Below are 70,437 nucleotides of genomic sequence, written 5' to 3'. Positions count from 1 at the left end.
AAAGTCATATATGTTGTCATTATTTAGCTTATTGATTTTTTGTGGCAATTTGTGATTGGCAGCTGAATGGTACCCAATCTCTATGTATTATCATCGAACTACAGAGTTGAGCAATGACTTGATAGATGATCTACTCTTTCTGTTAATTTAGGATCCAAGTAAATACCATTATATATATATATATATATATATATATATATATATATATATATATATATATATGTATACATGTATATATGTATGTATATGCATATAAGTGACAATAGAAACTCCTTGGGGACCTCTACAATGAAACAATATGCAAATGCTTCTTCTCTTGAGATCTTGAAGGTGGTTCCAAATATATATATATATATATATACAATGTATATGATATAAAAAAGCTAAGAAAAATTCTACGAGAGAGACATTTTTATTTTATTTTTGGATATGTAACATGGCATTTAAGCAGTGGAGAGATGTAGGTCCTTCCAATACAGGCATGGAGTTGCGCTTTACTAGTATTTTAAATTTTTAAAAATTGTAAAATAGTTGTTTTTCTTTTGCCACTCATCTTGTTAGGATACATAAAAGTGCAACGATTCACATTCTGCCCTATTATATAGGCAATCAATTCTTCATAAAATTGTAAGCATATTGTTGGAGGATTTTATAGCTTCCCATGTTGAAAAATGATAGCGCTTTTATCATTTGTAAGCATATTTGTTAACTTCCCATGTTGCCATTTTCCCGTCGTCTAAACCACAAGTCATCTTACGTGCACAAAAAAACAAGTCATCCTGCATCACGAAAAAGGAAAGAAGCAGCACCACAAGTTATGGGCACGTGTCAGGTGCAATGGTTCCTAAAAGATTCCTTCGAAATTTCCGATTACGATTGCGGACCCCAAGGCATTTTTTCTTTTTTGGGGTGAAAAGAAGGCAAAATATTCAAAATGACCAATGCAATCCCAGGCTCCACCTTGCCAGACAAAGTTCCAACAAACAGCATTATTTCGTGATTCACCGACCGTTATAACGGTTTTAAGTTTTAACTGCCATTATTTTTTTTCAATTTTAAATTTTTTAATAATAAATATATTATATATAATAATAATAATAATAATAATAACAACAATAATAATAATGGAATGAGGGAAAAAAGTTAATACTAATCATTGTAAAAGTGTTATTATAAAAATAATAAAAATTAGCATCATAACTATCTAGATCATTATTTACATTAAAATTTTTAGAAGATTTCATTTGAAAGACAACTAACGATCATTATTCGTTTTACAGGGAAATATGGAACGTTAGAATTTGTAATACTGAATAACTTATTAATTAATAATAAAAATATTATTATTATTATTATTGTTATTATTAGAAAGTGTGATACGGAGACGGCGTAACCGCCGTTAATTTCAGCCTCGGCGGCAACCGCCAGCGTCGGGGGGCAAAATCGTCCGCAAATCCGACCCGGTTTCCGGCTTGCCAAAACCTCTCGCGCGTTCCGCACGCCCCCATTTATGCCTTCGTATCTCTCGGATTTTCTCCTCCCCCCTCCACTCCTCACGAAGACCGTGCCCTTTCTACTCCCCCCTCCAAACCCTAATCCATCCCTCTCTAAGTAGATCTTCCCATCACCCTCCCCGGGAGGCCATGATATGAGGAGCGGTGGCGATCACCAGTCGCGGCCTTCGGGCCACCTCACCGCGACCGCCGCCGCCGCCGCCGCCGTCCATAAATGGAGAGGATGGAGGTCCCTCCCGTTTCTTCTCACCCCTCTCCTCTTTCTCCTCGTCCTCACCATAACCTACTCCACCATGAACCGGAGCTCTCCTCTCAAACTCCTCCTCTTCTCCTCCTCCCAACCCCTGTCATCCTTCTCCTCCTCAGATGATCCTCTTGAGTCGAGGAAGCGCGAGCTGGAACGGTCGAGAATGGCGATTTGCCTCGTCGGCGGCGCAAGGCGGTTTGAGCTCACGGGGCCATCGATCATGAGGAACTTGCTGAGGGAGTACCCGGATGCCGACTTGTTCCTCCACAGCCCGCTCGATAAGGATGCGTACAAGTTTTCTATTCTGAAGTCGGCGCCGAGGATCGCCGGCGTTCGGATCTTCTCCCCCGCCCCAATCCCCCCAACCGAGTCCCATACCCAGGTGCTCGCCGCCCGCGACTCCCCCAACGGCATCCAGGTGGAGACCCCTCTCCCGCCCGTCCACCTCTCCCCCTCCGTTTCTGTTGGGAGCCAAGCCATGTTAGTTTTTAGTTTTTTTTTTTCTTAAAAATAATAAAGTGAATCTCGAACCATATACGCATTTACGATAAATATATGTTCATTTTTAAGTTTGTTATCGTGTCACTTTTTGATCAAATAATATTATCAGTATAATTTTCTTGTTTAATTTTTTATGTGCTTGAAATAAAATTGAATATTTCAATCGGCAATTTTAGATCTAAAAAGCTAATTTAAATTGGTTTGATGAAGACTATTTCCAACTGGGTCTGCCAAATTAGAATGTTGCTACTGCTCTAGGCTGTCATCTAATGTACTCGTGGTCATTATGAATATTTTTGTAGAATAGATGGAGAACTCTCCGCGATATTTGATCATGGTATTGAATTGAACGAGCTTCTGTTATTATTTTGCAGGGTTTGTTGCAGTACTTCAACCTGGTAGAAGGCTGCCTGGAGTTGATAAAATCCCACGAATCTCGTGGCAACTTCACCTACGACTGGATCGTGCGGACGAGGGTGGACAGCTACTGGTCCGGCCCGCTCGAGCCGGCCGCTTTCGAGCGGGGCTCCTATCTGGTCCCCCCCGGCTCGCAATACGGCGGCCTCAACGACCGGCTCGGCGTCGGCGACCGGTACACCTCGACGGCCGCCCTCTCCCGTCTCTCCCTCCTCCCCCGCCTCAAAACCGCCGGCTACCGCGGGCTCAACTCCGAGTCCGCCTTCAAAGCCCAGCTGAACACCTCCAACGTCGTGCCTCGGGAGATGCGGTTGCCGTTCTGCGTGTTGAGCAACCGCCGGTACGGATTCCCGCCGGGGAGGTACGGCGTGCCGGTGGCGGCGATAGGGAGCCGGGGCCCGCTGAGCGGGGCCAAGTGCCGGCCCTGCCGGCCGGTCTGCATGGGCCCATGCGTCGAGAAGGTGGCGGAGAAGCTGGACCGCTGGTGGAGTTGGACAGAGTGGAGGAATGGGAGCCTGGAGCTCTGCGATGCGGCCGGCGGGTGGGAGGAGGGGTGGGAGAAGATATTCGATGAGGTGGCTGGGAACGAGGCGGCGGCGGAGAGGAAGAGGGTGATGAAGATGGATGTGAAGCGCTGCATCGAGGACTTCGAGGCCATGAGGAGAAGAACGGTCAGCTGGGCGGCGCCGCCGGCTGAGGAAATATGTGTGTTAGGTTTGGGCTGGTTCAACTCCACGTCGAGGAAGTTGGTCACTGCCTAAACTGCGTACTGCACCTAGGTTTGGTAGTCTCTTTCTTTACGGTATAGATTTTTTGTTCATTTTTCTTTGTATAGAAATTAAAGAATAACGATATGTCCTTCATATCGAAAGAAGAGAAAAAAGTGATTACTTTTTTGTTTCCAAATAAAAGAAAAGCTATTAATTTTAATTTTCAGTTTTGAAAGCAATGATCGCAATCTATCCATCTAAACCCCCATCCAATAAAAGAATTCAATGTTTGAATTGAGATAATTAATGTACCCGACTTCTAGATCGACCGAAATTTTATCTTTAAACTATATTGTTTAAAAATTTTACATCCGACCTTGATTCCAATGATCATTTTAATTATGTTTTAAGAGTGGACGGTATGCATCCATTCTAAGTTTCTAACATAGGCGTGTCATGATGTCCAATTTTCCACTTCCTACATCCCCATCTTACATATCTCCATAGTTGTTAAGATTATGTGCATGAGATGGCTTAGTTAGAGTGTATGAATGTGTTAACCATAACCCTTTCTCTAATATTTACTAATTTATTTTAAAAAAATAAAAAATACATGCAATACGTGGTGTGTGAAAGGCTCCACGGCATGGTAAAATTTCTCTCTCACCTGCATGTCCTCTCTCGCATGACTCTCCGTTCTTCCCTTCTCGCTCACCTGTCCCTTCTCGCTCACCTGCATCACCCAAATATTCGATTAGTTAATTATAGAGGAACATACATATGTAGCTGTGTGCAGAATACTAGCCAATCTCACCGATTATAAAAACCGGGTGTTGAATTTGTCTTGGATTTAATTTGGTAAGGATGGGACCCCCGGGTCGGTGATGGATTGAGATAGGATGCGGCAAACCGTCGTTGTCAATGGGTTGCCGTTGCCGAACTGAGAAGGTATAAGCGCCCATCGTTGTTGAAAGAGAGATATCAAAATGGGAGTTGGGCTTCTTCCTCGCCAGAGGAGTAGGTAACCAGCTCGCTTCGTTCCCAGAGCGAAGAAAGAGGTAAAGTAGGCGGTTTTGAGGCCAAATGGTTGACGTAGGCAACCTGCGCCCAGTCTTGGATTCGCTTTTTTTTTTTTCTTCGTTTCGTTTCGTTTCGTTTTGTTTTGTTTTTGGTAAAAAAAAAATGGCTGCCTTTCAACGCATCTACTCATCTAGATCGTAAGAGTTGACGCCGAATCTTTGCTTTGACGCCCCGGCCGCCAGCACATTTTACACACTAGGAGTTTTACCATTTTTTTTATTATTATTATGATCTCCGGGAGGGTTTATTTAGTAAGCATTCGGATGAGATGCGCAAGTAGTAGACTTAGAATATTCGAGCAGGAAGGTGATTTATGGTAGGCACATGCATGAGTACTTGAGAAAGAAAACAAGGCACATGATTGTTGACAAAAAAATCAAGGGGAATGATTCACCAAAACAACAACAAAAAAAAAAAAACAAGACACGTGCATGACGTGGGAAAAGGTAAGGTAGGCCCGTGTTTTGATTGGTGCTGAGCTCGGGACCTATCATTATGGATCCCCTACGGCCCACGGGCTGCGCCGTAAGAGTTCTGTGCAGGTTTTGATGCCCATCGTTAAGATATAAATGATCATCAAATAAATATATCATGAGCATGTATGGTACCATACAGGCATACACTGTGTAAATGGCCATGCATCCTCTGATGGCGGCTGTAGATGGATCCTGCAGCACCGTAGAGGATCGTGATTGTGTACCTAGTTGCACAACACTGCATCAATGGTTAAGTGGCTTGTTTGTTTGCATGACGATGTTCAATAGAATGTTCAACTATAGTGTTCGTGTTAGTATTTATAGGTCAAATGCATGTAGAGGCGAATAAGGGCCATATGTTTGATATGAAATATGGATGATTCATGACACTCCAATGATACATTTTACATGGAAAAAGGCTACTTTAAATATTAGAGTTTTTTTTTTTCATCATCATAATGCGACAACAACAACAACAGAAAAAAAAAACAAAAAAAAAAACAAAAGAGAACGTGGAATGGTACCATCCAAGCAAATGCTTGGTGGTAATACTTGTCTATTTAAATTTTAAAGACATGGAACTATATATGGGCAACATTTACATCAAGGCTAGATGTACAGACTCTTAACTGGGAATAGTTCATGTGTGAGATGTAGCTTATAGTACATGACAAACAATCGAGAGTTGGCCGGAGAACAAGAGGGGCTGAGAAGCAATAGAGCATTGCAATGTTCTTCTTCCTTTTTTTATAGAAAAGCTAATGCCCATTGAGATCTTGAAGTATAATAAAGTCAAGGTCAATAAAGAATTGCAAGAAAAGCAAAAAAAAAGTGAATATTTTTAGTGGATGTTTGTGGCTAGGGAGGGCCGTATCTAACTAGTTAATTACCAATCTGCAAAGTTTTGGATGTCACGTCTCTTTCTCAATGCTTTTGCTAAGAAGAAATTATAAATTTGATTTGGAAAGGGAGTACTATCGCCACCATTCTCGAAGGAAAAAAAGGGATTAGTTAATTGCTACTATGGCATTGACTGATGCAGCAGTGGCTGCCTTTGACATTCTAGAAGTTTTTTGAAAGTCCAGCCATTCTAGGTCTAATAACTCGTCTCCTAGTGTGCTATTTTCCTCAACGTTGTTACACATCTATACCGATCCATTGCTGTTGATATTATAATATTGTATTGAGCTATATAAACATAATTTGACCTAGGAATTTGATGACCATATGTATCACAAGTTGGTGAGGCAATTGGTCGCAGTCAGACAACTCCTTATAGGTGCTATCGTATCAGCATTTAAAGGGAACTCACCATTTAAAGTTGGTGATGAAGCACCTTCTAGGATTTAAAGGGAACTCAGCATGAAAGGTGGGAAATTCCCTCCACTCCTTTTTCTCATGGTTTGCGTATTCTGTGCTTTTCTCCAGGCTGTCTTCCTTCTTGTTGAAGGTGCGTTTTATAACCCTTCTTTTCCTTTGAGCCCACCTTGCTGGGACTACCAAAATATCTAACTAGTCATTCCAATGCTCCGGTCTCTAGCTACTATGCTAGGTGCAGGTCCTCGAATATATTGGTGGATATCAAAATAGGTGATCCGGAGAGGGCAAAATTATATCCTACATCATTGTGCACCATACCAATCAACTTGTCTTCTTTCTATAAACCTCAATCACCATACACTCGTCTTGGTGATAGGCCCACAGGAAGAAGACGAGGTAATTAGCATGGTGCACAACTATATTGATGCATACGGTGTAGGATATAATTTGTCTTTTGAGTAAGTGGAGCTTTAATCTCCAGGCTTCAAATCCATTTGTCATAGGCAATGTAGACTAAAAAAATTTACCAAAAAATAAAAAATAAAAATAAAAAATCCGAAGATAGGAGAGACCAGCACAACTTGTTTGAAAGATGGGCTAACGGTTAAGTTGAGCTTTGTACCAAAATAAAATGGTTAAGTTGAGCTGTTTCTTTCTTAGAGCTAATGCATGGCCTCCTTTGGCACAAACGGCCTTCGCTATTTTTTTCCAGGTTAAATAGGGGTACAAGGGTTGCCATTCCCTACCTACCCTTCCTTTTATTATATAAGAAAAAGGTTATGAAGCCCAATCCTATTACCAAACTTTCCCTGCATGCCGGGATGTCAAATGGCATGGGGAGATTGGTGATCGCACAGCCCCCTTGTGAGTCACACCAGTCCCCTTCTGCCAAATGTAATGCCAACTCTGCAGGGGAATTCTTTTGGTAGTAAGGTTGGGTTCCAAAGTTAGCTTTGCTCATTATTTAACAAATTTTCCATTAGCATATTCAAGGACCTACTCATCTCTCCCCACAAGTCAATTTCATGTTTCTGTTAGAGCGTCCGGTTGCTGTCAACTCGTTTTAACCAACAAATCCATTGTACTTTGGATCTCTTACTTTTGCAGCAAGAAATGAAACAATGATGAGGATTTGGAAGATTTCTTCTGGCTTTCATTCCACTCTGATGCCCACAGGGAGTTGGCCAACCCACCATGGAACTTGCTGAATGAGTTCCCATTAGGCCCAATTTAGCTCCCTAGAGTCTTTGCCTTGGGCCTGTAACTGGGTCCATGGTTGTCAAAAGCGCTTGTGTGGGCCGGATATGGGCTAGGATATGTATGCTTGGACTCTGTCTGAAACTAGAGTTCAGTTCTGGGTGATTATTGGTCCAGGTCGGTTAGGAAATTAGGCCCAATTAGGCCTATTAACACCTCTGTCCTTATTTAAGCTGCAATCTCATTCTAATCAGCTGAATCAGAAAACCCTGCTGCTTCCAATATTCTGTCCTCTAAGAGATCCAAAAACTTATCCTCCAAAAGATGATGGTTTATTACTAAAAAAAAACAAAAGAGGCAAATGTATAGATAACTCAATCACCTCACATTTTATAGTGTATATTATGTAATTGCCTTCAGGATACCTAGAACAAAAAAGAAACCTTTTTTATATTATATCAGAAAAAAAAATGCTCCCACAAGTCAATTTTGTGGTTAAGTCAACATTTCATCTACATTGGTCTTTTATGATTCATCTAATGTATCAAGGACTAGGAATCGAAATTCCTCTACGAGCTATAGTGACTATTTCGTTTGACAGAATATAATTCGATCTTCTGTTTTCATACCATCTAAGCTCAGAAACTACAGTAAAAATGTTCCAAGGCAATGACATGTTAATATCTTTTCAGATTTCAATTGGAACAATATAGAGTACTCTTCATTTCATGCACATAAAATTGTAAGAAAAGGCCATTAGCCGATCCTCAAAAATGCGGATGCTAATGATGAAGTTTGTATAGGTACAAAGGCTGATGCAAGCTCTAAAGACTCAGGATGTTCAGGAGAGAGACTCTGTTTTGGATTAGCCGCCTGTTCAGGCATTCCAATTGTGTCTCAAGATCTTCCATCTTAGCCTTTAGTGTCTCGAGTCGATCTTGTGCCTTCGGTACTTTCTCACCATCAACATCTTTGCAGGAGATGCAGTCATATGAAACAGAAACGCACAATGAGAAATCTTCATTGCCCATGTCGCTTGTCTCCTTGTGCTCTTCCTCAGAGGCGACCTTCCTCTTCTGCAATGCATTGGAAACAAAAGACCACCTGCTGGTCTTCCTTTTTGGCCTTCTTGAAACAGAAAGGAGACGCGATGCGGATCGGAGGAGAGAGATGGCGATCTCTCTTGCTTCCATCAACAAATGTACCACAATTGATAGATCAGAATCCATATCAACAGCAGTATAAGGTGAAGATTTGCTGGACACCTGCTTCGATGGCCTGCGGCAATTCTTGATATCCTTCTGTGCCTTCTTTCCAGAGCGAATGCAAGCATGCAACCTGCTCTCAATGCTTGTTGTGTCTCTTCTTCGAAGGGCCAACTGAAGGTCCTGGAGATGCTCTTTCATTGTGACTAGCTTATCTCTCAAGGTGCCACACAAGTCCAACACCTTGACAGACCCATCCAATTCCTCTTCCAACCACTCTTTTCGATGTGGATGGCAGAGGGCTTGTTGGTTGTGAGGCAAGTGAAGGAGCTCCTCGATGCAGTCATACAGATCTCTGAGCCTTCTCAATCCATTACACATCTCCTGGGATGATAAGGAGCATGAAACCACGCAAGTCCTTAGCTTGTAGACCTCTTGCTCAACCCTGAGTGCAAATAGATGATCTCTGGAGGGCAGGCTAATAGATCGAACATGCGAAGACTGGTCTTGCACCACAGCAGAACGAGCCATCTCTGCTTTATTTTCTGTGAAGCCGCTTTGAATTATATGACAACTGAAGGCCAGAGAAGGGAGGACGATGTGTTCGGATTGATCCTCGAGCTCTCCCAACTTATAAACCAACATCTACAAGAGCAGAAAGGGAGACAAGTGGAATCTAGGCCAGCTGAGCTCCGCAAGTGATGCCTACAGCTTGAAATGTGGATCTGGTAATGGTTTCTCCAAACAAGCCATGCTATTTTTCTCCGTGCTCCTGCCATGCTCCATGGGCCTATGTTTTAAACTATTAATATGAAGTGCACGAGTGTTTATGTCTGCTTGCCACCCCAACACCGGATCAGGTGGCCAACACATCCACCATGGATGATATATGGTGTATTAATTGGATTGAAACATTGATTTATAATGCAGCATCCAACAACCGGACAAGAGTACAAAAACAATAAAACAAGTAGCTTTAATATCAGCATGATCAGCTGAGCCAAGAGCACAGTTAGTTGGCAAGATTTCTTCCGACAGTTAGTTGGCACGCCGAAACTAGTTGTATATTAATCTCGGCATGCCGGACGCCGAATCTAGTTGTATATTAGTCTCGGCATGCCGGATGGTGGGACAAGAGAACATTTTGTACCATTCTCTTTTTTTTTTTCTTTTTCAGGAATTGTACAGGTTGAAACTTGGTTACTCGATATGAAAGTTTTGACGGGAATTAGTTGGTTTCGGCATGCAGGTTGCCGGGACTAATTGAACCTCGCCTCTGGAGTTTTTTTTTTTTTTTGGGTAAGGTATCAACCCGGCAAGCTGTGTGCAGGGACAGGTTGGAACTCACTAGTCTCGCCATTTGCAATGCCTGGTTAGAAGTTGACTGTAAATATTATGAGAGAATCAAAGAAGTTTTGCAGCAGGTTTAACGAGATTTCTGCGTTAATGAAATTGGACAGAAGGTAAAGCTATTTGAGTAACATGTACCCATGAAAATTGCATCACAGGAGATGCAACCATCTTTGCTTCTTGGTCTTGGACGACACTTTTGTTGTGATTGATTCTTGAGCTCACCATACTAATAAATCAATGCTCATGAAGCAGATGGGAAGACAGAGAGAATCTTGGCCAACTTAGCTCTCTCTCTATATGTGATAATGAGGACTCCTGATGTGGATCTTGTATTGGCTTTTCTCAACAGGTCAGACTCATTTGTTCCTCCATTTTATTCTTCATAGAATATGAGTTAGGCTTGTTAAAGTACATGTTATTCTAATGTAATAATATTGTAAAATACACGAGGGTCATAGGTCTTCTTGCCTCCCCAACAACCCATCAAGTAACCAACAAATCCACCAATGATGATGTATGGTGGCTTAATTTCGCTGGGACATTGTCTAATAATGTATCAACCAATGGCAAGACAATAGTATAAAATCAAAAGAATAATTAACATTAGTTTCCACATGATTGGGGTAACCTAGAAGTATAGTTATTGTCAATATTTGTTTCTTATGAAATTTAAGCCATGAGATCTATTACAACTCATAGTCTGCATTTATTTCTGTTGGTGAGAGAGATGGGTTGAAGCAAGCCATTGCAAAAATCTTGGACAAAAAAACTACGTAAAATAAAAGGTGAGTGGACTTGTTCTGCAACGTTGCATTGACTAGAACTTGCATATACAGGATTGTTCATGATAGTGATTTTGATGGATTTACAAAGCAAGGATAAACATATTAATTATAACAATGTCAAATTTACTCTAATGGTACGAAAGTTTAATTTATCTTGATTTAATGCTACCATAAGATGACATGAAGCACCATGGAAGGATTCAAAGGTAGTGGATGTCAACTACAAAGAAATGGCAAAGGACTTGCTGATCACATATTTTTCTGTTGCAATAATTAATGAAAATCTTTATAATATAGAAAGGAAAATAGATTGGTAATTGTGAAAAAATTAAATAGAAAATCATGTCGAGAGAACACAACAATTTAGAGGTAGAGAGCATATTTACGGTAGTTACAGGAAGGTCAATGAACAAAAAAAAAAAAAACCACACTGTGGTTAGAAAATAATATCATGTGAGAAGAAATAGCAATTATCTGAACATATGCTCATAAAAAAATTAGCTGAACGATTTTAATGTTTGGTTTTCAATGTCTTCTTATGAAAAAAAAAGGCAACTGATCTGAAGAAGCAAACAAATTCTTATGTTCCTTCTGGTTATATTAGCATACTGAAAGATAGATAAACGTGGAGTCAACTAATTCGAATTTAAGAGAGAATATAAGTATGCTTCTAATTTTGTTAATATACATATTTCCTTTCTGACATCATCTGATGGTTAACAATGTATTTGTTCATGAAATTGTGTTGAAGTTTATTCATTTGAAATAAGAACATTAGCAGTAAATTGACTTTGATATTCATATTCTCCATCTGGAGCCATGAATGAGGAAAGAACAGTTAGAAATATTCCAATAATGATCCAAAATTTCCTGAATTTTAATTATAATCAGTATGCTGTATATCCCAAATGTCTACACTGGACCCACCATGTCCAAATCTGCTTAATGATCTAAGGATTTGGTGCTAAATGAGTTCTTCCAATGACAGAAATTCATTTGAGCTGAGGAAATGTGTAGATGTTGATCCAATTTAATTTTTCCATTAGTGTCGAGAAGCTAGAATTTTCAGTCCATCCAAAACATTTAACAAGAGAACACAAGATGCTGAAATCTGCTATTTCATTTGGAATGTCATAAACAAAGATCATCAATGTTTCATTGATATTATTCTTTAAATCATTAGAAGCCATTTCTACCGAAAGAGAGTGGTAAATACATCAGCCTGTTTGTTCCTGTGCACTGACAACTTTTGTTTGTCGAGAAAAAAGACAGTAAATATTGAAATTTGAATTTCTTGATATGATTAAGAACAGTATGCTATACATTCCAACTCATCTACGAAATTGGATCAATTACAAAATCACTAGCAAATCCTTCAAAAATTGGATGCAAATAGCAGTGTCTGTATGGTAACAAGGTCTCATAAGATTTCTATAGGCTGAGGATGTTAAGAAGGGAGACTCTATTTTGGACTAGTCGCCTGAACAGACATTCTAATCCAGTCTCGAGATCTCCAATGGTGACTTCCAATGCCTCTAAGTGACTCATATTTTCATGCTCCTCGCAATCAACTTTCTTCTTCTGCAAAGCCTTTGAAATTAAAGACAACCTGCTAGCCTTTGGTCTTGACCTTGCCATGAACAAATTAGATAAGATAGATTTCAGTAGAGAAATGCTGATCTCCTTTGCTTCTGTCAGCACCTGAACCACCATCGATAGCTCAGAATCCATATTGACAGCCGAAGAGGATGCAGATCTGTTATCCGTTTGCTTCAATGATCTTACGCAATTCTTGAGATCCTTCTGTGCCTTCTTACCGAAGTGGATGTAAGCATGCATCTTGCTTTGGATAGCTGCATCTCCTCTTCTTCGAAGAGCTAGCTGAAGGTCTTGGATGCGCTCTTTCATTGTAACCAGGCTGTCCCTTGTGGCACCACAAAAGTCCAACAACCTCACAGATCCATCCAGTTCCTCTTCCACCCATCTCTTCTGTGGGAGATGGGAGAGGGATTGCTGGTTGTGTGGCAGGCGAAGAAGCTCCTCCATGCAGTTGTACAAATCTCCTAGACCTCTCAATGCATTTCCCATCATCTGGCTTGTTAAAGAGGATGAAGCTACACAAGTCTTTAGCTTGTGCAACTCTTCTTCAACTTGGAGGGCAAGGGGGTGGGATCTGGATGGCATGCTGATGGATCGAAGTCGGACGCATTGGTCTGGCACCACAGCAGCCATTCTTGCTCTTCTTTTTTTTGCAGTGGTTTCTCTGTTTGCATCAGAAGAGAAAACTAGAGAGAGAAGGATGATGCTTTGGCTCTAGTCCTTGGAGTCCTCTTGCTTATAAACCAACACCTCTGGAGAAGATGGGAGACACCAAGAATCTTGGCCACCTGTGCTTCCCATGTGATGTCAATATGGGTCTTGGCTAGCAAAATGGCTCTTGTAATGATTTTTCCAGACAAGCTCTGCTCATTTCTCTTCTTTAGTCTGATTTCCAGGTGATAGGAATCAGATTATGTCTGTGATGCATTAACCTATAAATTAATGTACAATGCACGAGGGCTTTCGCCGTGGTTGTCTCCCCAACAATCCATCAGGCCAGCACCAACTGTCTTCGATGAATGTAATCAGATCCATACATGGCCTAATAATAAAACCTGGTGACCATCTTACAAGCATATAATAGAAGTACTAGTTGCAGAATCAGACACGTTAGATGTCCCCTTGTAGCAAAATGCTGTTAGGTAAATGTTAGGGGTTGTGCAAAAACTAACCATTCACATTTGATTCTTTTGTTAATCTTATAACATCAAAATATTCAATCTAAGAAAGGAAATTATATGCGATAAGCCAAGGGCCAACTCTCTCTCTCTCTCAAAGAAAAAAGAAGAAAGAAAAGGAAGAGAGAGAGAGAGAGAGAGAGAGAGCCTAACCACAAGACCTTAAAACTTTGGGTTCTCATCAAGAATGACTAATAACAATATGTAACTCAGCTCATGGGATCCATTTCATCCACAAATAAATGTTGAGGGTCAAATTAATAAAGTAATTTAATAATTTATCTTCTTCTGGGTACTTGATCACTCTAACAGTATATAAACTTTTTTCTACTCCTTTATTAGGGGTAACTGTGTAAGTTTAATATCAATGAAAGAACAAGAAGAAGACACCATAGAAGTTCTAAGAGAAAATTGAGGAAACCTGATGTCAACTTCAGATGAATATGTTCCATTAAAAAACTTCAGATAAATGAGAAAAGGTTTGTTGGTTGTGTTATGGCTGTTACAGCAATTAGTAGAAGTTTCAATGTAAATGATAGTGAAATAACAGTGAGCTATATTTATGTTCAATGGATGTTAAACAAAGCATAATGTCCGAACAAGACGTAGGCAAGCATGGTAATCATAATGAATAAAGGAAGATAACAAGCAGCATAGCTAAAATATGATCTGAGGCAAAAAAAAAGAAAGAAAGAAAGAAAAGGAGGGCCTCAATCTGAACACAAGATCCTGTCAAAAGTTCTCTGAAAATTTTGAGGATTTGCTGTTGGATAACTTCCCCAAACAACAGTTGGAAACTAATTTGAAGAGGTGATACATGCTTCTCCCCATTTATATTATTTTCAAGAATGCACCCAGCAGAAAATAGTGTAAATACAGGTGGAACATGTTCTGCACCAGTCATTAATGTTTGATTCATGATATTCTTCAAGCCATCACAAGCTAATTCAATTGAAAGAGAGTGAGGAATGCATGTAGAGTTAAATCTTTCTCTGTTAGTAACCATTCCAACAATCCTTCTATATTTTTTCTTTTTTTTTGTAGTGCAGCCTCTCTGAGTGGATGACAAGAGAAGACTAGAGAAGAAGATGATGCTCTGGGTTGGCTTCTTGGCTCCCACGCCTTATAAAACAATGTATCTGTAGAAGATGGGAGGCACCAAGAATCTTGGCCACCTATGCTTCCCGTGTGATGTCAATATGGGTCTTGTAATGATTTCTGGAGACAGACTCTACTTATTGTTCAGGTCTTTCATAAATAATTTATTCTAATGATTTAGCGCACAACACACGAGTTCCCTCAACAAGAATATTGAAGAACACACGAGGGCTATTACCCTCACCGTACCTATCAGGTTAGCACTGTTTTCCTCCAGTGAAGACAATGGGAATCTTGCCAGCTATGCATTCCCTGTGATGTCAATGACTTCATGTCAGTCTTCATATTCCAATTGATTCTTGCAACAAATTCTCGAAGCAGATCATGCACATTTGGATATATTTACTCTACAAGTATTATAATAACAATATGGCTTAAAATAATTGCACCACTCCTTTCAAGAAAAAAAGATAAAAAAACTATGCTTTACTCCATTATAATCATTTGCCCGCTTGTCTCCCCAACACCCTATCAATCTACCACCACATCCATGATGATGGTCTGATGCATGCATTCCTATTGAAAATGATCTAGCAACATAAAGGCCAGACACATGGAAAGAAACAATAAATAATAACAAATAGCATCAGCATCCAAATGTTTGTCGTGGCCTCTTGGCAGATTTTGTTAACATTACATATGTTTAGATTGATCACATGGCAGCACCACTTGTTTCTTGAAAAATTTAAAAAGATGGGGAAAAGGTGAAAGCATAAAACTATAACATTTATTTTCCTTGATTAAGATGTCAATAAAGTATTGCACGTGCCTTCTGTACCGTGAGCATGTAATAAAGGACACCGTACATTGTGATAGAAGCAATCAACTAGTCCCCTGTGTCCAAGTTATGAAACAAGCAATCAACCAGTGCCGAAAGTCTTAGTTATAAAATGATGCCTTTATATGATTCAGTTATGAAACAGTGATCCTTTTATTGTTCACTTTTGCTAGTTAGTCACAATTTTTTTTTCCAATTCTTTTGGATTCTTTCCTGCTGAAGTTAAGACTGTATCTCACAGGAAGGAGCAGCCTTACAACTCCATCTAAGTGGTAATGCAAGTCAAAAATGAACAACTAAAAAGTAGAGTAAATGCAGATATAATAAACTTGAGAAAGGATCTGAAGAAGGTTGATGTCATTCCAACAAGGAACGAGAATCTCCAGGGATAATATAGAAATTACAATATACATTTCAATGTTTAACCAAATACTAGATTGCAATATCAAAAAAAAAATGAAGAAGGAAAAATTGGCTAATATGTGCAGGAGGCACCTAGAGTGCAATAATGTCGGGAATAAGTAGACAAACGAAGAAAGAAAACAAGATAGAATTAATAAATATGGATCAAAAATGAATTGTTCAAACTTAAAACTAATATACATACCATCCATGAAATGCCTAACGAAATGAAGGATTTTGCTTGTGAAGCATACTTCTAATAATTGTAATCCAATTGAAACAAAAGATGAATACATGCCTCTGTTGTTTGATCTTTCAAAAATGAGTGTTCCTTAATTAAGAGTCCGATAATGCACTCCTGTCCATTTAAACAGAAAGTCTGAGAAATTTCCAGGACTTGAAGCATTATATGGATTCAACATATTAAGAATTTGAAGTTGGAATCTTTCTTCAAGCCAATAGAAACCAATTCATAAAAAAAGCTGACCATCTCTTGATTGACTTTTCTCTTTGCGCGCAGAAACTAAGAAAATAAGGTTAGATAAAACCAAAACACGTGTATTTGAAATTTCTTATAACATTGAATATGTTATTTCCAATAAGATGGAACATTTCACTTTGCAGATAAAATTATAAAGGCAAAATTAATTAGCAAATAGCCTAATATGTGGATGCTAATCATTAGCGTACAAGTTTTGAAGGCTTTTTTAGAAACTGAGGATGTTAAACAGAAAGACTCTTCTTTGGTTTAGTTGACAAAATAATTTGATGACCACTGATTGGGTCATCAAGGGCTGTTAGACAGAGTTTGGCACATCCTAAATCCAATCTATATTCAAGTTTAATTAAATATTCAAATCAAACCTAATTTCATCTTCATTCCAGTGATCTTTTGGATCTTTTGTTAAATCAGGTCACAAATAATCCAGATACAACCTATAAAATGTACATAAAATAGTTACTTAACTATATAGTAAATATTTTATACTACGCATCACCATAGTAGTTATAACTTTCTATCTCACATGTGAAGGTCTCATGTCCTAGTCTTGGACAATGTCCCATGTGCTTCCAATGTGGGTTTGGCTTGCAATGTGATCATGTTTAGACTTCACCAGACAGGCTCTGCTCATTTCTTTTCCATATTCCGATTTCTACAAAATAAGTTTCATGCCTACCATAAAAATTTAGCTCAAATGAGTTAGTACCACACACGAGTTCTCTTGCGCTGCTTGTCTCCCCAACAACCCATCAGGCAGGCCAGCACCGACTGTCCTTGGTGAACTTAATCAAATTCTGACATGGCCTAATAATGAGAATTACCAACCAACCAACAACCACATGGCTAAAGAATAGATAGCAGAAGCACACAGATGTTAAAAGTCGGCTTATAGAGAGGTTGGAAGGCAAATGATGCATCTAAAAACCATATGTCCTCATCCGATTCTTATTTTGTTCTAATCCAAGTCATTCTCATTTGATTCTTTTGATGTTCTTGTAAATGATAATCCTAATTTGTCATGTGTTACAAGAATCTAATCTTTGGGCCTATTTCAAGAAAAATGTGTCAATATAACAATGAAACCATGAAAATTTGCAAGTTGTAATCAAGTTAATTCACAATATATCTGTTAAGAGTCATATCAATAAACTACTTATTTATCATCTCCCGACTACCTGAAAATTCAATAATACAAAATTTTCTCTTCTACTTTTTTATTGGAAGTGCCTGAACTGGGGTAAAATTGGTGACAGGAGAAAGTTTAAGAGAACAATCACAATACAGATGGAAATTATGAGAGGAAACTAAAGAAACTTGATGTAGAATACAGATAAAGAAATTTGTTGTCTGTACTTATGACAAAGCAACAATTATTAAAATATGTTATGTACACACTAAAGAAATCACAGTATGCTGAATCTCCATCCAATGGAATCCTGATCAGAGCAGAATGACAAAAGACGAAGAATACGATATGAGGGAAAAAAAGTGTACCTTTGATCTAAAATTATTCCCGTATCAAAAACATAGGTGTTGGATTAGTTCCACCAACAACAGTCAAAACTGAACTTAAGAAATGGATACATGCTTCTCCTATGTATCATGAAACTAAGACATAAAATATCCTAGTTAATTTACATGAACTTGAGAAAAAGGAGTGGATCCAATAGGCAGTTATGCACATTTGAGTGCAATGTGATGCACAGCAGTCACTAGATTCTGGTTAAAGCTATGTTTCAAGTAATCAGAAGTCAATTCAATTCAAAGTGAGTGACACATGCATGAATAGTTTGACCATTCTGCTAGTGATTAAAATCCTTCGATATTAAATGAATGAAAACAGGAACCACTCCTAGAATTGAATATCCGATTTTTTCCCTTAATGAAAATTTGTACATAATAGATCCCTGCTCAAATACAAAGTTGGACTGTGAAGAGAATCATCAGCAACCCTTTGAAATTTGGATGCAGATGATGCAAATTGTATTGGCCACAAGGTTAAGGAGTCCCTAAAGGCCAAGGATGTTAAGAAGAGAAACTCTATTTTGGGTTAGTCTCCTGAACAGGCATTCTAATCTAGTCTCAAGACCATCAAGTTGAATGTGATGCCTCCGACTGATCTTGTGCCATCTGTACCTTCATGCCATCCACATCCTTGCAAGCAATGCACTCATTGGACACAAAGATTGAAGTAAATGATGTTTGTGAGAAGCATTCTTCCAATAACAGTAAGCCAATTGACTTCAAAAGGAGGATACATGCAACTTCTGTATGAGCATTCTTTAACCAAAAGACTGTTAATGCACTCCTGCCAATTCAAATAGAGAGTGTGAGAAGGTTCCAAGAGTCGAAACATTAATAAGTTTAATAATGTGATATCAAGGATTTGAAATTGGAAGCTCTTCAAGCCACTAGAAGCCAGCTCATGAAAACTAGCCATATCTATAGGTTCAATTTTCTATTTTTCTCGCTATCTAGAAATATAATTAGATAATACCAACATCCATATATGCTTTGACAAAAAGATGAAATATCTGTGATAAAATTGAATATGTTATTTTGATTCAAACAATATAACATGCATTTCATACACAAAAATGTAAAAGGAGTAAAATTGATCAGCAAATCACCTTAAATGTGGAAGCTGATCACTGGTATATAACATTTGATGACATGTTTACAAGCTGAGAATGTTAAGAAGAGAGACTCTACTTTGGATTAGTTGCCTGAACAAGCATTCTAATCCACTTTGAAGCACTTCAATGCTACTCTCTAATGCCTCCAATTGATTGAGTGGCTTGAGTACCCTCCTATCATCAAAATCTTTGCAGGAAATGAACTTGTAAGAAGCATAGAATGAGAAATCTGCACATTCCAATTCATCCATTCCAAATCTTCATGCTCCCCCTCATAGGCTACCTTCCTCTTGTTCAACACTTTTGAAACAAAAAACCACCTGCTAGCTTTTGGTTTTGGCATTGACATGGACAATAGAGACAACATAGATCATAGCACAGCAATTGTGATTTCTCATGCTTCCATCAATACCATCGATAGATCACACTTCTTGTCGATTGCAGAAATAGATGTATAATTGTTATTCAATTGCTTCAAAGATCTAGAGCAATTCTTGACATCCTTTTGGGTCTTCTTCACAGAGATAATGCAAGCATGCAATTTACTTTCACTAGCTGCATCACCTCTTCTGAGAAGGGCTGAGCAAAGAACCTGAATGCGCTCTTTCATTTTAGCAAAGCTATCCCACATGTCACCGCACAGGTCCAGCAAGCCAATGTATCTGTCCAGCTTCGCTTCCACCAATTTATTCTGTGGGGAATGCGAGAGAACTTGTTGGTTGCTTGGCAAGTGAAGGAGCTCCTCAATGCAGCCATAAAGGTTCCCGAGACAACCTCTCGACTGTGAGAGAGGATGAAGCTAAAAGTCCTCAACTTGTGCAGCACTTCTTTGACGCTGAGGGCAGCAAGGTGAGCCCTGGAAGATGGCAAGCTGATGGACCTGCCATGGCAGGCCGTCTTTGCTTCCTATTGCAGGAAAACCTTTCGAATGTGATGGACCGAGCACGTGGCTTCCTCTAATTATAAGGAGAAATAAGATGAGGAGACACCAATAATCTCGGCCACCAAGGCTAGTCTCCCCATGCGGGGTCAATGTGGGACATGGCTTGCAATAATTTTCATGTAGTGATTTCGTCGAACAGGTTGTGTTCATTTTTCTTTTTTTAATGCTAAAGCTGGTCGGCATGTCTCACTCCTCTTCATCACCCACAGCTCTTGCGTTTCAATTGTCCGCAGCAAGATACAACGCACGGGTGTCACATATTTAGCTATGCATCAAACCAAAACCATAAAATAGCGCCAGAAAGAAGTTAGGAGAATCCAATCATAAGGTGCAGACCTTCTGGACAGGAACGGTGGGAAGGAAGGACTCTCCGGCCGTCCGGCGGCATCGGAGTCGCCGGAGTTGGTGGTGGTGGTAGGCTCGAAATTGGGGTTGGCCCGATAAAGAGAGAAGGGAGCCGGAGATAGAGATGGGCCCATCGCAGAGGGCGGAGGGGAAATAGGGAGGGACTCGTTGGTGCGGACGTGGGCATAAAATTTTATCTGGAATCAAATCCGCGTAGAAAACTATATGCGGAAACATGACTGTACGCGTACTACTGTGCGGAAACAAATCCGCATACAATATTATATACGGAAACCCGCTTAAAAGGACAATACAACGCATACATTTCTATGCGGACGCCAATCCGCATATAATATTATATAAGGAAAACGCTTAAAGGACAATACAGCGCATACATTGTCTATGCGGAAGAAAATCCGCATATAATATTATACACGGACACCCGTTAAAGATCATACGGAGCATACATTTTCTATGCGGACGGAAATCCGCATAGACAAACTATAAACGACAATGCGACGGTTCGCATAAACGTTCTATGCGGGGTAATCCGCATAACGTTATGTATGCATATTTTCGCATAAATGAACCGTAGCAAAAATGATGACAAAAATCTCCATGGAAAATATTTGCGGTAGTCCGTACACGTCTATGTCATAGAGGACAAACCGTCCGCACCAGCGGACATTATGATTCCGCATAATGGTTCTATGTGGAAGCAACTGCGCATAGAACGATGTGTACAGACGTACGTATACATGGTATACATTTGGAGAACAAGTATTTACACGGTTCCAGCCTCCGCCCCATTGTCCGCGGCCCCGCCGGACCTCTAAAACTCCGGCAACCCGCTGTGCTCGATGCCTGGAAGCTACACTGATCCACCACCAGCGAAGTCTTCGTCTCCACCACCCTCGCCCGTCACCGTTCCCCATTGCTCGACCCTCTGCTACGACCCGTCACCTTCTCCAAAAGAGAGACTGATAGCACTCTCCTGTCAATCCAAACTGACCTAAAGACAAAACTTGAGAACATTCCAATAGTTTGCAATTGGATCTTTAGCCATCATCATCTTATATAATGAGATAAACACCGTTCCGTTAAATGGATGAGATAAACAGACAATAATGCAGTATAATTATTCAAATCCGACGTATGATATCAAGAACTTGAAGTTGAAATCTTGCTTGAACTTACGAGACGCCAATTCATGCAGAGGAGGACATACATGGAGTTTAATTAGTGTACTCCTTCACGTACGCTAAGACAATAAGTTTAAAGCACACCAAAAGCATGTATTCTTAAACAAAAGATGAAATTTCTCTGTCCATAGGGGTTTTTTTTAGAAAAAATATTGCAGACCTTCGACGCTAACTTTTGTCTTCTTCCTTGATTACCTTCCAAGGATCAACATCCTTTTTATATGGAATTAAGGAACTTAAAAATTTTCTTCCGACTAATTTTTTTTGGATGAGATCCTGGATTGTGACAAATGGTATCAGAACGAACTCGGTCTATAGTCTATGTGGACTAGAAGATACTGTAGCACGCGTTCATGGAGATTGATCACGAGCCTATCGTGGTGCTTGTAATTAGATTTGAATGGATTTGAATTGTTAGTCTAATGAGGATGTCAGAGCTTAAATGGAAAGAGCATATGAGGACCCGCCTTGAGTTGTATATCGGTTATTCGTCGAAAAGATCTTAAATACTTATACACGACTAAAAAACCCCAAAAATATCTTTCTACTAGTCTTTTTGGATGAGGTCTTGAGGTGTGACAAGTCTTTCTGCCTTGACACTAAGTAAAATTACATGGATTGGACTAGAGATATGGTGATTTCTCTTGCTTTCATCGACACTCTAGCAACCGTAAAGATCTCCAAGCTCTCTCAATCCATTGCACATCACTTGCGCTGATAAAAAGGATGAAGCAACAGTTGGTAGCCACGGACGAGAGTCAATGTGGTGGACGCAACAGAAGCCATGGTTGGACAAGGACGACGGCAAGGGCACAGCGAATCCAATCACTAGTGCAGACTCTAGAAAATTCGAGTGATGGACATTAAAGACCGTACATTATTATTATTTTTTATAAATATGGTGTGGGTGGTAATTATTGAGCAAGGCATTTTCATTTCCTATGTTGCATATATCCATGCATTTGAAAATCATCTAGACCTGCATTCGTGTACATCATAAATTGTTTGCATCAAAGACTATACAGTATACAAAAAAATAAATCGAGCATCCATATAACAACTCAGACCTTACCTAAAAAATAATAGCAAAAAAATTTTACTTAAATTTATTGGTCGTATATAAATATCGAAAATATATGTAGTGCATAACCAATATGATACTAAACACACATTCTCGAGTTCTCATATACTCCCCATATGTAGGTCCCAGCATCCTTGCTAAAATTGGGTTATCAAAATTTAGTATGGTTTGGTCGGATAATCTAAATTTTAATATAGAGAATAGGTTACCAAGCCTCCTTCTTATGTGGGTGGCCAAAACAAACCAACATTATCTTTTTTGTGATCTTAATCTGAGCAGTAGGTGTATTTGGAAATTTTTTTTTTGGAGCATCTGCCAATGATCTACTAGCACTTGGTTGACAATAAGTGCTCAAATAAATGCAATTGGGAGAGAGTTTTGTTTGCATGATCAAGACTTGGAGCCTAATGGCTATTTAAAATAAAGGAACCTACTCTGAAGCAACAGAGATACACAGTTGTTTGTGAACACCTTAGGGGAAATAGTCCGGGGCACCCATCCAGTTTCTCTCCATGTTCCTATCCATCAGATTATCCACTGTCATAATCTCGTTTTGACTAACATTGACCAACCAACTATAGAAGTTTTTTACCCTTGGTATGATGGTTAAATTTCACACCTTGGCAAAGGAAGGCTTGCTAATTCCTCCTTATCAGGAAACCTGCTGAAGGATCTAATGGAGAAAACCAGATGTTGATTGCGGTGTCAAGCAAAGTGACAGCATATTTCTTTATCTTTGTTAAAAAAAATATGAATTCAGAGTATGATCTTTTTTTGCCTTTTTATCGTTTCATCATTTTGGAGCATAAGGAAGATAGGTGTTATTGTGTCCACAAATCCCTGTATTAATATGAAAAGGCACCTATATGTTACAAACCATGTACAAAAAATGCAAGTCCAGGAAAAAAATAAAAACTCATGCACAAAATGAGGATTCTAGGGATGGTGACTTTCAAAGACTCGAGTACATTAAGAAGAGAGACTCTATTTTGAATTAGTTTCCTGAACAAGAACTCTATACCACTCTCCAAATATCCGGCGCATGCTTCCAGTGTCCCCCAATTGTTTTTGTGCCTTTAGTAACTTCTCATCATCAACATCTTTGCAGGAAAGGCCCTCATAGGCAGCACGGAACAAGAAATCCACATTGCTTATTTCATTTAGATCCTCATGCTCTCCTTCAGAGGCCACTTTCCTCCTGCGCAAAGCCTTTGAAACAGAGGACCGCCTGGTAACCTTTGATTTTGGCTTGGGCTTGGACAACAAAGCCAAGATGGATGGTAGGAGAGCAAGGGTATTCTCTCTTGCTTCCACCAAGACCAGCACTATCATTAATAGCTCGCAATCCTTGTCCACTCTCAAACAAGACACATTTATTGCCCATTCGCTTCAATAATCTCTATTTTCTGAATCTAGTTCCTTGCACAAGTGTAAGCATCCAGTTTGCTTTCAGTAGTTGCATCTCCTCTTATTCGAAGGGACAACTGAAGGTCTTGACCGTCGTGCTTAGCGAAGTTGTCCCTTGCTTCACTGCATGAATCCAAAAGACTGATAGACCTTGTTGAGGAATAGTCCTACATTGGATAGATTGAGGACTTTAGTGCTCATCCATCTAGGCATCTACAAGCTTAAGTTTTTGGGTTGGATCTTAATGTGGTACCAGAGCTCAGAAGCTCGTGCAGCTGTACGCATCACCAAGCCCTCTCGAACCATCAAACAACATCTGAGCTTCTACAGCAGATGAAACCACACAAAGTCTGTAGCTTGTAGAGCCCATTTTTGACTCGATGGGGTGAGATGCAGAAGGCATGATGATTGATCGAACATGGCAAGGCTGGTCGGCAGAACCAGCCATCTTTGCTTTGAACGTGGAAACGCTGAAGGCTAGAAGACTAGAGAAAGAAGATGGTGGATCGGGGCCGTTTCTTGGTGAAATGCTCCTAGGCATTTCCCCAAACAGGTCGTAGGCACTTCTCTGTTATTTTAATGCCCACGACGACAAGTCCGAGAGGGAAGTCTGGCCCCGTACGAGCGGCATATGTCACTTGCCGCAGCGACGAAGGATCGTCATGTAGTGACTGTACGGGTGATTATAACGGTCACCGGGCGAAATTCGCTTCTAAAATTCATGCACCCAATTCGTATTGCCGGTAGAAGGCTAAGCAGCCTCACAATCTTCTTCTTCTTCTTCTTCTTCTTCTTCTTTCTTCTTTTTTTTTTTTGTTTTTTGTTAAGACAGGTGAATCATACCAGACGGGTATGGATGCGTGGATGGAGCTTAAGCTTAGGTCTAATCAAATTTCACTGAGATGAACTTCAAGATTCAGCTTTGAAATCAAGCATATTTTCAGTTCATCATTATGTTGCAGCTTGATTCAAGATTAATTTCAAACCGAGCCAGAAAAAAAAAAGAGCCTAATCAAGGAGCATAATAATTTTTAATTGAATTCAAAGTAATTTGAGCTTCAAACAAAGTAAAATTATATCTTGATCCAAGCTTAATTTCAAAGTTTGCTTCAAAATTTAATTAACAATTAATTGATTAAAAGATAAATATAATAATAATATAGAACTAAAATTTAGCCTGTGATCTATTATTTAAATAATATATAATACAAAATATTCAAGCTTGATTGAGTTTGCAATTTTAGTATTCGGAAGAGATGGTTTGTTGGTAATTTGTTCCGTTCATCTTGTGAGTCAAAAAATCTTATGCACTTTCTACTGTTAGTTACAAATTTTATTAACTTTGATGTTTTCCCAGGGTTTAATTAGGTCATATCAGATGCTGTGCAGCCAAATAAGTGAACCAACCACCACGCAAAACATGGCAAAAAATACACTCAGAGCAACTTTTTTAAATCTAGAGAACTTTGACTGAGATCTTGATTTCCAATATGAGTTTGCATCTCATGACTGAGGATATGCATATTTCTGATAAGAGTTTGGGTGTGTCATGAGAGGAACTAATGATCGCAATATCAGGAAAAGAATGATTACATCTTCCAAAATGGAATAAAACATCTCGATAATAGTACATGAGAGGAACTGATGATGGCATTGTCAGGAAAAGAATGATTGTTTATATAAGATTTTCCCTTTTTTTGTTACAGTTTATAAAAGATTTTAATACAACATTGCTGATCCCAATATCCATTTGGAGCAGACAGCAAGCTCGAAGTTGGTTCTCCAGACAAGTTGCATGCACAATTTAGCAGTTGCTTCCACTGACCTACATCACAGTATAGCTGAGCCAGTTACTTCCAAGCAAAAGACTATACTTAGCAGATGCTTCTCATTGAAAATAAAAGAATTCATACATGGAAAATTACCTGTATTAAAAATCAAATGCCAGGAGGGAATAGCCAAAAAATCGTAGCAATAATCTGCTGATGGCAATACAGATACAAGAGTGCCTCAGTTTGGTTATTCATGCTCTTGCTAGCAGCTGGCATCAATAAGAGAACATTCATGATGACACCAATCTAATGTATTAAAAAAGGATATTTCAAAAATTTGAACATTAAAACACAAATAATTCCAGAAACCAATTAAACCCATTCTAATTTTCTATAACAAGAATCCTTATAGAAGCACTGCCAATTTCTGCCAAATAAGAAATCTGAGCAGCTTGTTTTGGTTATTAAACAAGCACTTTAAAAAATTATATAGAAAACATACACAGTTAAATTAGGAGATAATCAGAGGGAAACCTACAACTAAACAATGACCGACAAGATGTGTTCTATCAGTTAGTGCTCCACCAGACATCCTTTTCCATTATTACCATCCAGGTTATCTGCAATCATGCCAAGAAGGTCTCTGAAAATCCTTTAATAAAACTTTCACCAAGGTTCTCATAAGTCTACCATGTCTTGTAACATAGATAAGTGCTCCTGATGGTAAGTTCTTGGGATATATTTTTCATGTAAAATCACTACATGCAATAATGAAAATTTAGTGTCTTTTCAAGTAATTCTCTCTAGTATCTGCAAACTCCAGGTAATAATCTCCATGCAAAATCACTTTTCCTAATAATTTGTCAAGCAAGCTTCATGCACATGGTTTTCAGTCTTGTCTATAAGATAACAGGGACTGACTGGTACAATCTAGATAAAATGTCAGCCACTATTTCCCCAGCCAGATCCTTTCATTTTCTGGGTTTCTCAATTGCGGACATGAAATTGTTCCCAATGACTGGGATCCAGCCATTAGATGGTGATCAGCGGGGTAGAGTTAATCATGAGGATGCCAATGGAGGTGGGCACATGGCAACTACATTCTCGTAGTTGGGCTGCAAGAGGAGGGCACCATGGCAGCAAAGATATAGCAAAGGAAGCAGCATTGCTGTGGGGCTGAATCTAGGAGACAAACTTGCCAATGATGATGGAACATGATGAATTTGTCATGTCTTGGTCAAGATACGGATGTAGCGGACTGAGCAGCCATTTGCAACAGTGAGGAGGGCAACAGCTCATCCATAGTTGGTGGGAGGAGGGCTTGGAAAAGTGAAGAGAAGGGAGGACTTGATGATGGTGGCACCGGGCAGCTGGTAGGTTCTGCATAGTTGGAGAAGGATCTCTTAGTTTTGCAGAAACTACTAGAATTCATCTAATACCGTTTATATTAGCATGCTCAAAGCAAAGGCAATTTACTTCACACACATAGACCCATCAAGCAAGTATGACAGAATCGATTGAAAAGGCATCTAATTTGATACTTGACCTTTGGCAAGCCTCATAAAACTTGTATTCACTTGCTTCAAATATATAGATCGACAGATAATCAGGAAACATCTCTCAGGGAGAGCAGATCATGTAATGTACATTAGGTTAGATAATCATCAACTCTATTCAGCTATATTTCTTCTTCCACACTATCTTTGTAGAGATGCAAGATGGAGAATCAAGCGAAGGACAAGAGGAGAGGATGGGTGGGAAAAAAATATTTTGAAGCTTCCTCATTTCACTTCGTAGACTTCTAGTTGGCATACATAAAGACATCCATAATACTCTTCATATTTCCGAGTATATTACTCACCCTCCAATAATTCAGAATTTAACACAAAGGGAAGACTTTGAACCTTTTCATAAGTTACATTTATCAAGCTTGGAGCAAACTTTGCCCTGAATTTCTTAAACCTCATTCTTTAAAGAACACTCCAATTTTTTGCAGAATATCATCAAAAAGGCTTTCAGAGGGTATTTTTTTTAAAGTAAGATTTTCTTAATTAGCTGCTTTGTGAGGCTACATCCTCTCTTAAAAAGGAGCTCCATATGACTTTTTGGCCATATGATTAGGCAGGTCAATTGGTGATAGCACGAGCATATCAAGCTTTGTATTTACCATGGGAACAAAGCTCATCTCTTGGTTATCAGAAAATCAAAATATATAGGCATAATATCAGCCAAAGCGGAGAATATTATCTGCTAAAGCAACTTGCGAAGCAGTACTGCGAAGAAGAACTAATCATGAATTGGAAAGGCACATGTCTCCAGCTACCATCTATTACAACAATGTCAGGAATTGCCATGAGAAAGAACTAGATCCTTCATAATCAGACCAAGAAAAAAATTCTTTACATCAATATTTCCAGAAAAGATGTAGGTCTAAGAAGTGTTGAAGTTGTTTTGGCATATGAAAGTGTGATTTGACATATTAAAAGATGTCTACTGCAATGCAAGGGGACATTGAGAGTGTTCTTATGAAGAAAAGTTGTCACAGCCCTCATATAGGGTTAAAGTATGCTTGTACTAAGAAGTGTCAAGGTTGAACTTGAACAATCGTAAGATATTCTCAAACTAGCAACTTGTGAGAGTAAAGAGATTCTCTCAATAAGGAGCTCAATACAGCCTTTTGCCATCCATCTCCACATGTGTACCTTTTACTACCTTCTTATATAATATTCTAGACTTTACTGTACTTTTTCCTGCTTCTGATATGAAGATTGACAGTGTAAACTTTAATGAGTCATTAAATGTCAACCATCACTTACTAGTTTCCTTCTGTTCTATCCTGAAGACTTGTTTGCCTGCTAATCTTTAGGGCTCTGATTTGATATTCACGGGCATCTTAATAGACTGAAGACTTTATTTTCATCTCTGAGGCATGATTTCACCTTTGGGGCCAAAAGGAACAAAGAAGAAACTAGATAAGAAACAACAAGAAAGAAAAACAGAAGAAACGAGAGGAAAGGGAAAGCAGTGAGAAAGAGGAAGGAAAGTTTTTTCGTTCTTTTCCTTTTTTGATTTTGGGGGTGCGGTGGGGTTCAGGAGTGGGGATGGCTTACAGGCACATCTTTTCAGTCATATGTTTCCCATTTATATTAAATAAATTCAAAGGTATCCTTCTCCCTGTGTTAATCAGACCAAATTGCCCCTGTGCGAGTAAATTAAGTATAATATCACTAGCTTCTTGGCCTGAAATATGTGAAACAAGCCCAAAAGCAGCAGCTAGACAGAAAACACAGATTAGAAGGCAAACAAGTCTTCAGGATAGAGCTGAAGGAAACTAGTTGCATGCCCTAGAATACATAGAATTTAGCTCTACATCTTGATCAAAGTATGCAAGTTACTTTAGTCTTTGCTAAAGTTTGCAAATCATTCCAGACCAAAGTAAAAAGGGGCGGAGAACCATTGTTGATGGAGAATGTGGAGACTAGGATAATATTTGTCTTCTTTAGGTAAGTCATGTTTTAGATTATTTTGTGTTATGATGGTTTTTAATTCTTGTTTAGATTATACCATAAGGTAACTCAACTACTTGAATTTCATTTAGATGACACTAGTTCAGCAAGGCATGGCAAGGTGCTTTATGACTATAAGAAAAAGAAAAGAAAAAAATCAAACCTAAATTTGTTCTTCCTGTTGCACTTTCATTGAGGTGAAAACACCATTTCCTTTATTCTCTTTTACTAACCAAATTTGGAAATAGAACCTTTAAAGTGAGTGACTGACCATTGTAACCACTCTCTTTCACAACCATGGTTTGTATGTTCATGTCTTTCTCCATGGGCGTCAAATGTGTCAAGGTATGGCATGTAAGTATTTTGGTTGGTTTAACATAAGGAAAAGCATGCCTTTTTTTAGAGTATATATATTCAGTAACATATTATCTCAAAATTTTAGCATAAAAATAGACAAAATAACCAATTGCTATGGAATATAGCGCCTCTCAATCCAAAAGTCATAATCTATAATCATGAATTTCATTTGTAAAATCCTACGAGAGGGGAAAAAGATTCAAAAACAAGATGTCGGACTAGCTTAATGCTTAGATGCCATACTGGTGGCAAAATCACTATTTGCAATTGGCTTCTGACGAACTCTCAAAAAAAGATAAGAATTCCTCTAGTATATGTCAGATTTTGCAATTCTTAAGCCATTAAAAATCATGCTCATTGTTGGATTGGATGATATCAGCATCATCTTTAACTGCAAACTGCATTTTTATGGTAAAGCAATGTTCTAATGCTACGGTCGAAAGACAAGCTATCACCAACTTTGCATCAAAAAAGGACTGTACATTGGCTCTATTCAACTAGATATACATCCAATTTTGCTTTCCATGACACCAAAAACATTCCAACCTTTACATCATAAAGATTGACCTTGGAAGTGTTAACCTATGCAATTGCCAAATGGTAAAAACAATTCCTTTATTATTTACATAGCTTTATTGCATATCAGATCAATGATCATTAACCTCTTTTCAGAAGCAAGAATAATACCAATCATGCATCTTATTATAAATGAGATATATAGCTTACATTGTTTTCTTAATATTTATATTTATGCCATTTTTATTTGAATCTTTTTATTTACAGCTTTGCAATGCCTTCTCTTTTTCCAATCTCAATGATTTCCACCAACAACATTTCATATGAAACAAAGCACTGCATATTTATAAAGCCTTAGGTTTGTCAACTGTGGACACGAATGTTTTACAACACCAACTTTGGAACCACATTTTTCCAAGGTCAAATGAAAAGGCATCACAATAGTTCCATTCAATAAAACATATAAATGAACCATAGCAAGCTTTCCTTTTCAAACCATCAGCTTTTATTATGAACAATATATAAAGAAGAATAACAGAGACAACATGATAACAATATAAGGAAGCCGAACTGACCAATGGATGTGCATAAATTATGCTTTCGCCTTCTTCAGGAACTTCAGCGAGCTCTCCAATGCCATGTAAGCCGATACATCAGTCAAGCTCTTGCTCTCCAACGCATAACCAAACACCTCATATGCCTCTGCAATCTTATTCGCCCGACACAGCGCCCTCACAAATGTGGCATAAGCTGCATTCTCCAGCTTCATACCTCCAGCCTTCATCACTCCATACAACTCCATCCCCTTCTCCAAACACTTGGCCTTGCACAGCCCCATTAGCAGTGTGTTGTATGTGCACTCATTTGGACTGCACCCCTTCTCCTCCATCTCTCCCAATAGCCTGAGCGCCCCCAAGGCATCGCCTTTCCTGCACATCCCATTCATTAGGGACGTGTAGGTCACCGTATCAGGGAAATGACCCGTGTTTGCCATCACATTGAGGAACCTTTTTGCCTGGTCGACCATCCCGGCCTTAGAGAGCCCATATATGAGGCTGTTATAGGTGACGAGATCAGGCTCGACTCCCTCATCCTTCATCTTGTTGTAGACCTCCATCACCTCGCCGCACTGATCCACTATGCAGTAACCCTTCATGATAGTGTTATAGAGGTAGCAATCAGGCTTGAAGCCGGCATCGGCGAGCACGCCGAGGAGGCGAGTGGCCTCACGGAGGTTGCGCCCGCGGCAGACGGCGTCGATGAGGATGGTGTAGGTGACGAGGTCGGGTCGGATACCGGAGGAGCGGCGGAGTTCGTCAATGAAGGCGTAGACGGAGGAGATGGGGCGGGAACGGGCAAGGCGGCGGATAAGGAAGTTGTAGGTGAAGACGTCGGGGGGGACGGCGGCGGGGGAGGAAAAGGAGGAGAGGCGGCGGAGGAGGGCGCAGGCGTCGTCGAGGCGGCCGGCGGAGCAGAGGGCGCGGACGGCGAGGTCGGCGGAGGCGGCATCTGGGGGGAAGCCAGAGGAGGACATTAGGTCGAGCACGTTGAAGACGGGGGTGAGGTGGTCGTCGTTGTCGCCGACAGCGGGTTGGAGGCACGAGTGACCGAGGAGGACGTGGAAGCAGGGGCGGTCGGGGGGGAGGTGGGAGGAGATGTGGCGGAAGAGGCAGAGTGCATCGGAGGGGGAGGCGCCGGCATCGCAGAAGGAGCGGAGGAGGGTTGCGGGGTCAAGGGAGGCGCCAGCCTCGGCAGTGGCGGCGGAGAGGGAGTCGAAGGTGGCGACGGCGTCGGAGAGGGCGGGGGATTGGAAGATGGGGGGAGGCGATGGGGAGGCGAGGGGAGAAGGGGTTTGGGTGGAGTGTTTCTTCTTCTTCTTGAGGGGGTTTTTGAGGAGGGAAGGGCGGTAGGGTTTGGGAGGAGGGGGAGAGGGGGATGGGGAGGGAGAAGGGTGAGGTTTGAGGAAGGCGAGGGGGAGCTTGGCGGAGCGCATGGAGGGAGGGAGCTTGCCCATTTGGTGTTTGATGAAAGTCTTCCTCCTCCTCCTCTTCTTCTTGTTCTCCTTCCTTGGGTTTCTTCTTGTTTGGTTTGAACTGCTGCTTTGGAACTGGAAGGTGGAATTGTGAGGGTTTTAGGGTTCCGGCGCGACGGAGTAGGGTTCAAGCGGATGGGGTCTTTCGTTCTCTCTCGGCTGTGCAATGTTAGATTTGGCACGGGCGATAAGTGGCACGTGCCTTAGTTCAGATAGCTTGAGCTAATTCCGGCAATGTGGTTCCCGTAATTTGCTCACACTGTTTGAACTAATTGCGGAATTCCAGATTCCGGGTTTAGTTTCAGACTCTCTCCACGCGACCACCGTTTAAATTTATTTTGAGCTAAAGCCAGCATATACTTCACCGATATTAGCTCAAACTATCTTCCGGCTTGCTTGCCACTCCTTTGCCCCCCTAATACTTGAAACTCCAAACACCTTTACCCTATACCCCCTTATGTTCTTCTTCTTGATCCCTAGTGTTTAACAAAATACCAAACTAATCAAATACTAATGATCTAATTGCATCAATCATTATTAGTTCAAGTAAAGTTATTGATTTTGTGATGCAGTCGATGACTTATCTTGATCGCTGCCTTGCACGATCCTTGAAATAAACGGATATAAGGGTCAAAAGCATGTGGTAAGCTTTAGAGATTATGGCAGGGAGGATAAGAGAAGGCCATGAATCCCAGCATAGAGGGAACTTATGTCTTCAGATCTGTATGATCCTTAACCACAATTTGATGAACCAAGGCCTTGCCATTCCACCAACTGGGTTTGATTAGATTGGCTTACACAATGTGCTTATCATGGTGATAACTGGTAAATCTATTTGCCCCAGGTGCAACCCCAAACACCCATTAAAAAGCTCAATCATTAATGGTTCGGCCCATCTGAAATGAACCACCTATGTCAATTCCTCAACTGCAATTCAATGACCATGAAGCCCAGACCAGGCCAGCCCAACTCATTTCGGCTAATGCTTCCTCCCACAGCCGCCTCTTCCATCTTTTAGGCTCCACCCTTGAGAGCCACTTTGCCTCGTCCCTGCCTTTTCCATCACTCAAGATTCCCCCACCAGACTCTTTTGCACTTTACACTTTATCTCTTTCTGTCAGAACTCAGGACCTCACCCAAAATATCTAGCTGGAAGTTATTATTTGGGTTCCTTGATCCTATATAAGTATCCAAGATCTACCCAGCAAATAACTGATGTGGGACTAAACACATGCCCGCACGAGTCCTCACATACTCCCTTCGTTCAAGCCCTGACGTCCTCGTCAGGCTAAGGGTTCAAATCCATCAAATCTAATCACAAATACCTCGATCGACCCGTAGTCAGCCCCAATGGATCCGTGCTGTAGTGTTCTGTAGTCCACATAGGTTATAGGTCGAGTCCGCTCTGATACCATTTGTCACAACTCAGGACCTCACCCAAAATGGCTAGCCTGTATAAGTACCCAAGATCTACCCAGCAAATAATCGATGTGGAACTAAACACATGCCCGCACGAGTCCTCACACTTCCACTGCTAAAGGCCTGTTTGGATGATTGGACTGAAAATCATAACTTTTGAGTGGGCCAATCCGAATCCATAAAAAGAGAAAAAGACCCGTTAGTTGTACTAGCCTAGCCCATGAATTCTATAAAATTTTCAATGCAATCATCCAAATAGTCCCTAAATTGTTTGATAATGGATATCGAATTTAACAATATCGGGAACAGGATATCCTTTTTGATTCATGATATTACTCATCCAGGATTCAACGCTCTTAATAAAAGTCTCATGGAACTAACTTTCATTCGTTTATTCCGCTTGATTGCTTACTCATCCTTGCAATAGAATTGCATCTTATGTTTCCTCGCTGCATCCGTGGTCACAGTTGATTGGAATCAAGACCGGTAAAAAAATTGTAAATCAGATAAAAAAAATTGTCCATGTCATTTGTCTAGCATGGGAGATCAAATTATCATGCATGTCGTATTTATGTTGAAAATATATATATTTATAATAATTATGATTGCCACTGCGAGTCCTATTCCATGATTAGCTATCGAATGGTACATATTTTTATCTTCCATACTTCCATCTGATCTCTTATACACATTGCGAGCCGTATACTTCCATTTGATAACTAGTCCAAGAATTACAATACAGACAAAAACCACATGCAAATGTGCAACAATGATCAGTGATAACCTCTCCAACCCACATTCCCTTGCCCCCATCCTTGCTTATTCTGACCAGGCCGGTTCACCTTATCCAAAAGGCTGATATCCCCCATGTGAGCAATTAGCTCGTGACTTCGAGTCCACCCCAGCCTCACCCCATTCGGGTCACAATCCCTGGAGGTCGGCCTTGAACAAAAGAGCTAATCCAATGAACTTTTGTCCGCACCTTCAGCACTTAAACTGCGACCAGATAGTGACCCTACGAATTGGCACATGAACAAGCAATAGACCCGCGGATACCTCGCGAGAGGATAGCATATCAAGGACATGAGGGGATAGAGGGAGGGCGGCGCGGGAGGCGGCAGTGGGAAGGATATCATGGTGCTCCGCAGTGGTCCCGACAGGATAGGATAGCATATACATATATGGGTGCACGCGTTATTCCTCCTGATTGGTAATTTGACAACAAGTATTACAATGATGAACTGCATTGACATGGAGGTGATGACATTTTTGTTATAGCGAAAAATAATTAACAAAAAAAAAACACCATTCTCTCTGCTTAAGTCACCGTCAACCAAATATTTTTTTTTTTTAATTTTTATTGAACATTATTTTTAAAATAATAGTAGTTGTAATAAAATAATATTTAAACAATGATCACTATTCATGCTACTTGTTATTGACATATATAACATGAGAGTCCTCTGAAGCCTCTGTAATGTTCGACATAATATTACAATAGTCATTATGGATTCCAGGGAGAAAATAATTGAGAACATTTGAATCACGGTTGGATGGTGAGTGTGACCACTATTGGAGTGTAGGGGCGATGGAATGGTTGGGAAGGCTATGATTTCTTAATATTTGTTTTCAAGTCGGAGCTTATGCTAACTGCTTTAGTAATGGGTTTTATAAATCAAATCTCCTAATTCGTTTTCAACAGCTACTCTATGCTTTTTGTCTGCACCAATCTTCCTCACTTCTCTGTATTTAGTCCCAAATCCATTTAATCATCTCAAAGTTTAATTTTAGAAGTCACTATTAGTCACTCTCTAATAGACAACCATAGAAAGGTATATAAAATAGACTAGAAAATATTTTTATCAAATCTGCAGCACTAAATCTTGACTAAATAGATATCGATCATCAGTCATGTGAGAATTTATTACATGGATCAGGTCCATCTTAGATTAAGAATGAAATCACTTCATTTTTTCTCCTCTATTTTCTTTTTTATCTAAAATAATTCCATCCTTAGTTCACAGTGGACTTGGTCCACCAAATAATTTGCCCTATCAATTATTTTTTTTCTTCAAATTCTTTATCCAGAATGAGGAAATTACAAGGAAACTGCATGACTTCAAAACATTCCTAGAGATCAGACTGACAACCTAATTCTTCACTACTTTGCACACAAGTTGAAACTTCCCTAGTGACATGCACGAAGATTACCATTCGGAATCCAGACCACCTGCACCTTATCCCCATGGACCCAACCTAGGTCGTCTCGTTCCAAGTTTCAAATTCTCTAAAGCTGTTGATTTGTCAGCATGTAAAAGTCTTCAGTGAAATGGAAAATAGACATTAGTGGACATGGAGAGAAGCCACCCAAGATGTCGCATGCAACTTTTCTTAGGTGCACCTAATACGGGAGTAGATAAAAATGAATGGATTTGAGTGGATTAGGTTCAAGGGATGGTCCAAGGTGTCTTCTTCGGGTTTTGGTAGGGTGATCTCGTGTCAAACTTCGAAACCATGAGGAGAAAGTGGACATGCCACAAGGTATTTAACTTATGTGAGCCTGGCTGACTTGGATTTCCAACAATTAAAGTAGTTTCATTACTAAAACAAGTTATCTCAAAGTCAATACACGAATAATCAATCAAGAAACTAATCTATAAAAAACTAAAAATATATATTTTTTTTGTAAAAATATAGTTAATATGTAAGGCAGCAACAACAACAGGATTTGCAAATTCGACATAAAAATGAAAATTCTTTCTAAAAGTTTCCGAAACTCAACAGATCCATGATCCACTTGAGAACTTGGTTAACTTTTTGATTCGAAACACCGAGTTCCTGATGTAGCTTATGGACATGAAATATATTATCCTATAGCAATCTTGATTATGTATGTAGTATACCTTGTTTAGATATGTTGATCCTTGGATCTATGATCCCCTTTTTCCTTTTTGATGATAGAAAAAAAGGGGGTCTACAAGCTTCGAACAATGAACTATAATAAAACGCTTCAATAATTAAGACTATACTAATTCGCCATTTTCAGCTATCTTCTCAAAATAATCAGCGGGTTTTAACCGAAGTTCTAATTCGCGATGTTATAACCATTATAACATCTATTAAAACATTTTCAACAACTCTGCCTTATGTTTGGGAATAAATAATAAGAAAATAGCACTCATTTTTTTCTCTTATTTCCTATTATTTTCCACTATAATAGGCCATTATAGCAAAAATAGTGATTATTATTTTTATTTGTGCCTTTTTCTGAATAAAATAAAATATTTTCAAAGTTCATTTTATTCACCTCAAAATTTCATCTAAAAGCGGTCATGCAGTCCAAAAATGGTATTACGTTATCTTTTTAGATGAAAAAAATAGCACCGCAATTTTTTCCGTAGGTGTATATTATTTTCTAACATCATTATAGCAGCCATTATTTGATTAATTATTTTAATATTAAAATTATAAAATATTTTTATATAACTAATGACTGTTATATATAATTAGTCTTTTCTTTTTGGGAGAAAGACTAATGGTAATTTAATAACCATGGCGTGGTGGAATCATAATCACACATGCCTCTATCCTCTTAGAAGATAAATCTCGTTCCGAATAGTAGTCAAGATGAGTAATTATCAAGAGATTAAAACAAAAAAAGAACTGAAATAAACAGACAGTTTGGCAAGGAATAGTAAAAGGCATGGGGAAAACGTGCTCCATGGGAAAGACGAAGAGGGGAAGTGGAAGATGTTCGGAAGGGACAGCTGAGCTGACAGCAACCGAAGGACACCACTAATAACTCCGACCTTTAACTGCAGAACGTAACTAAAGATCCGATGTGTCTAAACTCTAAATAGCTCTGCAATTAATCATGGGAAATAAACGAAGAAGGTGTGGTCCTAAACCCTATTCGTCCACAATTACGCTTGCATCTACAGCAGTTATGAATCCTTAAAAGACACAGAATAGATGAGGCTCAAAAGCAAAAGGTGGATTGGCTTTGTAAACTGATGTCCATGAACTCCTTCCATAGCGTTCATCCCCCTTGTTTACAGAGTAACAGGTGTCGGTCCGCATCTACCTTGCCAATCATCTCAGCTCATTGTTCTGTAGGCCAATCACCAAGACGAGCATGAGTACATTAGTCTGCAGGCAAAAAATATAATTTCTTTCCATTCGGGCATCCCAAATCGACAAAACCAATCCAATCTATAGCAAGAAAGTAAAATCAACGTGATTCGTCTAAGTTTGCCCGTCTTACAAATCCAACGGATATCCAAATATCATTATCCACAAGAGAGTCATTTTTTTAAAATGCATATGAATTCTATCTCCTGATATTTTCCGGAGGCATCACTTACAAATAAGGACACCTTTTCACCACACATATTTGGAACGACTGCACTTGGAAGAGATCCACACTCTTGCATGCATGTTGTGCTTTGTTGCAACCTGCAGCGTGAAACATCATGCAATGCAACGACTTGTAGTCTGAGTGGGTACTGAATTAATATTTTAACATTAGGGCAGGTAGCTGGCCATTGGCAAAGAGAGAGAGCATGACAAAGTAAAGCGACTCGGTCAGATAGCACAACATTAATATATCTAGGTGAAAACAATAGTTTCATAGGGGACACCAGTCCCCACAGCCAAACGGGGATCTGAAAGCTCCTTTTTGGATTGAACAGTGGAGCTAGTTATGAATGACAAGCACTCTTATGACTCCTATCACCCAATGTGGAAAGTTCCCCAACTCTGATGCCTCGCCAATTTCGGGAACAAAAGCTACACCCCTAGGCCATCAGTACTGCCAACATTTGCTCAAGTATCCCAAAAGCGTCGCTCAGGAAAACGCTCAGCTGTTGTGGTCCATTGTCATTGCTTGCCCCCTTCTGAAATGGCATTGTGCTATTAAATGAAGCGAAGCGATTGGTGCAAGGCATCTGGGCGACTCTTTGAGTGATTTTTCCGAGTTAAAGTAGCATTTTGCTCCACCAAGCATGCATGCCCCTCGGAAAGGCAAACTGCAGAAGGGGATTACATACCAAACAAGACTGGTCGCATAAAAAAGCCCGTTCGATGTACTTAAAAGTTCATTTTTGAAGAGGGCAACAAAGTTTATCTCGGGAATGGAGTACATGCTCGGCCATCTCACTTTCCTTCCTCTATTCATTCATTAACATCCGTCACAGGCTTGCACATCATAGTAGAAAAGTCATCACATTGAGACATCCACTTCGGATGCAATACAACCAATGAGAAGAAAGTTTGGCATTTTCTACCACTCCTTGCTCTCTAATCCTAATTACCACACTTCCCCCATGGGTAAGGCATTGCCGTATGTACCAAAGAATTCCAGGGCCGTGGAACGTAGGCAACCGGCCCCCGGCCCCTGCGTGCCTGCCAAGATTTGCCCCTTGCCCGAGGCCCCGCGCCATCATGGGTGAGAGAGAGTTACCAAACCACAAGGTCTAATTCGCAATCATCCGCACCTGTGACTCCATCAAATATGAATAACTTTATACACGCAATATTTATATACTTCTTGTTGATCCAGTTCGTATCATACATCGTAATAAATAATTTAACAATAGATGGAACTCTCACATGACAGTGGATGATTGAATTGCACACCCCAGTTCAGTACTCACACGCCACAACAGTGTAAGACATTAATGTTACAACAGACGGAAAAATACAAGCCCAACTTTTTCCTGATGGGAATTGAGGTGAGCCTTCAGAACCCAATCCCACGGTTTGTTAGGTCACCATGATTGGCCCCAGGACCATCATTACAAACTGAAACCGGTTTCCCAGGTCCTGAAACATAAACAGGGAAAGGAAGGACGACTCGTAGACAAGAGAACATAAGCACCACAGAGGCATACAGCCATGGCGCACGCGCAGTAGAGCGAAGGCACAGAGAAACGAGTAAAGAGCTGCCTGTTTTTTCTGACTTTGTGGCACAGCCAGTAGAAGTGCTAGTACAGTACATATACACTTTCAATCATCTGATCAAAATGAGAGACAAAAGGGAATACGGATAAGGAGATGTATACACAATTAGTAGCTAGTAATTAGTATTACAACTACTACTAGGCTACCATCCCAAGCCTAGGGACAAGATAACTAAAGAAAAAAACCAACCCAAAAGGTCCCTTTTCGTTTCTTTTCTTTTTTCCTTTTTTTTTTTTTTTTTTTGAGCTCCCCCTTAATTCTGCCAGGAAGCTGCTGATGCTGCTGCTACCTGGCGATATCAGCCTGCAGGAAGGAATTGTATCCAAACCGCTCCTTCTCCCACCTCAGCGTTGCCACAACGGCGTCTTGGACGGGCACGTATTCCTGCGTCACGAGTTGAACAATAGCTCTCTCATCATAAAACAACAAAGAATTAGGAAGTCCTATTGAGCACAAAAAATAAGAGGAACGAAGGCCATAGGCCCACTGGAATTAAAGAAGGATGACATGAGAATATAAGCTAGAAAAAGTGTAAAACAAGAGGTATAATATTATATATATTAGAGATGGACAATGGACTTGGTATATTTAATATTCGGGGGGGTGTTGAAAATGGAAGAGGACTATTAAAAGACCAAATCATAGAGGACTCTTCTTGGGGTTACCTCGAGCTTTTGGACCAGGTCCTTGACATTGGGGGCGGAGACTATGATGTGGCGCTGGAAGGGCTGGATGAAGCCGTCGTCCACGGCCTTATCTATGAAGGCCAGCAGCGAGTTATAATACCCATCCACATTCAGCAAACCAACCTGCCATTACATGCAAAATTGAGTCTAATTCGAGTCCTTTCTATGTACTTGGATAGAGGATAAAACGGAGGATAGGATTGGACTGGAATAGATTACAGGTTTCTTGTGGATGCCGAGCTGGGCCCAAGTTATCACCTCCAGCAGCTCCTCCAGCGTGCCGTACCCACCTAAATTGAAAACATACAAACATATATACGTAGTTTACAATCTAGCAGGAAATAAAAAGAAGCTCACGAAAAAAATAACAGCAAGGGAGAAGAAAACCAGGTAAGGCAATGAACGCGTCGGAGTGTCGAGCCATCTCCGCCTTCCTCTGATGCATGCTTGCAACTGCTTTAACCTCTCCCACCGTCTCCCCAGTTATCTGGTGGGTAAATAGAGTTAAATCGTAGGTAAAGATGGATGGCATTCGAGCTAGCGGAAAAAACAAGAGAGTTATCGAGAATTAGACCTCTTTGTCCATTAGAGTCGTCGGAATAATCCTGAAAGGAATTAAAAGTTTATAATAGAAAAATTAAAAAAAAAGGAAGAAAAAAGATGAATCAATAATAAACACATAGGAGGGACAAAATTAAGAGTTAGATGAGGAAAGAAAGTAAGGCGACTGCTCACCCAATAACACGGCCGCCTCCACTGTGGACGGCTCCAGAGACGAGGCCCATCAGGCCAATGCTCCCACCTCCATAAACCAAATCCACCTTCCTCGCCACCTACCCCACGCTCGTTTGATCAACCATCTAATCTTAACCCAATAAAAACACAAAAAAAAAAGATAGAATCCAGATGTCTTACCAGCTCTTTGCCAAGTTCCACGGCTGCGTCTTGGTAGCAGTCCCTCTTCCCGGTGCTGCTGCCACAGAAAACGCACACCCTCTTAAACCTTGATGACTTCCCTACCTTGGCTTCCTCCATCTACCCAACTCTCTGATTCCTGCTCTTCTGTTAAGTTTTAACCCTCTCTCTACTTTTCACCAGATAACTTCCCCTTTTTGCCTTGGATGTTGGAACGACACTTCTCTCCCCCTCCCTCCCTCCCTCCCTCTCTCTCAAAAGATCACCCTGGCCCCGGCCCAGAAAGTGGTGGAAAAAGAAGTTAACCCGGTTATATATAACCCCACTCGACTCCCTTTCTCTCTCTTTGTCCTTAGGTGCACCCATAGACAAAAACTAGAGAGAGAGAAGGGAGTTTCTTGGAAAAAGGAAAGAGTTCCATCCGCCTACGTAAATGCCTTCTTATGCAGGTTGTGGAGTTTGAAAGGCAATGAAAAAGAATATTAAAAAGCAAAATATAGCGAAGAAAAGATATTTGAGAACGGGGTTCGAAATTCTCTCCCACTCTCCCCTATGCTTTCAAATTCCACCGCCACCTCTCCCACACTCTGCCTCGGGCTTAGCACAAGTAATCATGCACCCATAGGCATTTCACACGTGCGGACAGTTCATTTCGCTTGGCAAGTCTCGCACGCACTGTCACCCCCTCCCCCCTCCCCCCCCCCCCCCCCCCCCTAGGCTCCTAACATCACCTTGTCTTATTGCCAGTCCCTGCAGCAAGATACTCCATAGCTACAACATTAACCAGCTTTGGAGTTTGTTAGGGACAGGAAGCTAAGCTAAGGCCTTGGCGCATAACCTTCTTGCTAGGAAGTAGCAGAGCACAACAGCCGTGGTGGTTGCTAAAAGTGGGTCTGAGGGGGAGATAGCATCAATAAAGCGATTTCGTTCATACGCCAAACTGTTGCAGCAGAGGATCGCCAGCTCTCCATCTCCCTGTTTGTAGGCTGCGTTTAATGCTGGTGATGCTGCGCTGATTAACGGATTGTCTCATCTGATAAGCTGCAGCTCTGTTACTTCTTGCAGCGGACTAAATCACGGCCAGGATTCCCTCGTATTCATGAGCTGTCTATGGCTCTGATAAGGCCCTTTGTCCGCTTTTACTATATAGTGTGCTCAGGAAAAGTATTGTTTGCTATAGTTATGAGATCATTTCCCTTAATAGGACGGTGTAGGTCTTGTGACCTTCGGCACCACCCGGGAACAGCGGCGCGAGCAGTGCTGTGGCTAGCGAGCACGGCCAGATATGACGTGGTTAGGGGATATGACTAGCTCCGATAAACCATGAATTGGATAGGCATCAAAGTTGTGGTTGTGTAGGGTTGGGAAAACCAAAGAACCAAAAAAAGAAGGCGGCAATAGGTTGCCTAACCTCGGCTCAGTCCATTATGGTAGTTTGTTACAGCGCCAAAGTGTGGCAGGCAATTAGCATGTGGCAGGTTTACTTAAAATGTTTTTTTGAAAATATTCACTAAATGTCCGTATTGCCGGTGGAAATCGCTGCGACCGGGACATCAAGCTAGTGAGATTGCTGGAGAGCTCTTAGTCCGCTACCCTAACCGTCTAATATAGGTGATGGGCCCGAAATAATGTCGTTTAGCTCGGGTCGTGCTCAGATCTTCACCCCTGATGTCAATTTCAATCAAAAATAGCGGAGACGAAAAAATCTTCTTGCCAAAGAATATTCGAGGGAAGATCTTTAATGCCTAAGTTAGAGAGACTTTTAAAGAACAGTGGAGATTGAGAGTGTTAGAGCGACAATATGATGGTGTGTGAGACCTCGAGTGCATTTACTTGGATGGCTCATATGGCATTGGATTGCATAAGCAAGGGCTAGCACTCATTGCCGGAGCATTCAAACATGTGAGTTAGCCGTCTTTAACAAGTCACCGCACATTCGAAGATCATGTGTGGTTGTTTCGCACGTGCGTCGTGCCCCATGCATCTTGCATGTGCGTTTTGGGAAATCATCAGCTTAAATGTTATAGAGATTTTGAAATTCAAAGAATTTCTCAGGTACTTCTAAACTTGCCATGTGGCGAGCCTTGGTTGGTAGGCTGAGGGCCTTATATATGGAAGGGTTTGGCCGGCTGGCCTTCCATGTGGGCTACGTATCAAATGTTTATTCACTCAAGGTACACGGTGGGATAAGAAATGACTTCTGCGCTCCTATAGTTTGGTTGACTTGCAGCCATTTTTGTTGAAGAAAAAGGGAGAGAACTGCAGCCACCTGTTACAATTCTTTTTCCACCGGTGTAGGTGAGAAGCATCATATATATATATATTTATATATATACACACACATTGGCAACTATAGCCAACAATCAACCAATTCCTACAGAAAAAAAACAATGGGAGTTGCACTATCTATAGTATTGCATGTCTTTCGAGATGCCGGTTAATCTAGTAAGATGCTCGTTGATGATGTTTTCTGATCACTCCAAATGGTGATCATCTCATGCTCCGTGCTTTAATTGGCCATCCAATTTGAAACAGGGACATGTAATAGTTTCTTATTACTCCAACCTAGCTAGTATCTTGCAATTTTATTTCCATGACCATATGCCTTCCGTTTACTCATACATTTCTCATTTTGCCTTTAGGTATGTGATATTTACACAGATCACTACTTTTAGAACCCTGAGTTCGTAACCACGCTTTTAAATTTCATTGCTAGCAGCAAATATCAAAGGTTGACAGCTTGCTTCCTACCGACCAAATACATGCACCGATGACACATCACCACCATCGTCCAAATAGCCATCCTGCCATGACACATCCCCTTCAGGGAGGCACGTCATCACAATATTATAAATTTCACGGGAGCATGCGAACGACTCCAGGGAGCAAGGGTTCTTATTCAAATACTACTCCTTGTAAAAAGACCCGTCGCCTACTCAAAACTTCGATCTATGGTTGTTCATGCACTTGGTCGTGAACTTGGGATCGCTAATTCTACTCAGAATTGCTACTAGTTTGCCCTCTTATGATGGTCAATGGCCATAGGCCATGGCTGCCTCGGCCGCTTGCGTGCCAAGGCTGGGTCCCGGACTGGTGACCTCTGCCTCGGGCTCGGGCCAGAGTGGCGTCTGGGTCCGGCTCGGCACGTTCGCGTTCATTGCGCGTGGCCCCACCCCCTGTCACGTTCCGTACAGGTCTCCGCGGTGAAATACGATGCGGAATGGGGGAAAACTCGGTACTGGGGCCCTCAGAAATCGACACCTCGCCCTTTGCTTGCACCGGCAGCGGTCCGTTCCGGTACGCGTTTCTTGCGCGACTTCCCTCGTGACCGAGTGCATACATTGAATGCAATATAAGCGAGGCACTAGAAAACAATTTTCATCTGAAATGCTCCAGAGATCGCAGGGAATGTGCATTATTTTTGCTTTGGAAGAATCTTATGGAAAGAGTCGGAAATCATGTTTTTTTTTTTTTTTAAACTATAGTTTGGTCTCCAAATTCTTGGGGTAATTCTTTACTAAACTTTTCTCCCATACTTTAGTTCTTCCATTCGATCTTACATAGTTACGGGCAATGATTTTTTGTTTTAAAAAAATATTTTTTTTAGTAAACTGGCTGCTCATATTGGCTCTCGCATGAGCATGACCAGCTACATAACGAGCCAAAAATATTTTCAAAATATGTCCCAAGCATCATTTGGTTGAGAGAAAAAGATTGGAAGAAAAATATCTCTATTGGATCACATTGCCAAGCCAATAAAAATACATGTTTTGATATGTTGATGGCCATGAAGAAAATATAGCGAAGTTGCAATAATAAATAGAGAATCAATATAGAGGATAGAAACATTTACTACAATTCAACAAATAATGGTTGATACCCTCTAAACATCTCCATCAAAATCATCCCTAAAGTTACCTCTCTTGAAAAGTCATTGCTCCGGTACACATTAAAATGGAGCCCACCATATTATTAATCTTTCTACTCCTATTTAGGTCATGTAGCTTATAGCTGTCAGCGACTATAAGCCAAGCATGCATCAAGACTCCCGAGAACACAAGAAGATAATTCTTGTTATGTAAAATAAAAATAAGTTGGTCATTACTTGGATGTCCTATTTCAAACTCAAAGTCAATATTTTACAATACTCAAATCCTACTATTAGAAAGACAAATCCTACTTCATCATAACTGGCTTTTTTTAAACGTTATACATCATAACTAGCAAATTCAATCACTCCAATCCTGATCTAATTAAACGCGTAAAGCCTACCACCGACCCATCCATGGTTTCCATGCAAGAAGTCGTGCCCATGATTAATCTAATAATACATAGAACATACAGCATTGACCACTTGACTTAGATCGAATCATATTACTAAAAAATGAGCTGTACACCGCTGGCATTGCACCTCGTACCACAATCTTACGGATCGTATCACCCTGCCATGTAACATCAGTAATAGAGTGTGCTCTCATATTATTTTTAATAGAAAAATAAAGAAACAATTCATAAGGTATGAGTTATGTCTTGTGACCTCTTTGTCCATCACGGCACTCCAAGCTCATCTTCCTTTCTCTTTTTTTTTCCTTCAAATCGGATGATTCATACAATTCGAATATGAATACATCCAATAAAATCAAAAAATAATAAGTTTCAGAATGCTCCAAACAATTCTCTTTTGCCAACCTACAGACTATCTCTAGAATGACTTGTTGCTGAAAATTGGACCCGGGGGCCACCGTGAAGCCGGGGAAGGAGGAGCTCCGCTGCTGCAGGGGGCGGACGGTGGTGCGCCGGCTTGCTGCGTCCTCCGCCGGGGGGCGTGGGAGCGTCCAAAGAGGGGTGGTGCGTCCAGTCCTGTCCTGTCCTGCAAAAAAGCCGGTGGCCGGGCTCCCCGGCGCCGGCCCTCCGATGCCTAAGTCAGAGGGGGCAAGTATGTGGAGAGAGCAGGGGAGAGAGTATGTGGAGAAGACAGAATCTTGTGTTCAATTGTGTCTGTGCTGTTTTCTTCCTTTTTTCCCCCGGTCTAGGAGGGTTCTCTCCAGCTCCGGGTTTTTTTTTCTTTGCTTTTGGTCCCCCTTTCCTCTTCCCCCCAGGTTCCCTTTTATAGGAGGATTCGGTTACCTGGGAGGTGACATGAGGTTTGTCCTGTTATGTGATAATTGGGCACGATTTGGCCCATTAATGGCGTGGTGGAAAATAAGGCCGAATCAGACCGGAACCAGGGAGTTGTCACGGTCGATCGGACCCGTTGGAGTGGTTGAACCGCCGGCCGTAGCGGGCCTGGGGTCTGTGGATGGTAAGTGCATTTATTACCGAATGAACCGGCGGTCAGGTAGAGCCATGCGCTCTGATGGTTCAGTGATCCGGAGATCGTCTTGGGCCGTATTCATTAAATGACTGAGTGCATCGGAGACTTGAGAGAGTCTCGTACATTAATGGCAGGTCGTGCCGAGTACCTGCGAAGATCTTATGCCTTGATGGCTTGGAGATAGTGGCAGGTCGCAAGCCGTAGGAGTTGTCAGTCCCTTGGACTTTAGGCGGAGGTTAAACATTTGGTTAAGGCATCGGCTCGGCAAGAGTGCCGAGCCGAGCTGGTCGCCCAATGGGGCGCCCTGTGGCGGGGTTGCTTCAAGTACTCCTGGTCGGCGCCCTTTAGGCGAGCACCTTCTAGCAGAGCGCCTTGGCGCTGTCTTTGGTCGGCACTTTCTAACCGAACAGCTTTGGGTGGGGCACCTCTTGGCGCGCACTCTGGTCGACGCCCTCTAGTCGAGTGCCTTTCTGGTCGGCATCCTTTGGCCGAGCAGCTTTCCGGTCGGCGTTCTTCGGCCGAGTGGCTTTCCAGTCGGCACTTCTTGGCCGAGCAGCTTTTCGGTCGGCGCTCTTCGGCCGAGCGCCTCTGTCGATATATGACTTAGGGTTTTTCTCCTAACATGACTGGTCATGTAGGAAACGATTTAGTCTGCAATTTTATTTGCCTCTATAAACACATGCTTAAACTAAAAAGCCACACCAACATTCATCGTTCCTCAAATATTTTAAAGTAAAGGACGATTCTTATCATCATCACTAGAGTTATTTTGAATCTAGCCAACTATGGCGGCCGAGTCGTCTCCAAACCCACCCTCAATTGATTTTTTTCTCATTCCGGTCGGACCAACTCATCGAAACCAAAAGCCTGCATGCCCCAATGCCAGCAAATTGGGTCATGCCTCCAACCAAGCCCCTTGTCCCGTCCTAGTCCGAGGTGGTCAGGCCCCCACCCACCAAAAGGATATAAACTGCAAAAACTCCGGGCCCCACTATCCCAGCGTGGAATACGGAGCAGACACCGACCCTAAAGCCAGGCATGTGAACCATCTCCAACCCCGTGGCCACGCAAAAGCCTCACAAAGAACGAGATAGAGATAGAGATAGAGATAGAGATGGAAGGGAATTGGGAGGGACCAACGGCGAGGAACGGCTCAATGATTAAGAGGCGCCGCCGGGGATACCAATGGTCCCTTGTGGGGTTTTCCAACGTCGGTTACGTACCCATGATTAGTTTATTCGGGATAAGTACTGTTCCTTGTGTTAAAATAAATGAGATGCCATGACGTTGAAGTGATTCGACGATTTAGTTCCATCTCGGTCTGTCGCAGCGTCTCTCATTCCCCATGCCGACCTATAAGACGTTTCCTTTCCCTCGCAACGTCATCAAAAGCTTTCTCTCTTAATTAATAACAGTTCTTTATACGGGGAAGGAAAGAATGGTAACATCAGCATTAATTCTTGCTCAATCGCCGGAATTGGAATTTCTCTGGATATCCACGAGCAACGGGCCGTATCATTCTCATTATTTTCCGTTACATTAGCAAGCATAGTTTATAAAACCTCAACCGTTATGACGGCCCCGATTTACTAATCTGTCAGCATTTAAGCATTATCGCAGAGTAGCTGTCCAGAAGATGCTATTCAATTTAAATAATTGGTAACGTTATAAAATTATGATAACTTGACATCTTTTAATAACGGCTATTTTTTTTAAAAAAAATTACAGTTATTAAACGGCGACAAAACGGGTAACGTCCGTTTACCTTGCTGATACTTTAAATGGTCATGCCAGCCTAGGTTATCTTATTGTATGGATTCGTGTCATAATTGGAGTGGTCGTCTAATGTAGATGGAGGTGATAAAATCACCGCGTTTGATTACATCACGGTGATTTCACGGTGATCCTAAATCACCTCCACCTCTCAAATCACCGTCCAATCCGCTGATGAAATATCCATCCTATAGGTCGAAAATCCAAGATTACTCAAGAGCAGTGATCTTGAGTTGAAAGACAAAAATACCCATCAATTTAGCAGAAAAATTGATATATCAATATACCATCAATATATTAGGCCAATGTTATATATATATAATATTATGTTAATATTATATATTATATTAATGATATATATTATATTATAATATATTACTAATCATATTATTATCATATTATTATTGAAAGATAATTTTAAATTATAGTATAAATATATTATTATATTTTATATTTATATAATGAAAATATTGAATATAGTACTCCTATTCATCTTATTTTTCTAATCAAAATAATTATTAGTATTAAAAAATTATTATAAGTATAAATAAAAATATTAATTCTATAATGAAAAATAACATATTTTTATAAGATTAATAATTTATAGGAGTAATAAATATATTTTATAGAATATATTAATAATTAATATATTGATAAATATATTAATATTTTATTATAATATATTTTATATGATTAAAAAAATATATGATAAGGGCTACTAAAAGTAGAATATTTGACAAAATTATGGAGATATTATATAAATTAGCATATTGACTTATATTTTTTATTCATGAAAATTAAAAACACATAAAAAATCCATCAGGAGTATTTGTGGTATTATGTGGTCGGTGATCTTGGATCTCCGTACCATACTAAACAAGTTACTGAAGGATATTCAGAAATTTTTAATCACTGGGTCATGGCCTACCAAATATATTGATCTTAGATTATTGGAGATCAAATCATCTCAGCATTCAGATCACCAAAGATCTTAAATCACCGTGGTGGTTCTATTGGGATTACCAAACAACCCCTAGTGTTAAGAATGCTTTCTGGCAGTGCTGCCACTTATGCTTTGAATCCGAATCAATGCCGTTGGCTTAGTCTTCGTTAGTCGTAAGGTCTACTCATAATGGCTTGAGACCCTCAATTATTAATATATATAGATGCAGCTTAATTGTCACATGATGTACAAAACGAAACAATGTCTCCACGGGACATGTTGTATTATTACTTTTTATAATCAACCAATGAACAAACTTCCGTAGTTTAAGAAAATATATGTAGTGCTGCTTTCATGTGCACAAGTAAAATAGTACGAGGCTAGCTGGATTTTTTTTTATTTTTCTTTCAGATATCAGCTGCTAATTAAGGTAGGATAAAAATTGATTTAATGTTCCATTGGTCCACTATATATATGAAATGATTATCCAACTTTACATTCTATCCAGAAACAGACAAAATTGCATTTCCCCTTCTTTTCCCACAACAAATAATATTGATATAGCCTGGATTTATGGCTTGTGATTACTACCGAACAAAACAGCCGATCGAGCTACCGACCAAAAAATCAGACCGGCCAATTAGCAGCAACGGGCCAATATATCTCCAATCCAACCGTAATAAATAATATGATCAAATAAAGAGGACAAGGATGCATTGCAGGTGGTGTAACTTGTTTTTACTTTTGTAACTTTTTTTAATGGCAAAAATGGACTCTTCTATTGAGCATGTGACTATGATATAAACAAACGCTATGGAAAAAGAATCTTGATTATCTCTGCACGTGAGTACCAATGGCCTACTCCTATCATCTTACATGAAATTAATAAAAGGGGAATTTGCTTCGCGGTCCAAATTTTGACCCCTGTATAATGAATAGTCCCTGTTGACTGTGCATTTAATAAGCGGTCCAAAGACATATCAAATCTCAAAAGGAGACCAAAATACCCCTGACCTGTTTCCTCTTCCGTCGTTCCTCGTATGCATTTCTTCATTTGAACGAGCCCTATTCAAAGTCCCTCAATTCCAGCCCTCGTTCGTCCCCAATCTTCGTATCCTAATCCTCTCTTCCGACGGAAAGAATTCCATAAAAATCTCGCCCGATTCCGCTTGATTTGAACGCCTCGATTTCGAACCCTAGAACTGCAAATCACTTCCCAACGGTACTCGATCTTCCTCTTTTCCCCTGTTTAGCCGTTCCCCTTTTGGAAAAGTAGAACCCTTCCGATCCGATTCTGAGGAGTAAGGAGATTATTTTCTGTCCCCTTCGAACCGACTTCGCCCTGTTCGTTTGTAGCGGAAGCTTAGGCGGAAGCAAGGAGATATTTTCTGCATTCCTTCAACAGGTTTGTCACCGCATACTTTCTCGAATAATGTATTGAACACGGACGTGATATGCAGTATTGTACGGCATTCCAGGTAGTTGTTGGAATGGTCCAGTGGTTTTGCGGGATTAATGGACAGAGAGGTTGTGGTAGCACATTTGAGAAATTTGTTGTGAAAAATTTCTTCCATTCCGTGCTAATTGTTTACTTTGTTTTAGTTTTTAGGATGATTTATTTTTTGTTGATATTATCAAAAACATAATTTGTAACTATATTTGTGATGCAGAAATCTAAGATGGCCCCAAAGCAGAGTATCGGCCAAAAATCCTCTGTTGGCCCGAGTACTATGGTTAATGGAAGATGTTATTTCAACCACTTTGTAAATTTTATGGTCACCCTAATCCCATTCATGTCTGATGAACAGAAGGAAAGAATACGTGGCACTCCATTTGGGCACATGCTAGGTCTACCGTATATAAAACAGAGTAGGCCTGTCTTGGACACATTGCTCTCCCTTTGGGATAATGTTGAGGAGGGTTTTTGGTTTGGTAGGGTTATAGTGCCTTTTGTAGGGACTGATTTCGCACTAATCCTTGGTTTGAGTGCGACGGGTGATGAGGTGCAACTGCATAGGAAGGGGAGGGTTACGTGTGACCTCATCAACCGGTTTTTTGATGGTGACCACCAGAAAGCCAGTAGAGATGCAATTAAAAGTAGATTACAATTCCTTGTCGGTAAGAGCAGTCGACAAGATGTGGAGGATTTTACAAAATTATGGGTTCTTTATCTTTTTGGGACCATCCTCTTCCCAACCGTACGCTACTATGTCCCTAAGACATTATATTCATATGTCGATGATTTAGACCGCTTAGGTTCGTATAGTTGGGGTCTTGCCGTTTTCTCTTTTCTTCGGCAGCAAATACCTAGTCTAGCCGATAGTGTGAAGACTAGGAACGTCACAGGCAAAGGGGTTGGTAGATACATGGATGGCTGCACGGTCGCCTTGGTGGTAAGCATCATAAGATGTTTTTTTTAAATTTCATTGTTACGATATATATATTTAGATGTAATTTGATGTTTACAATAATGAATGGCAGGTATGGGCTGTTGAGCATGCTAACAGCATTGCTGGAAGGCACCGGCCACCGTTCATGTATCCACGTCTCGTACGCTGGAACAACACCCCATTTCCCCGCAGGGTGGACGTGATTGCGGATGTTATGAAAAATTTAAAACGATTTGAGGTTTGAATGTTGAATTCTTACATTGGAAATATTTTAACTTGTACGTTAATTTAACTGTTCGAATGCTTTAGGTTATTGAGAAGTTAGAACCAAGAGAGGAGGAGTTGCACCTTCTCTCAGCTGGAAGGCCACAATTACGTGTGCCTGATGAGAGGCGTACGGAGACAGAACATCAACAATCCGTGCACGACGGAACTCAGGTATTAGCAGCTTACTGTGACATAGCATTTACAAACACAAATATATGCACTTTTGAATTGGCATGCACTTTTCACTTGTCGGCACATAGTTCAAGTCTGCACACATTGATGTATGCCTACAGTTTGTTTAATTCATACAAGCTAATTCATTATTGTGTTGTTTTAGATTCCGTCATCCAGCCAAAGTGATCGACATCCACTGCGGGAAATTCACACACGTATCACAGTGCTTGAGACGTGTTTGGTACAACATGGTTTTAGTTTAGCAGACCCTCATCCTATTGGGGATGTTGAGAATACCCGCATAGAACAGCTCGATAAGAGGGTGTCGACAATAGAGAAGGTCCTACGAGATAAGGGCCTTCTGGTTGATGACAAACCTGGTGGGCATGCTACTGTTCCTCCTGAGGTAAGCATGCTTCCTCTGTATAAGGTCTGACAAGTTAACTACCAGTTCTAGTATGAATCGACTTGCTTGATTTAAACAACCTCTTCCTTGGTTACGTGAAGGAGCATACTACAGTTGATCCACCTATTCACGACGATGCTCTTCATAAAGATCATATGCAGCATAGTGCTGATTCGGTGGAGGTATGTAATTTTTTGGTACGTAGTGTTCGCAGTTTTGAGAATGGTAGTATAAATTGTCTTGAAATGCATTTTCAAATCAGGTTATTTCGTCCACTGATGCCGAAGCTAAGAAGAAACAGAGAGCTCCCAGGTCATATGTGTCCTCCTTATGCAAGCGCGTGAAGCTGGGAGCACGCGAGCGCAAGCCATCGGAGAAAGCGAAGGCCATATCAGACCAGCCAAAGACCTATAAAAGGGCTAAAAAAAGGGTCAAAGTTGCCGAAAAAGGTGAGGTTTGTACGGGAATTACTATTGTGTCCGAGGATTCGCCCGCTCGGTCAACCAACATATTCGACCCACCGACAAGTTCATTAATGGAGCTCCAAAAATCGGCTCCAACATGGGAGGAAACCTCTCCCCTGGGAGCGGTATAGAATTGTTGTCTCGTCCATATGTGTTTATTTATCCATATTGAATTTGCTAAGTCTATACAGTTAAGTTTCCTAACCAAAATATCTGTCGTCACCATTTATTTAAAGTTAACGATGTTCAGAGAGTGGCACTGAAACGTAGCTTTCATGGGAAGGGGACAAGTATACTCCCTATTAGGTATGAAGAAGCTATTAAATTCTTCCTCGAAGAACATGAGTTTGGGTAAGTTAATTATATTAATTGACCGTTTTTGACAATTATCGCATTTCAAGTTTCTTAAACATAACTGTTTTATGTAGGGATATAATATGGGAGGACGAAGATCGTACCAAACCTGCATGCAGCCCTGATGCCTTAGTGCAGCTCCTGCATGACAAGGCTCTACGGAGTGACGTATGCTAACTGTGATGAACTACTACTGCAAATTGTAATTTGGTACTGAGTGCGTACTTCTTTTATTGCGTACAGGTAATCAATGTGTACTTTCGCATTTTGGAGCTTCTGCCTCGTGCCACTAATGAGATTATTGACAATCCATGTTTATATTTGCGCTGCGAGATCCAGGTTTTGAATTACTGCTCATGATGTCTCGTTCTTACATTTTTCCAATTGAAATTCAGCGTGCCATCTAAGCTGCGTCTCCTAAATTGTATGCAGGCTGCCGTGCTCCAGCATCTACCATTGGATTACCTCTCAATTACCACTGATGTTACCAAAAGAATCATAGAGGCATTGCTGCCCAGTATTCAAACATGGCTTCGGGAATTCAGATGTGCCGATCTTCAAAAGTGTAGATATCTCTTCATTCCGATGAATACGGGATGGCATTGGTATCTACTTTCTCTGGACTTGAAGGACCAGCGTTTCGAATGCTACAACTCCTTGTGGAGTTTCGACGTTGGGGAGGACGCTGTTAGATATGTTGGTATCACTTGTGAAACCTAATATTACTGAGAACCTTCTTTAGCAGGCGTATGTTCTTAAAATTTTGCATTCTTCACATTATTACAGGCTTCTTTTGTGAGATCGTGGCTAAACGACGTTGTCGGATTTCGTATCCCAGAATTAGCATATTCTGAAATTCGACAATGTGCACAACAACGAAATGATAGTGTTGACTGCGGGGCATACATGCTTATGTTTGCAGAGGGACTTACCCGAGGCAGCACGAGACTATTAAAGGAAGAATTGAAGGATCCATCTTTATACAGGAGCTGGGCTGCAGGGAGTATTCTATTGCATTCCGGGAGCGTTGCCAGCGTTAGGTTTAGGTCAATGTACCCTGGGAAGACTTGTATAGAGAAATCGTAGACTACGTGTTGTATCACATGAATGCAAATTAGTTGTAAAACTTGATTGTAAATGTGTTATAAAGGATGTTTGTCCAACTGTAATTTTCTTGTTCTCTGTAATAAAACATTTTCAGACATAATATCATTATTCCGTGCAAAGTCCTTATGTATTGGCAATTTTTCCAACTCCCTGTCATGCTCATCGCTTAAACGAAAAGTCTACGGTGACTTATTAAACTGAGCCACCTAAAAATTGATTTATACAGTACGAGTTTATCGTAACAATATCATCCTGCACAATAGTAACAATGATATGCAGCAACTTTGGTGGTTTCATAAAGCGTGTCGGAGTTTGAGAAACTGTCGCCTAACATTCATGTGGTTGAATCCTAAATTCAGAGGTCGACACTGGCACACCACGAGTCGAGTCTGGCACAGCATCCTAAATTCAGAGGTCGACATTTGTTCGCGACGAGTCAAGCTAACTCACCAGCCACTCTTAAGGGATGCAAACCTGAATGTCCGGAGGTCGACTCTGGCACACCAGCCACTCTCTGTGTTGGCTCTGTGCCACTTAAGGGGTCGACTCGCCATTCACTGGAGTCGACTCCCTTAGACTGGAGTCGACCCCAGCACACCAGGCACTCTTAAGGGTCGACTCCCTTATGTCCAGAGGTCGACTCCAGTCTGCCTGAGGTCGACACTTAGGCTCTGGCTAACTTTGGGTGCTCTCTGTCTTGCCTCTGTGCCACTTAAGGGGTCGACTCGCCATTCACTGGAGTCGACTCCCTTAGACTGGAGTCGACCCCAGCACACCAGGCACTCTTAAGGGTCGACTCCCTTATGTCCAGAGGTCGACTCCAGTCTGCCTGAGGTCGACACTTAGGCTCTGGCTGTTTTTGGGTGCTCTCTGTCTTGCCTCTGTGCCACCTAAGGGGTCGACTCGCCATTCACTGGAGTCGACTCCCTTATGTCGAGAGGTCGACTCCAGTATGCCTGAGGTCGACACTTATGCGTCGCTGGCTGTTTTTGGGTGCTCTCTGTCTTGGCTCTGTGCCACATAAGGGGTCGACTCTCCATTCACTGGGGTCGACTCCCTTAATCTAGTTAACATTTATTTCTTTCCCCTTTTTTAGCAATCTTCTGGATGTTACGAATACACAATTACCATAGAATCAAAATATCATTATACAAGCCATGTTGGTCAAAAATAGAACATTTCATTGCAATTGTTGACATTACATAAATATATTACAATGAGTCTCCTCGAGACCTATTAAACTCTTGCAGACAAAATAACCTTAGTTTCTACGAAAAGAAGAAATCATGGGGCAGTGAAACTCGAAGAAGCTCTTGGCAGTCTCCCCATTACAAGACCCAGAACTTCTGAAACTTTCTGCAGAATGGCTGCAACTTCAGAGTTGGACTGGAGATAGGACTTGTTGAGGTCAGCTAAAGTCTGATTGATCTTATGAAGTGATTGTAGAAGTTTGTCGCATACATCCTGTGCATTTTCATTCAGATTCTCCATGTCCTTTCTGACAGATTGTTGAAGCTTTTTGGTCTCCTCTTCTATGTCCACAAATCTCTGGTACTGTCCTTGAAGAAGACATCGAAGACTGACCATTTCCGCCCTCATTTCAGCGACCAATTCACACACGGTTGCATTGGAAGGTACCAAGTCTGTACAAGCAACATCTCTAGAATTTCTTAGCTCTTGCACGATATCATCCCTTAGTGCTCTGAACTGCTCAGCACTAAGTCTAACTTCAGTGGGCTGTTGAGTTTGGGCAATTGGTTCTTCAGTGGGAGGATGAAATGATTCTTCATTTTCGACAGGTCGCTGCTCTTCTCTATGGCACGCACTGCTCTTCCCTTCATCTTTTCTTATCCACTGACCATCTTTCTTACGAAAACCCATTCGATGTAGCGACCGGTCATTGTAAGTATCCCAATGACCAAGAGTTGTAGATGGTTCCCCTTCAGTATTTACACCGAACTCCTCGAAGACTAAGGTTAAGAGCATTCCATATGGCAAGGATGCCCTAGCTCTAGAGGCAGACTCTACCATGTGTCTAATAATCAGGTGAGGTAAACTAAGGGGGCTACCGTTCAGAATGTGGAAGATAACAAGAATATCTCTTTCGGACACAAAATCAAACCTACCTGTTTTCGAAAAGAGGATTCGGCTAACAATATGATGTAATAGTCGATTTTTCACACTAAGTCGGTTGGCCGAAATTTGCTCAAGTGGACTAACATTTTCTGTGCCAAGAAGATATTGAATGCCCAACACTCTATTTTCTAAAAAATCTTCGGTTGAACCAGAGGTTGGGATGTTGACAAGACTCCCTAGGGTTTCCGGGTTTAGCAGAATTGGGGTTTCCTTTACCACACTTTCAATGGTAGCAATTCCGGTTTTGAGATTGGCATAGAAATGGCGAACAAGGTTCGGGTACGTCGGAATGTCAAGGGAACATAGGGTTTCCCAACCCATGGCTTTCAGCTTCAGACCTATGGTAAAACCCTGGGCTTCTAAGAAGTCGAAATCTATTTTCCTACCGAGAGAAACACGACGAGTCACCAAGGGTACTTGCCTAGGAGGAGATGGAGCATGCGGACGAGGAGGAGGAACGTCGTTTCTTGCCTTGGACTTTCGCTCGGTTGCTTCCGGAACATTACTTCTCTTCTTTGAAGGCCGCACGACCTGCTTCCTCGGCATGGCGACGGATGGATGATAGATAGAGAGGAGGGAAGTAAGGAATTGGACGAACGAAGAGACGCAAGGAGCACGGGAAGGGAACTTAGGTCGACTCCACGAAAATAGAAGGGAAGAGGGAGTCGATTGACCTCAGGTTTTATTTCCTTATTGGAGTTACGGGTCGACCTCAGGCAAGAAGATATCGACTCCTACGAAATGGAGTCGACGCCATCTTGATGAGAGGGTCGACTCGTAGCTTGGCTGCGTACACAGGCGCTATTTGGAATACTCTGAGAGAGTTATGGGGTCGACTCCAAATATCAGTCGGGTCGACTCAATCGTAATAACTGTGTTCCCAGAGAAGCTAACTGTGTTCCCAGACAAGCTAACTGTGTTCCCAGACACTCCATAACTGTGTTCCCAGAGAAGCTAACTGTGTTCCCAGACAAGCTAACTGTGTTCCCAGACAAGCTAACTGTGTTCTCAGAGTTTTGAGTCGACCTCACCGAGTTTTGAGTCGACCTCCGTGCAGTGGGAGTCGACTCCGGTGAAAGACGAGTCGACTCCTTAGGTGGCACGGAGCAAAGACACACATGCTAACTGTGTTCCCAGAGAAGCTAACTGTGTTCCCAGAAACAAGCTAACTGTGTTCCCAGAGAAGCTAACTGTGTTCCCAGAAACAAGCTAACTGTGTTCCCAGAGAAGCTAACTGTGTTCCCAGACAAGCTAACTGTGTTCCCAGACAGAATGCTAACTGTGTTCCCAGAGAAGCTAATTGTGTTCCCAGACAAGCTAACTGTGTTCCCAGAAACAAGCTAACTGTACATGCTAACTGTGTTCCCAGAGAAGCTAACTGTGTTCCCAGACAAGCTAACTGTGTTCCCAGAACCGCAAGCTAACTGTGTTCCCAGAGAAGCTAACTGTGTTCCCAGACAAGCTAATTGTGTTCCCAGAAACAAGCTAACTGTACAAGCTAACTGTGTTCCCAGAGAAGCTAACTGTGTTCCCAGAGAAGCTAACTGTGTTCCCAGACAGCAAGCTAACTGTGTTCCCAGGCAAGCTAACTGTGTTCCCAGACAAGCTAACTGTGTTCTCAGAGTTTTGAGTCGACCTCACCGAGTTTTGAGTCGACCTCCGTGCAGTGGGAGTCGACTCCGGTGAAAGACGAGTCGACTCCTTAGGTGGCACGGAGCAAAGACATACATGCTAACTGTGTTCCCAGAGAAGCTAACTGTGTTCCCAGAAACAAGCTAACTGTGTTCCCAGAGAAGCTAACTGTGTTCCCAGAAACAAGCTAACTGTGTTCCCAGAGAAGCTAATTGTGTTCCCAGACAAGCTAACTGTGTTCCCAGACAGAATGCTAACTGTGTTCCCAGAGAAGCTAACTGTGTTCCCAGACAAGCTAACTGTGTTCCCAGAAACAAGCTAACTGTACAAGCTAACTGTGTTCCCAGAGAAGCTAACTGTGTTCCCAGAGAAGCTAACTGTGTTCCCAGAACCGCAAGCTAACTGTGTTCCCAGAGAAGCTAACTGTGTTCCCAGACAAGCTAACTGTGTTCCCAGAAACAAGCTAACTGTACAAGCTAACTGTGTTCCCAGAGAAGCTAACTGTGTTCCCAGAGAAGCTAACTGTGTTCCCAGACAGCAAGCTAACTGTGTTCCCAGGCAAGCTAACTGTGTTTCCAGACAAGCTAACTGTGTTCCCAGACAAGCTAACTGTGTTCTCAGAGTTTTGAGTCGACCTCACCGAGTTTTGAGTCGACCTCCGTGCAGTGGGAGTCGACTCCGGTGAAAGACGAGTCGACTCCTTAGGTGGCACGGAGCAAAGACATACATGCTAACTGTGTTCCCAGAGAAGCTAACTGTGTTCCCAGAAACAAGCTAACTGTGTTCCCAGAGAAGCTAACTGTGTTCCCAGAAACAAGCTAACTGTGTTCCCAGAGAAGCTAACTGTGTTCCCAGACAAGCTAACTGTGTTCCCAGACAGAATGCTAACTGTGTTCCCAGAGAAGCTAACTGTGTTCCCAGACAAGCTAACTGTGTTCCCAGAAACAAGCTAACTGTACAAGCTAACTGTGTTCCCAGAGAAGCTAACTGTATTCCCAGAGAAGCTAACTGTGTTCCCAGAACCGCAAGCTAACTGTGTTCCCAGAGAAGCTAACTGTGTTCCCAGAGAAGCTAACTGTGTTCCCAGACAAGCTAACTGTGTTCCCAGACACTCCATAACTGTGTTCCCAGAGAAGCTAACTGTGTTCCCAGACAAGCTAACTGTGTTCCCAGAACCGCAAGCTAACTGTGTTCCCAGAGAAGCTAACTGTGTTCCCAGACAGCAAGCTAACTGTGTTCCCAGACAAGCTAACTGTGTTCCCAGACAAGCTAACTGTGTTCTCAGAGTTTTGAGTCGACCTCCGTGCAGTAGCAGTCGACTTCGGTGAAAGACGAGTCGACTCCTTAGGTGGCACAGAGCAAAGATAGAGAGCAGCCGAAATAAGGGAAGCCTAAGTGTCGACCTCACCGAGTTTTGAGTCGACCTCCTTGCAGTGGGAGTCGACTCCGGTGACAGACGAGTCGACTCCTTAGGTGGCACAGAGCAAAGACAGAGAGCAGCCGAAATAAGCGAAGCCTAAGTGTCGACCTCACCGAGTTTTAAGTCGACCTCCTTGCAGTGGGAGTCGACTCCGGTGACGGACGAGTCGACTCCTTAGGTGGCACAGAGCAAAGACAGAGAGCAGCCGAAATAAGCGAAGCCTAAGTGTCGACCTCACCGAGTTTTGAGTCGACCTCCTTGCAGTGGGAGTCGACTCCGGTGACGGACGAGTCGACTCCTTAGCTGGCACAGAGCAAAGACAGAGAGCAGCCGAATTAAGGGAAGCCTAAGTGTCGACCTCACCGAGTTTTGAGTCGACCTCCTTGCAGTGGGAGTCGACTCCGGTGAAAAGCGAGTCGACTCCTTAGCTGGCACAGAGCAAAGACAGAGAGCAGCCAAAATAAGCGAAGCCTAAGTGTCGACCTCATGGAGTTCTGAGTCAACCCCAGGGCAGTTCGAGTCGACCCCAGTGAAAGGCGAGTCGCCCCGTTAAGTGGGACAGAACAAAGACAGAGAGTGGACCTTAGCTCAGCCAAGCCTAAGAGTCGACCTCTTTTCCTACCGAGTCGATATCGGGACAGATCGAGTCGACTCCAATATTTTCGGAGTCGACTCGTTAAGAGTCTCAGATTAGGCAAAGTCGAAGGGAAGCCGGGAAACGGGATTTTAGGTGTCAATATAAATTTTTCCACGCCATATTCAACTATTGTAATTGTCAGAGCTGACGTCGAATGCTATGCCAACCGTTGATTAACTGTGTATCATTACATGTTTGTAACAATTTTTTAACTGCATTCCGGTTTGAAGTAACTGAATTAAAATCTAACAAAAAATCAACATATACAATTCAGTTTGCACTTCATTAACATCAATACAAGAGTTTTGTTCTTAATATGCTGTGACTAACATGAAAATACATTGCAGGTATCTCGATACATTCTTCATAATGTCCATATTCTTTACTTGATGACCTCATTACAAGTCCTTCTATTGTGCCCAACCTTCCCGCATCGTCCACATCTCATTTCACGTACTGACTCCACTTGCGAAGGTCTTCTCTTCTTTTTAGGCCTGCCAGGACGTGTCTTTCTTATAGGGGGTAGAATGTGGATCTCTTCAGAGGCACTTTGGGGTTTCTCCATGTCAGGAATTGGACTGATTGCTTCGGCATATGTTACTCTATACAATTCAGCTTGGAAGCAATTGTCGGTGAATTGGTATAGTGATATGCCGTCCTTCTCGATGCATGCACAAGCATGCTTACATGGCATGCGGAAGATTCGCCACTCGCCACAAGAGCAGCTACACATATGCAGGTCAACTTTGCATGAGTAGTTGGTATCCTTTACATCATATATCATTATGTTGGACGTAAATACAGCTAATCTCCGACCATCTTCCGCATTTTTTTGCAACACTTTCTCCGCATCAGGACAAAGTTGAGATTGAATGCTATATCCTCGATTACGCCGTTGATGCATCATCTGCATTATTTGGATCCTTATATGGTCAACCATCTGAGGCACAGGGAGATGACGAACCTCCAGGACCCAACTATTAAAAGACTCTGCCACATTCGATGTCATGATGCCCCAGCGTGGACCTGGAAATACAGCATTCGCCCAATGCTCCGGCTTTGCATGTAGGAGAAAGGTGGTAGCACCAGGGGCTTCTGATGTAAGCTTTGCAATTAGCTTTCGGAATACAGTAAGCCTTGGTGTATAGGCAGCAGCATTTAGTAAATCAATGAGCCTCTTTCTCTCAGCTGCACGATAATGGACAAGGACGATGCATAATATGACGATGCAAACCTGATTCTTGAAGTTTTCTTTCACATGACGTATACAATATGAGTGGTAAGAATCAGGAAAGTACCTAAGCACGGATTTAATAATGCCCTAATGTCTATCCGTCATAAATGTGAACTGTTGACCACTATACTCAGTACAACTATGAATAGCTTCTTTCAGAAACCGGCAAAACCATTCCCAATTTTCATCACATTCTATATCTACAACACCATAAGCTATAGGAAACATATCATTATTTCCATCTTTGGAAGTGGCTCCAAGCAATACACCTCCATCCTTATGCTTTATAAATGTGCCATCCATAAAAATCAGAGGACGACATCCTTTTATGAAACCCATTAGTGAAGCATGAAAACAAATGAATAGACGTCTGAATCGACCATCAATTGTTTCGTACTCTGCAATGCTGCCGGGGTTGGTCTGACGAATGGCATCGCAATACCAGCGAATCCGTTCATAAGATAGCCGGCTGTTACCATAAAGATCCATCATGGCCACCTCCTTACCACGCCAAGCTTGATGATACGGCAATTCAACACCATATTGTCGTCGAATATCCTTTACAATATCACTCGGCTTATATAACGGCATATCTTGAAGTTGATCTTTAACAATTTTGGAAACCCAACGTTTTGAAGCCTTTGGATGAGACCGCACTTGCAATCCTCCTCCACATGTGTGGTTACAGTGCATTTTTTTAATTGCAAACTTTTCACCATTCCCAAGGCGAGAAGCATGAATACGCCATTCGCAACCTTCATAAACACATTCTACAGTAACTCGATCACGATCGTTCTTCACGAAGACAAAATCCCTGCAAATTGCAATGCAATAGTTGCGAATGGTGTCACGTAGAGTTTCCACATTCATGAACTCCTGACCAACACCCTCTATACTATTTTTCCAATCATCCAACGAATTTTTTTTACTTGCTTCCTCTTCAATTGCGGCTCTTGTTTTTTCAACAACTTGACCAAAATTACTTGAGCTACCCTTCGAAAAATTTTTCCCTCTCGAACTGATTTCAGCACAATGCGATGAGCCACTGTTCATACAATAGGATAAACATTATTTTAGCAAACTTACTAAAATCCGTTGCACAAAACAATATTTAAAAAAGGGAATACCTCTCAATTACCACAGCAGCACCTTCGATCAAGGTTGGAGAATGAGTAACAACCATCTCGATCACCTTGGCATTTAAGTTGACGTGTATTTCATGCATGTTACGAACATCCTTATCGCTCATGAGCGTAACAAGCATTTTAGACTTGTTTGGAATATAAAACTTAACTTCTATCATTGTAGAAGATAAATGTCTCCACCTTTCAACTATTTCCTTAAAAATTTGATCAAGAATTGTGTCTTTTGAGATGGAAATAATCACAGCTTCACTACCATAAGAACAAATGGCCATAAAAACAGAGCTACCAGTGTCTTCCGAAGCCATGACAATGGAAAAAAGAGGAGGCAATGAACAGATAATTCCGAATTGCAAACAGACTTAGGAATATAGTGGAGCAGAGTCTCACTACACAGAGAAAGAGGGACTATCAGCGTTCTCTCAAACAGGGAACCGGTAAAGAGTAAGATGTAGTCTCAACGTTTTTAGGTCAACACAAAGGCTCGACATGCTCTCTCCCTATCCATCTAGCATCCATCCTAATGGGTGCTTGTCTCTTCCCAGACCAAACAATCTCCATTGGCAAAGACAAAACAGAGAAGAACGGAGACATAACGCATACCCTGTTGCGGCCTATTTTTACACCTTTTTCCCGTCTCAAAATCTTCCTCGAAAGCCATCTTCGGTAAACACCTTCCGTGGGATCACCAGGGGCATCCACGCTTAAGGGCTGCAAGTCGGATTTTTACTTCGGAGCATCTTCGGTACACAAAAACAGAGTGTTTCCGGTTCCAAAACAGAATGCGGTACCTATGTTTTTCCCGCTTCCGGTAGCCTGGGGGTACTTAAGTAACCTGGGGGCACTTTGGGTACTATATTTTAAAGCAAACAGTAACTTAGGGACCGGGAATTAAAGATCCATGAAGCGGTGGACCGGAAGTTTGTTTTTGGGTCAACCGGGACCTCTTGTTCCAGCGGGGTCTTTTGAGGGACGGGAAAGTAATTTCCCGTTAATAAAATGGTTTGAGCGTGTAACAAGAGTTTCCTTCGTATAAATGTCGGATTTCTGAAAAAGTACGTGTTACGTGGAGTTGATGAAATCCTGATGCATGCTTTTCATTTGAAGTTATCCAACATTCATCATGAACGATGCTATTAATAAAACTTTCACCAAGGTTCTCATAAGTCTCTTATAACATAGATATAGTAACGGCAAGTCCTTGGGATACATTTTTCTTGTAAAATCACTAGGTGAACTAACGAAAATTTAATGTCTTTTCAAGTAGTTCTCTCCAGGTAATGATCTCCATGCAAAGTCACTTTTCCTAATAATTTGTCAAACAAGCAGTCACACATAGCGTTTTCATCTTGTCTAAGATAACAGGGGTCGACGGGTGCAATCTAAATCAAATATCCGCCACTATTTTCACAACCAGATCTTCCGATCATTTTCTGTTGTGGTTCAAATTCGACCCGAGGGTGACCACGCCAGGAAAGTCGAGGGAGCTGCCGGCTGGGGCGGAGAAAGAAAAACCACCTTCTGCGCGACAGCGTATCTGCACAAAACCTCACTGGTGGTTCTGCTGAGGGCCCTTCGACGCTTAAGTTAAAGTGGATCTTAGTTAGTCCAAAAAAGTCCCCCTATATTACTTGATGGGACTATTTATAGTCCCCATAGAGGTGTCTAGGTGACGGAGGTATGGACCGTCCTCATCATGAGAAGAGATGGGTTTTAGACAGATGGTGCACAGCTAGAGCTTGCCTGAGGTGCACAGCGTAGGTTGTTCTTGCGAACGGTAAGGTGTTAATAGGTGTGCGGGGTATGGCTGGAGCAGCGTGGCATGTCCTTGCCTGTCGTTGGCCAGCAAGCAAAGCATGACACAGTGGCGTTGTAATGTATGGCCACATAGGCGTGCTTAGGCACACAGGTGGATGCGGTCATGGGCGAAGCCGAGCTCGATGAGAGGTAGCATCATATATTTGGCAAGGGCGACATAGTTTCTCCGATTCCGAGGTTTGCTCGGTAGGGTGCCCCGAGCTTGAGGGTCGAGGCACGTTGTTAGATGGGGCGCCCCGAACTTGACCGGGGCGTATCGTCGAATATTAAGGGCGCCTCGACTCAAGCTCGGCACGTTGTTAGATGTGGCGTCCTGACCTTGGCCGGGGTGTATCGTCGAATATTAAGAGCACCCCGAGCTCGAGTCGGGACGCGTCGGCGAATATAAGGGATGCCCCGAGCTTGGTCGGAAAATGTCGACGAATATAAGGGTACCCTGAGTCCGGTCGAGGCGCGTCAGTGAATAGTTCTGTGGTCGAAGAAGCTCTTGGGCTTGCAGCTGACACACCAAGACGTTCCGAGCTCGAGCTTGCAGCTGACACAGCAGTCTAAGATTGGGCTGGTTCTGAGCAGGGTCGGGATCTTGCCTGGTCGATATCGACTAGGATGGGACGATCCCTTGCCCCGAGCAGGACAATCCATTTTGCCCCCCATCACTTTCATCTTCTGAGTTTCTGGATTGCGGACATGAAATTATTCTCAACGATCGGGATCCCGCCATTAGATGGTGGTCAGTTTGGAGTATAGTTAATCATAAGGATGCCAATGGTGGTGGGCACATGGTAAAGAAAAAAAAAATATTGGATTTCAGAACTATTATATATGTATATATATATTTTACCAAATTATCCAGAGCATCTTGTTATGATAAGTCGACAAAGTTTTTTTAGATCATTTGATTGATAATTTGTTAACTTAACTTATTTGGTATTCACTAGCCGGTTCCTTCTGCATGTAGACATTAACTTTACTCTCAGATGAAGTTCTTGCTCAACTTTAGGATGCATCAAGTCGCTAACAGGAGAGAGAGCTCTTGGGTGCCAACCCTATGTTTTTTTCCAGATTATTGCTCTGCTCTGGTATTGGTTTAGCTTTGTCTGAGGATGTTTGTACTAAAGAAAAAACTAGTACCATAAGGTGCACATAGAAGTGTACCCCCCCCCCCCAAAAAAAAGTGCACATAAATAAAGCAAGCCTGGGATCGAAGCAACTGGAACACACGTAGACCATGAAGTGCACATAAATAAAGTAAAGCGGGGAAAACTGGGTCTCTCACATAGTATCTTCGATGGTATCCATGATAATGTACTTCACCTGGAATCCTTCATCCTCTGATTCTCTCAGGGTCAATTTTGTTGGCGATATCTTGGATGGGGATTTGGAAGGCGGTGCTAGATTTGTGATTCATGGTCATTGGTCAAGGAGCTATGCTGGCAGCAGCAGGAGTATGTCACCTCTATGATCCCGTCGTCCCTCAGAGGTCAAAGATGCCTAGGAGGGTTCTATGTACATAGTTACTGATGGGAGGCAAAACGAATCATCCTACCTTGGCACGATGTCGTCGTATTCCGGCTGAGCAGACCTCAAAGCCAGGCCGACCTCAACCCGCCAAAAGCATTTCTCAACACACCATTAAGCACTTCTCATGGTCCATTCCGAGAACCACTGCTTGCCACCAAGATGATAGTCTGGTGGTAAGGGAGTTTGAACTCCATCCGAATTGTCCGAGTTCGAAACACGCGGGCGTCGATTAAATCGGAAGACCGCATGTCCTACGCCCGGATGGCTCTGTGTGGATATGCTTTCATTACATCAGTAGTGAGGTGGTGCTGGGGTGACGTACTCACACGTAGATGGCCCAGTGGGAATTCTCACGAGTTGGGGAGGGTACGTGGAAACTTGCAACCGGCATCGAATATTTTCTGATGGAAGGAGGCCCAATGGAGGGCTGCTATGTGGCTGGGGTTCTGCCGCTCCCCCTCCCCCTCCCATCCTTTCACCAAAAAAGAAAAAAAAGAATCACTGCTTAAAATTTGGACCACCCACTGCAATAATTTTCGAACCCCAACCCGTGCGGCCCTACCTACGTGGACTCCTTCCAAATTCCAGCACCCTATTTTGTCCAAGTTCGCCCAGCTCCACCAGCCGAAAGGAGGCCGCGAGCCATAGCGCGCAAAAGGTGGCATCAATTTGACTAAATCCACAGAGAATAGACCCCTCTAGGCGTCTACATTCGAAAGAGAGCGTGAGATGGAAAAGTTATTAGTAGGCTTCCACAAGAGCCACTACTAAAAGTCATATGCACATGTGAGCGCACGCAGAGAGAGAGAGAGAGACAGGGAGTTGGAAAGGAGACTTGAGTAGGGATCAAAAAGAATTTTGCATAAAAATTTATATAATCAGTACTTTTATCTTTTTTTTTAAATGATTTTTCTACACAATGATATAGAGTGATCTTTGCACAATTTTGTTTCTGAATGCAAATAAAAGATACCTTATTCATAAATTTAAATCATCCGACAAATTTGTTGAATATTTGTTAAATATATTTTAAATATTTTATACATATTTGTTTAAGCTGCAATCCATCTTGTATTTAGATATAGAAATAAAATTATTGAAAGTTCTAAATATACATTCTTAACGAATAAAAAATCTAACAAATTCAACGATTAAATGGAATATCCAGTGGAGAATCAACAGTATCTTGGTGAGATGCGCGTGATTGTCCCAGGAGAGAGATGGCAAGCTTTTACGTGTACGTTATTTTCTCTCAAGCCTGCAAGAGTGGAGAGTTGATACGGATGTTACGTAATTGGTTCTCAGCGTTAAGGACTGGATTTGAGTGCATTAGGTTAAAGGGAAGCACTACCGCCCTGATGGTATCTTTGGTGTTCTACCTACTTTAGTTTTATTAAGGTGTGGCTACTGTCAAATTCCCAGATGTGTGCGAAGAAAAACGAAGCCAGTTGACGTGCTTCTATAATTCTATTGGACATCGCATGCTGCCTTTCCGAAAGGGCTGAATCCCGTGCGGTTTTTCCTTGTGGAGAGGGTAGCTTGCTTGGGAGAAAAGCAAAGAGGGAACGTACTCGGCACCCGCTCCTAAATTCTGCTGTTCCTTTTCCTCCTCTCTTTCCGCATACTTCGTGGGGAAAGAAAAGTCTTCAGAGGAGCAGAACTTTTTGGACTCCTTGATGACTTATACAAACATTAGCTGATGTCTTTTAATATCTCGATGGAGATGGAATATTGAACAAAATTTTAGAAAAATATAGATACTCGAAGATCTCAGTAGATACATCACGACGAAGAAATTGATCGGTTTCAATATTTTGAGTTGGATGTAGTAAAATTTGGAGATTGTAATTTGAGGACCGTGAGGGCGTGTGTTTAGTTCCGCAAAAAATCTTGAATGCTCGTACAGGATTAAAAAATCTAAAAAGTATCTTCCAACTATTTTTTTTTTTTGGATGGAATTCTTGATTATTACAAATGGTATTAGAGCAGATCCGTTCATGATCCATAGGGGCTAGAGGATACAACAATACGGGCTCAATGAGGCTGACCACAGGCCAATCGTAGTGCTTATGAATAAATCTGAATGGATTTGAACTAACGAGAAGGTCAAGGTTTAAACAGGGCGAGCGTATGTTTAATCCAACATCAAGTTATTCGCCAGGAAGATTCCAGGTGCTTATATAGGACCAAAAAATCTCTAAAAATATCTTCAAGTTAATTTTCTTGGGTAAAGTTGTAGACCGTTAGAACAGTAGTCCATGCAGTTGGTCCAATAGGGCTTAATATATTTTTTTGCATAGATAAGTGATCAACAATGGCAGAATGAATCCCACTAATCCAATTTAAAATTTATTTAAATAGTAAAAATTGATGAAAAGATTTAGAAAGTGCATCCCGATTTTATTGGTCAATATGTCAAAATCATATTGAGGGTGCGTACTAGTTTATTTAATAAAATTAGTATTGATGCCAGCGACCAAGTTCAAGTTTCATCCGCGTCAGACTTCTACCAAGTCCACTCCCGTCCCAGAATCAAACCAAACATAGACTTCTACAAAGTCTATAGCCGTCCCAGAATCAATACAAACGTGCCTGCGGTGATGAAGTCCCTTGGTTCAAAGTAGCTGCAAGGCTTTGATCGTGACCTTGGTGGCTTGGCAGAGGGTGGTGTAATCTATTGACCTTGGTTTGGTCACCGACCCCAGAAAAAAAAAAAAAAAAAAAAACCAGCTGGCTACAATTCTAGTGAGCTTGGACTTCTATTAGGTCCAGCCCAAATGTGAGGTCTTGATACGTGAGACAGTGGTTGAACCCCAAGTGCGGCATAAAATAGTGATTCAAGTGGCATGATTTGATTCTTACACTTTAGTTGTTCTAATTTGTTTAGGCCTTTTACTTTGGTGGGCTGGTAAAGCCCAAACGCCCCCATTTTTTTTTTGTTTTGCTTGCAGAGGTACGAAATAAATGCCCTCCACATCAGCTCTAATGCGATTTGCCAAACCGGAGGAAAATCTTCGGTCCAGGTTCTTTTCACTTGCTGTGTGCTTGCCACGCTTGCTAGACAAACGCTACTTGATTAGCTTCCTTGAAGATATGATTGCATGAAAAATTAGACAAAGCAGGAAGCAGCTTCTTAATTCTTCTCAAAGCTAGATGCTGCGATGTCCCTTGGTCACTAATCCATGTCACTAAAGACCATGATTGCCTTCGACTTGGGCGGGAGCCTAGAAACATTTGTTTTGATGTCTTGGACTAAAAATGGTACCCCCATGGGTTCGCAATGGGCAGAGTCGCCTTTTGTGGCCCAAAGGCGTGATCTCTGACTACTGGGACTGGGCTACGAATTTAGTCCCAAAAGCTCGCCTGAACCTGCATTGTTCGAGTACGGGGTTTAGATTTACAAAACCGGCCTACTTGATAAAATTTCCATAGTTGGGTCTGGGTTGGGCTTGAAATCGCAAAGCCCTTGCTGAAGCCAAGCCTGTCTGCAGTTTGGGAGCAGTAATGGGCCCAGAGACCAGTGTGCTCAGGGTCTGCTTATATGTACATCAGTATCGGCCAGTAAACAACCCTCGAGGAGCAGGGCATGCTTCGATCGGCCAGCCATGAGGCATATAGAATCTTTTTGGAGTCAATAACATAGAGTTTTGGTAGTTGATCATGGCCTTTGCTTTTCTCCCGTGATTACCCCAATCTCAATTCCTGTTTTTCCTTTTTATTTGAGATATTATACCCTACACTATATGCACTAATATGGCCGTGCACCGTGCCAATCACCTCGTTTCATTTCTATAGACCAATCACCAAGGCAAATGCATAATGAATGATGCCCACGAGAAAGAGGCGAGGTAATTGTCGTGGACGTGGTGAAAGGTATAATTTTTGCTTTTCTTCAAATATTTTTCTTCCGTTTCTTTTGTATGTCTCAGGTTGGACACCTGAAGGACTTATCAACCCACAAGTTCTTCCTCTGGCCATGTTCTTGTTCTAAACTTACGATGGAAGGGAGCGACCCATAGAGATTTGCTTCCTAGGGATTTAATTAATCTCCAATATTTAAGGGTTCAATTGGAAAGAAGAAAAATTTTCTTCAACCCGCTCAACTCGAATCTCTCGAAAGATAACTAGAATAAGAAAAAAAGAAATTCGAAAGTGGGGCTTAAGTCCCCTTTTCTTTTATTAATGATCAAAAAACTAAAGTACATGGCCTTTATTTATAATGGTGAGGTTTTTCTTTACGCATTTTAAGTCGGATTCCTCTTTCTAATTCTAGTAGGTTTTTTTTCCTAAAATATATATCTCTAATAGAAATTTTCTAAAAAAATCTAAAAATTCGTGCAAGTAGATCTCGACTTCTCCATCAACTCTGTCTTCAGTCACTCTGTCTAATTCTTCTCCGATAGAGAGTTATACCTGGTCAAAGTCTTATATGAAAAGAAAACTTTTGGTTTGGTTAGCTTATTTTGGGCCTTAAACGATAGAATTTGGGCTCGATCGCTAGGGGC

At 41.4% G+C, this 70,437-nt stretch overlaps 8 protein-coding genes across 12 annotated transcripts; 1 reads left to right on the top strand and 7 right to left on the bottom strand.

The window, feature by feature from the left end:
- The first annotated feature begins 1,496 nt into the window (after positions 1–1,496).
- LOC103701079 lies at positions 1,497–3,623 on the top strand. The gene is made up of 2 exons (XM_008783035.4): positions 1,497–2,179; positions 2,637–3,623. The coding sequence occupies exons 1-2, from the start codon at positions 1,649–1,651 to the stop codon at positions 3,438–3,440; spliced, it is 1,335 nt and encodes a 444-aa protein (XP_008781257.1). The 5' UTR covers positions 1,497–1,648; the 3' UTR covers positions 3,441–3,623.
- Positions 3,624–8,121: 4,498 nt separating this feature from the next.
- LOC103701160 lies at positions 8,122–9,246 on the bottom strand. The gene has a single exon (XM_017841324.3). It carries the CDS (start codon positions 9,196–9,198, stop codon positions 8,287–8,289), a length of 912 nt encoding a protein of 303 aa, XP_017696813.1. The 5' UTR covers positions 9,199–9,246; the 3' UTR covers positions 8,122–8,286.
- Positions 9,247–12,080: 2,834 nt separating this feature from the next.
- LOC120104232 lies at positions 12,081–16,212 on the bottom strand. Its single transcript, XM_039115040.1, has 2 exons — positions 16,126–16,212; positions 12,081–14,992 (listed from the first exon to the last, which is right to left on the bottom strand). The coding sequence occupies exon 2, from the start codon at positions 13,035–13,037 to the stop codon at positions 12,237–12,239; it is 801 nt and encodes a 266-aa protein (XP_038970968.1). The 5' UTR covers positions 13,038–14,992; positions 16,126–16,212; the 3' UTR covers positions 12,081–12,236.
- Positions 16,067–23,961, bottom strand: LOC103701159. The gene is made up of 5 exons (XM_039115219.1): positions 23,644–23,961; positions 19,455–19,857; positions 19,379–19,385; positions 19,053–19,316; positions 16,067–18,730 (listed from the first exon to the last, which is right to left on the bottom strand). The coding sequence occupies exons 1-4, from the start codon at positions 23,959–23,961 to the stop codon at positions 19,100–19,102; spliced, it is 945 nt and encodes a 314-aa protein (XP_038971147.1). The 3' UTR covers positions 16,067–18,730; positions 19,053–19,099.
- Positions 23,962–25,586: 1,625 nt separating this feature from the next.
- Positions 25,587–32,514, bottom strand: LOC103701157 (pentatricopeptide repeat-containing protein At2g17670). Of its 5 annotated transcripts, XR_005506691.1 has the most exons (4): positions 30,763–32,513; positions 26,347–27,188; positions 25,962–26,077; positions 25,587–25,861 (listed from the first exon to the last, which is right to left on the bottom strand). XR_005506691.1 is itself a non-coding variant. In XM_026802176.2 (2 exons), the coding sequence occupies exon 1, from the start codon at positions 32,199–32,201 to the stop codon at positions 30,780–30,782; it is 1,422 nt and encodes a 473-aa protein (XP_026657977.2). In that variant the 5' UTR covers positions 32,202–32,514; the 3' UTR covers positions 25,587–25,861; positions 30,763–30,779. The 5 variants fall into 5 exon arrangements, 1 of the variants encoding a protein (XP_026657977.2); XR_005506693.1 differs by lacking the exon at positions 26,347–27,188 and having other exon boundaries at positions 25,962–26,015; positions 30,763–32,514; XR_005506692.1 differs by lacking the exon at positions 26,347–27,188 and having other exon boundaries at positions 25,962–26,018.
- A 7,053-nt stretch (positions 32,515–39,567) lies between these two features.
- On the bottom strand, positions 39,568–41,494 carry LOC120104231 (cytokinin riboside 5'-monophosphate phosphoribohydrolase LOG3-like). Its single transcript, XM_039115039.1, has 7 exons — positions 41,201–41,494; positions 41,021–41,118; positions 40,860–40,890; positions 40,673–40,772; positions 40,505–40,575; positions 40,265–40,408; positions 39,568–39,983 (listed from the first exon to the last, which is right to left on the bottom strand). The coding sequence occupies exons 1-7, from the start codon at positions 41,318–41,320 to the stop codon at positions 39,885–39,887; spliced, it is 663 nt and encodes a 220-aa protein (XP_038970967.1). The 5' UTR covers positions 41,321–41,494; the 3' UTR covers positions 39,568–39,884.
- A 14,182-nt stretch (positions 41,495–55,676) lies between these two features.
- On the bottom strand, positions 55,677–57,074 carry LOC120104296. The gene has a single exon (XM_039115218.1). It carries the CDS (start codon positions 57,072–57,074, stop codon positions 55,677–55,679), a length of 1,398 nt encoding a protein of 465 aa, XP_038971146.1.
- A 3,525-nt stretch (positions 57,075–60,599) lies between these two features.
- Positions 60,600–62,901, bottom strand: LOC120104295. Its single transcript, XM_039115217.1, has 3 exons — positions 62,579–62,901; positions 61,624–62,496; positions 60,600–61,515 (listed from the first exon to the last, which is right to left on the bottom strand). The coding sequence occupies exons 1-3, from the start codon at positions 62,899–62,901 to the stop codon at positions 60,600–60,602; spliced, it is 2,112 nt and encodes a 703-aa protein (XP_038971145.1).
- Between the last annotated feature and the right edge of the window lie 7,536 nt (positions 62,902–70,437).

Source organism: Phoenix dactylifera, chromosome 17 (assembly GCF_009389715.1).
Source record: "Phoenix dactylifera cultivar Barhee BC4 chromosome 17, palm_55x_up_171113_PBpolish2nd_filt_p, whole genome shotgun sequence".
In the NCBI taxonomy this organism is placed as follows: Eukaryota; Viridiplantae; Streptophyta; class Magnoliopsida; order Arecales; family Arecaceae; genus Phoenix; species Phoenix dactylifera.
The sequence above is the reverse complement of the archived record's forward strand: the minus strand, read 5'-3'. Positions and strand labels throughout refer to the sequence as shown.

What these genes read in the sequence shown, in the direction of transcription:
- LOC103701079 (XM_008783035.4), top strand. Translation starts at nt 1,649, where the DNA reads ATGAGGAGCGGTGGCGATCACCAGTCGCGGCCTTCGGGCCACCTCACC. An exon ending in ACTCCCCCAACGGCATCCAG is followed by an intron (nt 2,180 to 2,636) that starts GTGGAGACCCCT and finishes ATTATTTTGCAG; the next exon opens with GGTTTGTTGCAGTACTTCAA.
- LOC103701160 (XM_017841324.3), bottom strand. Translation starts at nt 9,198, where the DNA reads ATGGCTCGTTCTGCTGTGGTGCAAGACCAGTCTTCGCATGTTCGATCT.
- LOC120104232 (XM_039115040.1), bottom strand. Translation starts at nt 13,037, where the DNA reads ATGGCTGCTGTGGTGCCAGACCAATGCGTCCGACTTCGATCCATCAGC.
- LOC103701159 (XM_039115219.1), bottom strand. Translation starts at nt 23,961, where the DNA reads ATGATAGTGCTGGTCTTGGTGGAAGCAAGAGAGAATACCCTTGCTCTC. An exon ending in TATTTGGAGAGTGGTATAGA is followed by an intron (nt 19,858 to 23,643) that starts GTTCTTGTTCAG and finishes GAGGACTTTTAG; the next exon opens with CTTCATCCTCTCTCACAGTC.
- LOC103701157 (XM_026802176.2), bottom strand. Translation starts at nt 32,201, where the DNA reads ATGGGCAAGCTCCCTCCCTCCATGCGCTCCGCCAAGCTCCCCCTCGCC.
- LOC120104231 (XM_039115039.1), bottom strand. Translation starts at nt 41,320, where the DNA reads ATGGAGGAAGCCAAGGTAGGGAAGTCATCAAGGTTTAAGAGGGTGTGC. An exon ending in TGGAACTTGGCAAAGAGCTG is followed by an intron (nt 41,119 to 41,200) that starts GTAAGACATCTG and finishes AGCGTGGGGTAG; the next exon opens with GTGGCGAGGAAGGTGGATTT. An exon ending in CGCGTTCATTGCCTTACCTG is followed by an intron (nt 40,576 to 40,672) that starts GTTTTCTTCTCC and finishes TTTTCAATTTAG; the next exon opens with GTGGGTACGGCACGCTGGAG.
- LOC120104296 (XM_039115218.1), bottom strand. Translation starts at nt 57,074, where the DNA reads ATGCCGAGGAAGCAGGTCGTGCGGCCTTCAAAGAAGAGAAGTAATGTT.
- LOC120104295 (XM_039115217.1), bottom strand. Translation starts at nt 62,901, where the DNA reads ATGGCTTCGGAAGACACTGGTAGCTCTGTTTTTATGGCCATTTGTTCT. An exon ending in GCTGCTGTGGTAATTGAGAG is followed by an intron (nt 62,497 to 62,578) that starts GTATTCCCTTTT and finishes TTGTATGAACAG; the next exon opens with TGGCTCATCGCATTGTGCTG. An exon ending in TGTGATGAAAATTGGGAATG is followed by an intron (nt 61,516 to 61,623) that starts GTTTTGCCGGTT and finishes ATCCGTGCTTAG; the next exon opens with GTACTTTCCTGATTCTTACC.